This window comes from Dipteris shenzhenensis, chromosome 7 (genome assembly GCF_047967505.1).
Source record: "Dipteris shenzhenensis isolate YYH24624 ecotype China chromosome 7, Dip_SZ_1.0, whole genome shotgun sequence".
NCBI lineage: Eukaryota > Viridiplantae > Streptophyta > Polypodiopsida > Gleicheniales > Dipteridaceae > Dipteris > Dipteris shenzhenensis.
The window spans coordinates 27,450,132-27,515,399 of NC_141602.1; the positions used below are offsets into that span (position 1 = coordinate 27,450,132).

Below are 65,268 nucleotides of genomic sequence, written 5' to 3' on the forward strand. Positions count from 1 at the left end.
GGCCTAGAATACTTGCATTGGTATGTTATCTTGGGAAAGGAGGAGCGGCTTGAGAGGCCTCTCAAAAGGCATTTCTCAAGTGGTGGTTCTTCTTTTTCTCAACTCGACCTAGTCAGAGCCTGAAGTCCCTACTACAAAAAATGTGTTAGTTACTAATGGATATTTGGAACACTCACAATGTTGACTGTATTCATGGGACCATCTGCATAGCTTATTTTGAATTGCTAGACCAAATTCCTGGATCTTAGCCTACCAATTGTAATGCATCACCAAGCTGGAGGGTCAATCGATGGAACTTGGGAAAGACTTGCCTTTGAAAAGTTGCAACTAAGGTGATTTGCCACCATCTGGTTCATGTGTAGTTGCTAATCCTGGACCTCAATTGTATATAGGCCTTGATGGGAGGCCTAGCTTGGTGTAAAGAAAGGTTTTATGAGATTTGGAAAGGGTGTACTAATGGTAAGGTCAGCTTCCTTTCCAACCTATTGAAAAACACGATTACCTATAATACCATGTTGGAGATTATGACACCCTCAACCAACTATCCTCACCGTCAACACCCTCAACCACTATGAAACAAAATTGCATTATCACTTAAATGGATGAGATGAAAACATGGTCAAATAGGATATCATGTTGGAGATTATGGAACCCTTTGACTAGTTTCCCATGCAAAAGCCAACTCATTATCAGCTCAAAGGATGAGTAAGACGATGTAGGCCTCTTAATTTGTAGGCCTACATTGTGATCAATATTGAATACAACATAAGAACAAGGTAGCATTACATACAACATGAGAATAAGGCAATGCACATGAATTCACAAATGGAGATCACACCAAAATCATGTCTTAATTATGCATAGCTATGAAGGAGCTTCAATCCTTTTTACCACTATCAAAATGTTATAGTAGCACTTTGGTTGCAACAATGAAGAGATGGTGTAGCTCTTGCCTGCCTCAAAAGAGTCTTTAGTGGGACCCTTGTGACCCCCACTCCATGAGTACGCTTTGTTATGCATTGTGTGAGTGACTCACTGATTTCATTATATGATTTGAGTCCCAAATTAAGTTCTTCATTGCTTTATTGAGTGACTTCCTTCCTCAATAACCTAGAAGTAGTGCAGTGGTCATGTGAGACCTCACCAATGCTTGTTTATCTTCTAATTATTAGGGTGATTCACCCCCAATTACAACCAAAATAGACATCCTTGAATGTCTCCTAGCTCATTGCCATGAATGCCTACTATCATCTAACCAAATTTGGGACTCTAGCTTTCAAAATAGGTTCATGCTTGCTATTAATCCACTTGACCTATATTCAATGGAGGCTCAATGGATGGGCTATCTTCGAGCCCTATTCAAAAAGCATTGTAAATCAATGATTGGCAACATCATTGATCACACCCTATTCAATGGCATGGAAACTATAATCAAGCAAACTCTATTTAATGATGTGGCGGCTATCCCCAATCAAACCCTATTCAATGATGTGGCAACTATCATTGATCAAAATCTATTTGATGATGCAGTAGATTTTGGTAGGTAAGCATGAATTGAAGACTTGGTAATCATTGCTTGATAATTGAAGCTCCCATGTGGAGCGGTGATTTCTAATACCCCCTCTCACTAGGCCTATGTTGAAGTATCAAATGAGATGCTCCATTTATTCTTGAGATAGATCCTTGGTGAAAATATCTACAATATTTTCTTTCATCAAGCAGTAAATCAACCCGATTAGCCCAGGAAGTGGTAAAAAAACTTTATGCACTTTCTATGCATGGAACATCAAGTTCTTCATGATTGCTATGCAACTCTAGTTGTCTCAATATATTTCCATTGCTTCATCACTCAGGAAGAACTTCATGTCCTTTAGAATCCAATTGAGCCATAAAGGCTAGGACGATGCCATACATGCTGATTTCTATCCGCTTCTATTGAGATCTAAGCTTTTATGGGGTGCTTGTTGTCGAGTTAAGAGATATCCAAGGCTACTAGCACAGAGTGATATCCAAAAGTGGGTTGTCATGTGTCCACATATTTGGCCTTGTCTAAATCACAATACTCACGAAAGTTGATTCCACTCTAGTAGGTGAGTCCATACTTCATGGTACCCTTCAAGTATAGAAGCACATGAAGGAAGGCATTCCAATGTGCTTCCCTTGGTGCAAATGCAAATTGATAATGTAGTCCTATGGAGAACATGCTCATGGTGGGTATTGACAAGATATAGTAGAGTCCCAACCAATTGTCGATAATAATTTGAGACTATTGGTTAACATTTTTGCTACCCATGTTTGCCCCGACTTCCATTAGAGTATTGATGCCTAGCAATCCTCCCTTAAAATATCTTTAGGTAGTAGTTCTCCTATGAGATGGACATGTTGCTCTACACTTACCAAAACTTGATGCCAAGAAAGTAATGAAGAAGGTTGAGATTGGAGAACTAAAATACTTATCTTCAATAGATTCTTTATTACTTCAAGCATGATCATGTAATGTTTAGATCATCAAGACATAGAATCAAATTAATTCTATTGAAGTAATCATTGATCCATAGAATCCCTCATGTGAAAGTATCCCTTGGCAAGCAGCGTCAGAAAGTTGATACCATGACTGAGGGGCATGTTTTGTCCCACACAATGCCTTCCAAATTCTACACAGTTTGTCACCCTGGATCAAAAATTTGGGTAGATTCTCCACATGGACATCCTTTGGAAGATCCCCATATAAGAGTGGTGACTTAACATCCATTATAAAGAACAAATCTTGGTGCTATATTCTTTCAGCAAGCCCTATTACTTTAGGACTATTAATGAATTGTGAGAGCTCATCTGCCATTCACGTTTTTTGCCAAAAATGAGTATCCTACATGGTCAAATATATCATGCCATAGCTTTGAGGCATTCTTATCATCTAGAACTAGCATATCATGTATCCTATAGCCTTTCTCCTTAATAGCTCTAGCCATCATTGCTTATGTGTCTTTGGATCAAATCACAACATGATCTTGTCAAAGACCACATTCATCCCATTTCCACAAGATAGCTAATAGAAAGCGATTATTCCATAGTTCCAACACATGAAGTACCTCCCTAGGGCTTTCCACTCTCTAATAGTAGTGTTGAATGGCACAATTCCAACTCACTTGATGAGACAACATCAACTGTCACCCAAATTAACACCTTGATTTGGAACCCACTCTAGTGATGTTCTAATAGTAATTCTAGGTTTTCACCACTTCAAGTTATTGCAAGCACAAAACAACTTTCATCAACTAAACAATTTTATTGATGATGTTTGCTGACTTTGTCTTTGCTTTGGCCATCCCAACCTTTGCATTTGTTATCTCTACCTTTGTAGGATTTGATTTTGTCTCTTCTAGAGTCATTTGAGAACTTGAATCTACATTCTCCAACTTGGCAATCTCTAGAGTGTACCAATTTCCCATATTTTTACTTCCAATTATATTTGGCCTTTTTATCCCTCATCCATCTTGCTCTTGTCTAGTCTCCCTCTTCCATACCCTTTAGCCTAAAAGGACTTGTCTTTGAATCTGCAAAACTTCTTCTCTCAAGCCTCTTCCTATAGCAGCAAGGGAACTAGCTCTTTGAATGATATTGGCATTGACCATTGTCTTGAATGATATTGGCATTGACCATTGTCTTGAAGTCATGGTAACCACAAACCCTTTGTAGATTCAAGGAGGCTTTCCCAACATTGATTTGACAATTGGAGATACTTTTATTTTTTAACCACCTGTAGTGAGTTGATCTCTTTGGCCACTTTCACTTTCATCACGTAGTTCTACATTGAATCTCCCTTGTCCATCTTCATGTGATAAAAGGTTGATCTCAAGGTCAAGTCTTCAAGCTTCATTGTTCACCTTGAACATCTCCTTAAGCACCTTCCATGCCTCTACTAATGTTTAAACCAACTATATCTGTGGAAGGATAGTGTCTGTAGTAGTTCTAATGATCATACCCAAGCCTTTACATTCCACATTACCCAATCTTATATTGCAATAAGATGTACTATAATAGTCACTCCTTTCTTGATGTCCTTATTCTCAAACTATGTTCTAACAATAATGTGCCAAACTCCTCTAATAATAAGGTGACTCTAGACCTTCATCTTCCAATGTCAATAGTTAAAAATTGAGATCTTTGGTCTCTACAAAGTTGTGTATGAGCAGCCGGCTGGCCATCTTGAGGTAAAACTTTTGAGTCATAGAAGTTTGGTACTTAATGCTTTGTTTATCATCGGTATAGACTTCATAATCTTTTACCAACTAATCTTTGAGACAATGTTGCAACCTTGCTTTGATACCATGTCAAAATAAAAAATTAGCTCCGATACCATGTCAACGAAATTTAGCTAGCTTCCCTCACTTTTTTTCATTTTGAGGGATGATTCATAGCCCTACCTTGATCAGTACCACTTATAGCATAAGAGTGAATCAATGCACAAGAATGACAAATGGAGATCACACCAAAATTGCTATCCAAGAGGTTGTGTCCTTTCAACCACTATTGAATTAAGGAATTGGTGTGGATCCCATGTGCCTCAAAAGAGGACTTTGGGCTTGCTCAACTTAACTACTCCAACTCACCCTACAATTGTGAATTCTTAAACAATTTATGACTCCCTGAGTTCGCTACACTATGCACTATGTGAGTGAGCTCACTCTATATATGAGTCCCAGGCTAGCTTATCACTTCTTGACTAAGCAACTCACTTCACTAATACCCTATAAGTTGGGTCTCCATGGTGCCAATCCCTAACTAGTACTCCTTGAATGGTGCCTAGTTTCTTTTAACACTCAAGGTGAGTCATGTTGAAGAAATAGAGAGATAGAGATAGAGAGAGAGAGAGAGAGAGAGAGAGAGAAGGAGAGGGAGAGAGAGAGAGAGAGAGAGAGAGAGAGAGAGAGAGAGAGATGAGGTGAGCAGCAATAAGACACCATGAGTTAGCTATACAATGTTTATGCTATCATTCACAGTCCTCCACAACAAGCAAGTAGATAAGGGGATAAGGTTCCAAACATTCCATATGCACATGATTGATGCAATTTACATTCTAAACACCCCCCCTTAAATTGCAATTATAAAAATCTCATTCAAAGTAATGCAAAAAAGAAATCAGTTGAGGGAGTATAAATTCTATGAAGGAATTCTCGCAATACATGTGAAAAATAAGTCGTGATCTTGATCTTTCATGAAAAATGCTCTCTTGGCCGCCACTACATCATGTGAAAAGTCATGAATCCTACCCTATGTCACCATGGGAGTGAATAATATCATGTTAATTTATACAAAGTGAGTAAGAGAAAAACTTTTGATTCCAATCTATAGCCTTTATGTATTTATACAAAGTGAGTAAGATAAAAACGTTTGATTCCAATCTATAGCCTTTATGTATTTGGACCACCCCATCCAACCATCCCTAGCTAGAAGGAAATTTGTTCTCAACCATTTTATTTATCCGCCTTAATTTATTTAATCTCATGTCGGTATCCTTCTATGTTCAACACTTTTCTATGGGATGGAGGAAGATAGCCAAAGTCAAGTGGGAATTATGTACTTTATCAAAGAAAAAGGGAGGTTTGGGGATAGTGAATGTAGAGAGATCCTCTACTAGATTCATGGGTCAATGGTTACTTAGGCCTCTCATATGCAAACACTATAAGAAATTTCTATAACTTTCTAGAACTATCTGCCATTTATGGTACTAACCTTGTATTTCAAAAGGGTCGAGGCTTTGTAAAGCCTAGGAAACATTGACACCACATATTCTATGGAAGGGTTTCTCCCAAAAGACAGAAACTTTCACAAGCAAAGACTCAATCTAGTTCTCTTGGAGGGACTCACCTCTAAGGATGTCTCCCTAAAAGGGGTTGTTCATCTCAATAAGAAAGGGTAGAGGTGCTGGTAGGACTTATGGGATACGAAGGACTAGAGAGGGATTGATGACAAGGATTTGTAGATAATTTTTAAACTTAATTGTTTTGATCTAATGTTGCTACAAAAAAGGGGGGACATTTGGAACAAAGAAACTCTAGCATGGATGGGTGGCAGACAACAATCCTTCCTTAAGGAGTTTCGATGGACTGAGCAAAGGAGTCTATTTCTAGTCCCAGTATGTGAAGCCTACATGGAGGACATTTTTCAACACGTAAATAGAAAATTGGCACAGAAGAGATGCTCAAAAAGTGTGGAGGTCTAGATTTGATAGAGTTCAGACAAAAATAATTCCAAACACTTCAATCTTTTATGTCTTATCTTAGATAAAGGTCTATGGACATCAAGCAGAGCTTGGGTCATTAGGCAAGGGGATGGGAAATGCAAAAGATGTTTTAAAAAAGAGGAAGATATACCCCATTTATTCATGAATTGCATGCAATCATTGCAAGATTGGGAAGTAGTCAGGGTTGGGATTCTCTCTTTCCATGCAATTATGCCTACATACTTCTTGGAAATTTACCTAGAAGGATCAACGAATAGTGGACTATTCTCAAAAGTCATGTGTTATGGAATATTTTTCTATAGAGGAACTCTAAAATTTTAGAGGGGATTTTGTGTGTGAGGGAAACTCACTCTTACATGGTGGATGCATACAGGAAAGAAGTGACAATTTGGAATTATGTGACAAGTTGGTACACTAGGTGAACACGATTGTCTCAAGAAGGACATTGTGTTGGCAAAAAACATGTGGATGGCTAGAGATACCTGGAACCTACTGGCGGGTGTTTTGGAGATGCTACCTAAGAACTCTATTGCAGTAGTGACCCATGAAAGTGATGGACCTCAAACTAACACCCAACCAACTATCATCATATCTTCTCAAGAAGCCACACCTCAACCAATCGTTCCAAAGCTTGAAGAATGATTATCTCAATAGTTCTCTCTAAGACTTGAAAAGCCTCCATAAAGGCTTGAAAAGCCTTGTTGGAACAAGACAAATGCTAGAAAGACTCGAAGGAAAAGAAAGGCAATGCAAGCATGAAGCCTGTTGAAAAGACAGTTAGATGTGGTAGCTCCAAGTTAAGACTAGATTGTTTTTCCTTCCCATTAGAATCAACAAGGCAAATTGGGTAGTTGGCTAAATTGTTGGGCCTCATTAATAGTAGTCAAGGGTTTGAGTATTCAAATGGTACCCATGTATGATTTGTAAACTCGATATACATCAATAATCAAATCTATTTTCTTAACAAACTGGACTTGCAAGCTAAAAATCCATGTAAATCAATATCACTTAATAACTAACCCTTGGTTGCCTAAAATGTAGCATCGGGACAACAAGTGGTTTTAATAATCAAGAAATCCACATGATAACAAGCATGAACCCACAAAACAAGTGTTAACAAGTGTTAACCCTCAAAACAAAAAAGCACTTTTCAAATAGGAAAAAAATATTGACCTAGGTTATAAGGTGAATTCAAGCAATTTGGGCCCCTTAAAATTCATAGTACCTAAGTGAGTTTAATTTTCTAATTCTAAAAATTATGCATTTTAGATGCCCCAAGTTTTCACTTTCTTTTTTGCATTTTTTGCCATAATTTGCATGGCTCATGGCCCATTCAGGCATATAAAGCAAAAGGTGCCAAACTTAAAAAAGGAATAGAAAATTCCAATAAGGCATATAAAGTCTAACAAAGTGCTAGACTTTTAAAAAGGCATATATTATGTGGTTTTAGTAGTATTTGGATCCAGTCAGTTAGCCCACTTGGAAAAATCTCTAAAAATCTATAGGAAATGGAATTGAATATGACGAAGTAGCAATCAAGTTGATAGTATGTCAAAGCATGATGACATAATCCTATTGGGTCACAACAATAAGCTTGACGACTGTGATTTGGGTACATGGAAGTCCAATAATGAAAACTTTCTTGGAGTAAAGAAGATTTGGGGCATTGTGAATGGTACAATTGCATGCCCTACCATGATTGATGTGTCACCATCGATATGGATGAGAAGGTTGAATGGATGAGAAGAATGCCTTGTACATGATCAACGTCAATGCCAAATATAAAAATGAAAACATTCCTATTATAAGATAAGAAACGTCTAAGGGATGACTAGAGACCACCATAAATTTGATTTATTGCCGAAATAATATTACATGAGGACAAGCTCAATACTAGTAAAAGAGGGTTAGAATCTAGACGTCGTTATTTGCTTGGGTTGAAGGATGTTGTTGATTAGCTAGAAGCAATTGAGCATACGGTTGATAGTAATAAATAGGTGTAGAATGTGTTAAATGGTCTTTAAAAAGAATATGATCGATCTGTAATTGCCATAGTTACAAGGGAGAATACCCAAACATCTAAAATCATGGACCACAAGTTGATACAATAACATATGTGTTAAGGAGGATCTAGCAATAAAAAAGCTCATGACAAGCTTTTACAAAAAGAGACCATGGTTTCCAAAAAGGAAGAGACTAGTTCAGTGCCCAAAGAGGTGAGGTTACGCTAAAGGCTTCAATTAACCTTAAAACTCTAACAGAGGCTAGCAATAATTAAACAATAGGCAAAACTTCAATCAAAGGTCATTAGGCAACAAATTAGATAGAACACGCATAGAGGGACTTGGAATAACCAAGGCAGAGGAAATGGCACATGGTACGTTAGCGTAACAACAGTTTCAATAATATGAACATTAGTAAAAAGGCACAAAGAAGACCTAGCGCCTGTAACTATTATGGTATGCTTAGGCATTTGAACTCATAATGCCATAGGAAGTAAAGACAAAGGACTATCATTAGCTCATAGGCAACTTAATATATTTGACCATTACATGGCCACATTTGAGTCATGTAGTTGAGGTACTCATCCAATACATGTAGAAATCCAAGAGGGTTCATCTCTTGGGAGCATGAAGAGTGCTAAGATGCATCAAAGGAACCATTGACTAGGGATTGGCAATCAAATATGAGTTGAATCTATATGCCTTTATGCATGTAGATTGGGCTAGTAGCCTCACATATGTCTTTGCATTTTCTACTGGTTTCATTCTTTATCATGGGCAGAGTAAGAGTGCAAGCTATAGTGACATTGTCGTCTATTAAAGATTACTACTTTGCTACTTCCAATAAAACTTTTGAGGGTGGCTCTAGAGGCTCTTGTTGGGATTAGATTTGTATGCAAGTGATCCAACTCTCATATGTTTAGACAACATGAGCAACATAAAATTGGCTATAAATATTGGTTTTCGTGCTTACACCAAGGAAGTAGAGGTGCATCACCACTTTATCCAAAAAAAGGTACTCTTTGTTGAAGTTAATTAGACCTAATGACCCACACATGAGCAAGTGGCATACATTTTTACAAAGACATTAATCTTTGACAAGCTCTCACATATCAAAGATAGGCTTAAGTCTACCAAAATCTCTTGTAACTTAAGAGAGGGAGTTACAAGTAAGTTTTGTTGAGAGTAACAGGAAAGCTTTTTTCTGTAGTTGCTCAGACACTTTATTTGCTCCACTTTGCTCACAACAACATCATGTTCATCATGTTTTGTAGATCTTGCTCTCACAATAGTTTTTATTGTTGATCTCCGCGAAAGCGCAATTTAAGAGAGGGTGTTGAGAATGTGTAAATTACACTATCGTGCATGAGGGGAAATGTGTACACAGATCGTGCATAAATGGGCATGTCCCACATACTAAGAGTTAGTGTAAATATATATGGTTTCTAAGTGGGTCGTGTTTATAACCTTGGCTCACCTTTTTGGAATAGAGAAGTGCGCATATTGTATTGTATTCTAGGGACGGCCTTGTCTCCTCCATCCTCTGGTCTCCCACCTTCACCACTTTCCTCAAGAAAAAGCTCAAGAATATGGATTTATCCTGAAGAGACTTTGCACTAGTTGTAGAAAGACAAAATCTCATATTGACAAGAGCAACTTGGAATTTGCAAGCACAAACTACAACTTCTAAGGGCACAATGATGGTTGGATTGTGTCAGTTGTATATTTTTGTTGAGTAGTTAGAGCATTCTTGCATCTCTTTCACGTCTAACATTTATAGTTTTCATTTCTTTTTTGTTTTTAATTTTCTTATTTTACAAAATTGGAAGTTTTTGTAAAGCAACCTCTAGGGGGTGTTGGAACGCATGATGAAATGCACTATGAGAGTGCATATGTCCTAAGTGCAGTAAGTAGGTAAAGGACCTTAACCTAAGAATACATATATAAATATCAATTTCTTATCCTAATCTAATGTACGACGAGTTCATATGTGTTGTGCACTGGCCTCTCTCCCACTCTTGCTATACTTTCTCTACATTAGAAACACCTTTAAGTAAATGTTAGAAATCAATGTTCCACTGTCATGTAACTAAGCGGGTACCGATTAGCTTTATTAGCACTGCCTCCATTGAGGTAGTGCTATAGTAGAGGATTGAAACTCTTTTGTGAATTTCCACAAGTAATTAAAAAAATTTTCAATGTTTCAAATTTCCATTCATGGACAAATATGATCTTTTATTAGCCCAAAGCCCTTTAAAAATTCAATTGTCTGGTAATCCCACGCTTTAGTCCTGTCTACATTACCCACCTTTACTTCCTCGAAGAGTCTTTTCATCACTTCATCTCCCATCTTCCAAGTCAACCAGTCCACAACCTCATGAGTATTCTATAGCTTCACACCATTTGCATCCAATTGTTCGGTGGTTAATGCACGCTTTATCACTGCACCAACACCGTCATGTTCTCCCTTGCCACCCACTACCATTGGCCGGCTACCAGTTGGTATGGTGCTCCGTCTTTTAGAGAGCTATGTGAAGTAGCCACAAGGTTCTCACTCTTTTGCATTCAAATGCGCTTGCTTTACCACTATACTAGGTTTGCTTTATAGGAGGCAGTGCCCACGTGGAATTGTGTAGACTTGTTTTCTAAGCCCCCCTTTATGAGGAGAAAGAATTGAGTAGCACGGATGTCCGACAGTCCCAGTTTAGACACTAGATGGAGGTCGAGAGTGGTGTGATGAATGAAGGTAATGAGCATAAGCCAAGGTCTGGGGTAGGCCCCTGAATCTACTCTCAACCTAATGGTATAAGCTCCATTATAAGGGGAGTACTTACCGATTGAGCATCAACCAACCTCCTAGCAAGGCCTATATGATTGCGTGCATAACCCATCAGAATTCACTTTCTATCGTACTTGTATGTGCCCGACATGCAACCTACATCTTCTACTCTCTAGCATGCCATCGAGACTTCTTCGCCGAAGCACACAATTGGTTAGCGGTTGCCATGTATTGTATCAATTTATAGTAATATAGTTTTATTCTCTATATTGTCTCTCTCTATCACTCTTGTCTACAAAGACTTGTTGTTTGACCTCCCAGCAAGGCCTATGTAATCATCGCATAACTCATCATAATTCATGTTCTATTGCACTTGTATGCACCCACCATACAACCTCCGTCATTTATGATTTCTAGCATGCCAAAGAAGTACATGATTGGGAAGCGGTTGCCATCTATTGTATCGATCTTAATAACATAGTTTTATTCTCGATACCGTCTCTTTGTTGCTCTTGTCTTTGTCTGTGTTTCATGCAGACATTGTATCTTCTTATAGTAAATATATATCTACTTTAAATAGGACCCTCAACTTGTGGAATATTTGAATGTTTTTTTGCTCACCATTGTTAAGTGTATAAAATAATGGTGCACATATAACTTCAATTGAGATTTGTAGCACGAAGCTCGAGGGAGGATGAAGAACTAAAATCAAAGTTAGGCTTGAATTTGCAATCCAAAGGCCAGATTAAAGACCATAGAGGTTGCACATTAAGGGAGGTGACTTCTAGCCGAGTGATCATTTTTGGAATGGAGCACTTCAGTCGAGCTTTGATTTAGCATTTTTTACAAACTCTTCTCCTTGCACTCATTAGTTTTCACTCTCTCTTCTAGCTTTTGAAACCTATCTTTTAGCTCACTATTCTTCTTCTTGAGAAGGAGAACCTGTTGATGGAGGAGGAGGATGGATTTTTTTTGCCTAGTATTGGGCAGAGATAATGCTATTGTTGCAGCATAGGAAGGCTACTTTTCTGCTTTTTTGTCGCTCAACAAGCCAATCCCTAATGTAGTTTAAGATGAGGAGCTAGTCTCTACTCAGATGGAAGAGTTGCACAAGAAGCTTAAGGGAGGGATTCAAGAGAAGTTCAAAGGAGAGATAAAGAGCTCTGTAGGTACACAGGTTCAGAAGGAAGTAAAGGAGCAAGCTGAAAGGTAGCTCAACTCAAAGAAAATAAGGATTGGAGGACTACCAAACATCTGGAATGTAGCAGAAGATAGTGGGAGTAAGACCTTTGAAAAACTCAGCAAAGCTCTACCAGGAATTAAGTGGGGGGATGTAATGGGCTGTCTACCGAGATGGCAAGGCATTGATTAAAGACTTCAAATCAAAATCAATTGACCCTCAGTCTATAGCTGATGCATGATCTTCATTTGCTTCCCCTTTTTTTGTTTTGGTTTCTCATATAAACTGGTGAAACCAGTTGTAATTAGAACTTTATGTGATTATCTGTCTCTTGAGACAATATAAAAAAGTACTTTTTTGCCCCAAACTCTTCCCCTTGTTCCTTATTATTTCAGATATTGGAGCCTTTAAAGAGGCTCTTTTTACAACAACTCATATTTACCTCTTCATGTGAGAGAAGTAAGGCTATAGGCCAAAGCTCATGAGTGAAGGTCATTATGGAATAAGGCAACAAAAGAACCTCGGGAGGTCTTTTTTGGGTCCACAACTTCTCACTTTTCTTTCTTCCCATAATCAATGCCTAATCAATGGCAACATCTTTCTTTCCATAGTCAATGGATCAACCTCAGCTTCTCTTTTTGCTTGCTCCCTCATAGACAATTTCCGATCCCCTTCTCATCTCAAGCCTCGTATTCCTTCTTTGGGTACCTCTGCCACAATCTTCCCTTTGGAAATTTGTTGAAGCTCTCCCTCTTCATGTTTGTGGTTGTGTGAAAAGAGGGGCCTCGAGTGAGGGAACAAAAGCTTTTCTTGTTGCCCTAATGTTGTTGTCTTTGTGTTTTCAGTGCTCATGTTTGTTTGTGTGAGAGGTGAGGCTATTGGGGACCATCATCAACAGTGTTCGTAGAAAACCTACAAACTATATAATAATGGGCTTGCTAGATTTTCATTTTCACCTCTGAAGAATATTCTCTCACTTTTGTAAAAACCACAAAAATCTTAAGCAATGTAGTTACACTTTTGGCGAAAGCTCTGGAGAAAAACCTTCAAGAATGCGAAAAATCCCATTTGTTGATGAGAGGAGTGAGACCAAGTGTTGAGGAAAAGGTGTTATGAGAGTGAAGGTGATGGTGGTGGAATAGGGCAGAAGAGAGAATCTTGGGAGGTCATTTTTTTGAATTGGAGAGAAACCCAAGAGCCACAACAAAGGTCCTTCCTAGCATTCTTTCAATGGTGTTGTGATGTGTGGGAATTCTCATATGGGGCCACTGTGTATTACCTTTCCTTCCCAAAATCAATGGAAAGCATAGAAGCTTTCTTTCAACAGTCAATGGCATCAACCTCTTCTTCTTCTGCTTCTTCTTCTTCTTCTGCTTCTGTTTTCTCCCTCACCCATAGCTCCTTACCCCTTCCTTCCCATCTCAAAGCCTCGCATTCCTTCTCCATTTTCCTCTCCCTCATCCTTCCCTTCGAAATTTGCCTCTCGGATCTGTAGTTTTTTGGAAGAAACCATCTCATTACAGTCATGATCATCATCAACCCTCTCATCCTTCTCGACCACCCACAACCCGCCCATGGCACCTGACACAGTACGACTTTCACCCCAACGGTGCTCCGCTTGAGGAGGACCTCGTGCAACAGCTTTGCTGCCGGCAAGGCCTCCCTCAAGCTCCCCAGACAGAGAGAGAGATGGACGAAGACGATTTTGGAGACCTCTACGAGGACCCAATCCCTGCCGCCGTGACAATTCGAGCTGCTGGTTTGCCCAAAACTTTCCCAGGGTATGGCTTCTACGAGGAGGAGGAGGAGGAGGAGGAAGACGAGCAGCAGGAAGATTTGGGTTTTACCCCTGCTGCTTCTGCTCAGCCGGTATACACGTCCAAGTACCCCGAGACTCTATCGCTTGATCGGGCCCGCAATCAGGGTGAACAAGATTCAGACGATGACGAGGACGAGGACGACAGGCTACTGATGGGATATAGTTCTATGGGCGTAGAAAGCTTGTCACGAGAGCGAGGCCACCGAGTTGGGCATCACGAAACACGGGCGTCAGTAATTGACAATCTCGAGGAAGAATACCCAGAGCTAACAGAATCGGACAGGGTTGAGGGAGGCACTGAGAATGGAGTTGCTTCTCCCGTTGCAGGTGATGGAAAATTAGCAGAGTATGCACCTGTTAGGGTGTCAAAAGGAGATTTTCAGTCGGTAATGGATAATTCCTTGGACGATCCCGAAAGAAGTCCAGACATTGGTGATTTTACTAATCACACCGTTACCATTCCGGGGCTTTCTACCACGGCGACTGTCTCTGCTTTCGACATTGAAGAAAACGATGATGCTATTGAAGATGACTGGGAAGCAAGGGAGGCTGGCAAGGAGCTTTTGCTAGCAGATACAGATCCAACTGCAGAAGAAGCCGAAGATTGGGACAGTGACAGCGAAGACGACCTGCAAATTGTGCTCAACAATGACTACTCCATGTATGCAAGCGGCGAGAAAGCGAGAATAAGCAGGTTGGACGGAGATAGCGAGGACGAAGATGAAGAGGATCTGATAATTGTGGCTGGGGGTGAGCCTGGTATTGATCAACCATGGGGCGAAGAACAGCCATTGGTTGCAGAGGCTCAACCTGTTTCTGCTGATGGACCCATTCCTCTCGGAAGTGAGAAACAATTGGGGGCTGGAGATGAGAAAGGGCACCAGGAAAAGGCTGGGCCAGGTGTTGGTACAAGTCAGCCTCTTTCTCGGGGTGGCTATGGTTATCACAATTATAATTCTCCATTCAAGGTTCGTACTCATTTCTCAGAAGTCTAGCCTCTTTTTTCACTGTCTCGAAACTAAAATTCATGCACCGAATCTTGCTGTTTCCATAGTTTGCACAGGTAGACAGTATGGTGTTCATCATGTCCTGTAACACAACTAGGTTTGTTATTTTCTCACCAGCTTTGCAATTCGATGTTAACAGATTAGCTTTCTTTGGCAAATTTTATGTTCCTCGAATAGATAGAATTGGGCTCTCAACACCACATTGCCACTTTCCAAGGGGGCATTCATATCCTCACGTCAACGTTTTGAGCTATAATTCCACGGGGTTCACATCACTTACCTCACCTCTAGCCTACGTTCATCAGTTGGACTGTCAGTAGATGGATGTATGAAGCCGATTATGCTGCATTCCCTCAAAGCTGAGCTTTTGTATTCTGATTGCAATTCTTATGTCATTCCAATAGGTTATTGTTTGGAAAGAATACAAACCTGAGCTTTTGTATTTTAATTGGAATTCTCATTCCAATAGAGATTTGTGTGGAAAAAAGATATTTGCTAGAGTTCTGACATATATAAGAAGCTCAATAATGATGGATTCAAGCAAGCAAATCAAATGAACAAATTGAAGTTGGTAGAATGATAATGCCGTCTTTTAAACTCACAGCGAGGAGCCACAGTTGAAGTACATGTGTAAAGGGGTGTGTGAAAAGAGTTCACTCCCGCAGGCAGTTATATCCAATCATGAAGGACACATCTACTCTTTATAAACCGATACAATTGGTAATGCCATAAACAATTGAACAGAAGTCACCATCGGAGAGAACATAACTTTTTTGGCACGTGTCATTACCATTCACTGGTGTCTGTTTAAATAGGAACATCTATTCTTCATGTCCCTGCTTTAATTTCCATGCTTTTTATATTAAAGGGAGTGAAGGGTTTTTAAAGTAGTAACGGGTGCTTTTAAAGGATCAACCCATAAGAGCAGTAGAACAACACACGGTATTGCTATTTAGATTTTAACTTTCATTTTCTTAAAATTTTAAGCTCGTGGATGACAGGTAGGGCAGTTTGGAAGGGTTTATTCTTAAGATGCAGACTATACAAGCAGATAGGTAGCACGCCCACACTTGACAAGATGTGTAAAATGAATGATGATTGTCTGCTTTCATGAAAAAGAATGATGATTGCCTGCCACATGTCATCTATGCAGGCCATGGCATAATTGCTGCGCATGGCTTTCTGTTATTTTATAAGTCTAGATCTTGTAAAATGAATGATGATTGTCTGCTTTCATGAAAAAGAATGATGATTGCCTGCCACATGTCATCTATGCAGGCCATGGCATTATTGCTGCCCATGGCTTTCTGTTATTTTATAAGTCTAAGCTCCATCCCGCCTTGCATGTGCGCACGTGCTTTCGCAGTTTGCTCTATCTTGAGTCCTGTTTTGAATGAAATCTCTTGTGTATGGTTTTCGTCTAAACGGTGAGAGATAGAATTAACCTACTTATTTCACTTTGTGGCTGGAAATTGTATCCCCTATTGAACATTCAAGCTGATACATCATTTAATTTGTGGCTGAGAGCTCATATAAATAGGTTATCAGACAAAAGTTGTGATAAATGGTCAATGTTATGCTTTTATGTTGTCACTTGAATGTGTATCATGGAGTTTGCTTGTCTTATTTAAGCCTTGTTTGATTGAATCCTTGGGATGTGTGCAGTATGTAAGGCCTGGTGCAGCTCCCCTTTATACCGGTGGAGGTGCCCCTGCTGGACAACCTCCAGTCAATAGAATTGGTCTATCAAAAGGTGTTAGTGGAAGGGGTGATTGGCGGGGAACTGGCAGGGGATCGTATGGCTCACAAACTACACCACAGTTGGCCTCTTGGCAGTTTGGTTATGAATTTAATCTTCCACCATCAATGTGAGTGCAATCTCTCTAGATTTATAGCTATGTAGTCTTGAATATCCAGCTTTGCAGACCATTGTTTTTTTAGCATTATGTATGCTCAATCCCACTTGACTGAATGTAATACAGACAATGAAACATGCTTCATCTGCTCTATCTTCCTGTCATCAAACATATACTTATGTGTTATGGAGTTATTCTGTGCAGGACAGTGTTTGATATTGATCTGGACTCTTTTGAGGAAAAACCCTGGAAGCATCCTGCTGTTGACGCTACAGATTTTTTCAATTTTGGTTTTAATGAAGATACCTGGAAGGATTATTGTAAACAACTGGTACTCGTTGTTTCTGTCCGATTTATCTTTTCTCATCTCAACGTTTTTCCATCTAATGGTTATTGTTTGAAGGTTCATTTAAGCTGAAAAGAAGCCATCCATTTCACATTCTTATGCTGGGACTGCTTTTGACAGGCACAGCTACGACTTGAGTCAACCATGCAGAGTAAGATTCGAGTGTACGAAAGTGGCCGTTCAGAACAGGTTAAGAAGGCCTTGAAAGAATGGAATTTCTGACATGTCACCCTTTGTTTAGCTGCTGTCTGTGGGATTTCTTCTAGTGTCACCTGTTGATTTTTTGATCTATTCATTGTGGTTCAGGAGTATGATCCAGACCTACCTCCAGAGTTAGTCGCTGCTGCTGGTTTGCATGAAACAAGTGAGCGTAGCCAGCATCGTCAGATTGAATCTCAAGCCACAGCTGCAGCCATGGGACGTGGCCGAGGTCCCACTCAAATAATCGTAAGTGGTTTTTAGGGCAAGTAACCTTGTAAACAGAAAACACTTTTGTCTTCATTTTCATCAGTTTAAGAAACCAAATGAGCTAAGTAGATTTTGACCCATCATCTCTGAAAGAGATACTTTCCAAGACTCATGTTAATAGTTGTGAAGGTTGTCATAATAAAACGCTGTTTAAGGACAGTTTCAATGTCAGTGGGTTTGGTGGGATGTATGACTCTGATGAAGGTTTCTGCACACACCATATTTCAAAATTCGTTTTGAACTGCTGAAATGATGCCATGCATATGGTTTTCAGCATGCTCTCTTTTCATGTGATTGTTGTTCAGAAGTTATTGAGATGGTGGCAGACAACTGGCAGTGATAGTAGATAGTTTGACATGCATGATGGAGTTAATGGTTTTCAACCTTGTGAGTGACTATCATGAGATTGAAACTGCACTATGTTGTGTTTTTAGAGGATGAGATTTGGAATGTTCCTGGATTCATCTAGGTATATGCTTCTGCCGTATTAGCGGACATGCAAATTTCACCTTGTGAAGTTTTCGTCCAAGTTGCGGCCTGCTGGTATTGTGATAATTCTTTCCATCTTAAATGGTGCGTTGCCCTATCAGCTAGATTTAGATTTAGATGCTCGTTGGGGAGAGACTAAAATGAAAATGTTTAGACTTCACAAGCAGTTGTAGTTAGAATGAAGAGATTTTGGACTACCTTTTGATTAGCCTTCTCCTTTAGTGCTAGCCTTCATCATGGCTGAGTCTGCCCTTCACCTTCGGAGTGCCGACAGAAACTCAGTACGAAGACTTTGTATAAATGGATGCTCAAGTATGTGTGGGTGTGTGGATTTGTAGTGTGAGAGCATATTTTTATACTATGGTCTACACCCACTGTTGGGCGCTGATGATGTCAGTGGGGATGTCATAGTAGCTAGTCCCTGCTATGCATGATGGAGTTAATGGTTTTCAACCTTGCGAGTGACTATCATGAGATTGAACCTGCACTATGTTGTGTTTTTAGAGGATGAGTTTGGGAATGTTCCTGGATTCATCTAGGTATATGCTTGACTGCAGCTCTACGCTGAATTAATCAATTTTTACTGTGCAGCCAACAGGGCGGCCTATACAGGTTGAGGGTGGACTTGGAGATCGACGACCATCTGCAGATTTAAGGCGGCAACGTGCACGTGATTCTGATACTGTACTATCCGTTACCTGCACTCCTGATAGAGCGTCGATCTCTTCTTAGTGTGTGCATGCTTGTCAGTTACTTCATTGTCTTATGGTCTGTGTGCATAACCTAACTGTATTGGTGTGAGCAGATAACTCTTGTTGATGCAATTGATGAGGAATCAGAAACAGAAATGTACAGACTACGCGAAGAAAAGCCAGGGAGAAGGAATGAGAATGCGGATGACAAGCAGGGACAAGAGGATGAAGAAGATGAGGAGGAAGTTGACGAGGATGAGGTGGAGGAGGATGAGGACGACGATGAGGAGGAGGTCAGGACCATTTTCAAACCAAGGCCACAACAACATACATGGCAGCATGAAGGGCGGGTGCTGATTGGAAGAGAGAACAGAGAGACCTCTCAGAAAGGAAGTGAAAGAAAAATAAGATCTGGGTTCAATTCGGGTGACGTCACAAGCTTTTCGGCTGACCATGTGATGCCAGCGGTGGCCAAGTCCACTGGTTTGCTTTCTGGGGAAGTTGTCAGTCCTGTTAATAGGTATGCAATCTAAGGAGCGTACTAGTGTTGACAGCAATTTTAATTTCTTTCCCAGGTTATCAAAATATTTTATTGTTCCAAATATAGATATTTTTGGAGATATACTGGTGAGGTTGCCTTATTTTTGAGATATACTGGTGAGGTTGCCTTATTTATGACTTATCATCCACTTTGACAGTCCACTCCGTTGAATCAAAACATTTCTTGTGATACGATAACCCTTATACACGGAAGGCTGTCATTACAACCTATGTATTGAAACCTTTGGATGCCACACATGCAGTAAGAAGTTCTCTCCAAGTTGCTCGGCTTGTTCTTTAGATCTCATGAAATTTTTGTCTCAACTACTTTTTATTCTTCATGTGATAGAGCTGCCTTTAGAGAAACAAGACACTAGAATTGTTTATTTAGATTGCAATCTTAAACCACCTTGGCTAATATGGCACTCTATTCTGTGTGCACTAAGATAGCTCTTTCTGAAAGAGCAAATTTGCCTTGACATGGCATATCTATCCTTGGTTCTCCATTTTTCTACGTGGCTTTTTTTTCCTTGCCTCAAATGACTCACCATTTTTTGGCAACAAACATATCGTTGAATTTGGATCTCTGTGGTTGTGCACTGTAATGTTTATAATGACCTTTCAGGATGTGGCATTACTTTGGAATGTAACATGCGTTCCCTACAGGTGGGAGGGTAGGCAAACAGTTTAGAAAGATGTATTTTGACCTGCCATGTATTGGTGTTGCTTACAAGGCTCTCCACACGCTTAGGACCTCTAACAAACTCCCCTAATCCCTTTTTCCTACAGTTGTACAGCAGGCCATTGCCTTGCTATCTTCCCCTCTCATCTAGTACAACCTCCCTTGCCATCTCCAAGAAACTTCCCTCACTCCTTTATCCTATAGTCGTATGGCAGCCTATTACCTTACCCATTTTATCCTCTTTACTTCATGCAACCTGTTCTACCTAGAGACACTGCGTCTAAAATGATGTGTTTCTCATAGTGTTAGTTTGCTGTTCTGCCACACCATGTGAGCACTAGATGATAGGATTTTGTTAGACCATTAGGGGTGTAGTAGGCACTTCGAGTTTCCTATAGAGGGGTGGGTGATCTCATGATGTGCTTTTGTTTCGTCTCAAAGCTCATTTTTGGCCTCTTGCAGATGTTAACACCTCTCTCTCTCTCTCGTTTCGTCTCATAGGTCATTTTCACCCTGCTGGATACAAAGATCACAGAGATCACACACCCTGCCACAGTGAGAGCCTCCTCGACAGATGTAGATACGAGGCATTTTCACATCCCATAGGAGAGCCACCATGGCCTCCGATATGTATTCGGAGCACTAGCTTTGCATGTCTGAGTTTTGAGATTATTAGCTTAGCTCAGCACTCAGCGAGGGCCTTAGCGAGCCTTTTGCTTCAACCCACAATGGCTTGTATGAGTTACCTTCTTGATTGTACTTTGTCTCATAGGCCTGCGAGGCTTCCAAAGACATTAATACAACTTTCTTTCTCTCTCTGTGTCAATCTCTTTGTCTCTCTCCACTTGAAGGATTTGTAAATTGTGCCTTAAAATAACTGGTATATTGCAGTGGTTAGACAACTCTGGTACACTGAGGCCAAACAAAGGCAGCTCAAGAAGGAGCAAAGCGTGAGATTACTGATGCTTAGAACGGCAACAAGAATTCGTAAGCATACTTCATAGCAATAACTCTTGAGGAGTTTTGGATGAAAATCCAAGAAAAAAGATTCAATTCCTTCATTCAAGACCTTGCCATTGGGAAATCTTACTTAGAAATCGTGTATGATGTACTTAAGCAACCCACACCTGATCTCACTGACATACTTTTTACCACATCATGTCTCAAAGGTGCAATCCCAAAGGAACAAAATGGCAAAGTCAAGAATCATGAGTTCTTCTAGTAAAATTCGTAACTGATGATTGAGAAATAGTTGCTCCAATCCTTGCTAGGCTTTGGTGGAGGCTTTTCCATTCTAGAATATCAGTAACATTGTCCCAATGTATAAAACACGAGACCCCATAGTTGCATGCTATTATCATGGGCTATGTATCAATAGCAGAAATGCGCATCAATGAGTTTAATGAGTGAGAGGGTATGCGAGTGATAGGTGAGGCATGTTTGGGATGAGTCACTCTACCTTGGACGATATCTTCGCAGTACGGGCTATCATAGAGGAGGCCAAGCATTGGTACTAGAGATGTATTGCTGCTTCGTAGGCTTTTAAAGGACCTTTGGTTCATACATGAGCTTGACTCATTTCACGAATTTTGAGACTTTGGTATGGAAAGCATGGTCATATGGCCCGTCATTTCCTTATATGGTCCACAAGGCACAATGCATGTTTGAGGACGTCGTTTGCACCATCGTTGCTGCATACTCTTCTATGCTGTTTGGCATGACATTGATGAGCTGGCATTCTTTTTTTACATTCTGGGTGCAGAAGGGTCTTTGCTTGCTACATTTATGTGACTCAGCCACAATGGAGGGCATCCTCTAGTGTCAGGCTGTATACCCGCTTGTCTTGCTCCTCCAAGTATCGTTCCTTGAAGATGTGGCACAAAATCCCCACGTGCTCCAATCGATGATTGAATTCCACATATGGAATAGGATACCAACCAACTGAGCTGGTTTAGGAATGGCTAAGTTTTCCTAGAAAGGAGGATCGACTTGCCTAACAAAACTATTGATTTCATAACTAGATAGCACACTAGAGGGTGGTCTATGGTGTAATTGGATGCCATAGATATTATTTAGTTGGAGTATCAGAATTCCATATATGGAATCCCGAGTATACGAGGATACCAACCAACTGAGCTGGTTTATGAATGGTTAAGTTTTCCTGGAAAGGATGATCAACTTGCCCAACGAGCTACCTTGAATCTCATATATTCAGACGTGGCAAATGCTTAATGAGCAAAGCTGGTCACTTTACTTAAATTCAATTGTGTAGGCATGAAGCTAACCCACATATTTTGGGAGCTTGATATGAATTTATATAATTTAATTGTCCATTATACAATGTATTTATGCAACTAGGAGTAAATCTGTCCCTCACTTTGAACGGATTGAAGCAATCCGCATATTAGAAGTTGAGGAAAAAAAGACATGCATACTTTGGAACTTGTTTTGGAATTTAGTCTTCCGCTTGGAGAGGAGATGATGAAGTTGTAGAGGCACTTGAATGTGGCCTCTTACACGAACTTCTTGGTTTGTGACATTCATGTGTAGCGGTTGAGTATTTCTACGTCTCGTGGAGATTACAACTAGTAACCAAGATTGTTAGACACTTACAACAATGAGATGATGAAAATTTCTTGGCTTTTTGCAAATTCAGCTGGTCTTGCTGAATAACCAATGTCCTAGATCGAACATGGTATATTTTGTATTTATGATGGACACCGACCGATATTATGGCCACGTGTCGAGGTCCTAGGGGTAATAGGAAAGGGAAGGGTGCAAGTGCATTGAATGGTAGTGCATGGGTCGTAGGCTAAGGATGGGTCTAAATGGGAAGATGAACCTTGAGTGATTTCAAGGGACATTAATGAAAGGGTATCCCCTTCATTGTGATCTCAACCAGCATTCTTTCTACCACCTTGCATGCATCCGCAATTTTTCTCTCCCACCTTCTGTGACCTTGCATATAGGTCGAATGGAAACAAGTACCCTCATGAGGGCGCTCTTCCCCCATTGGAGGGCCCCAATCAGCGTTGGAGTCTTGCATGCATTGCACCCATTTGCATTCTTGTAAGTATGGTTGTTCACATCGACTAGATGTAATGAGTATCTGTATTGATCTAGGGATACAAGTGTAGTCTAATGGGGTTGGGAACGACCTTGAGCTAGGATTGGATAAGGTCTAGTTTCTTTAGGGATGGCTTTTTCTATGAAAGTGAGGGTACTAGGGTACTTTAGGCAAAGCGTCTCTCTTTTGGGAATAGGGGTCTATTTAAAGCATAACCCTTGTATTTAGGGCTGCATGCTAAATATAGCATAGACAGGCTTATAAATAAGCCAAGGGTTCTAGTGATCCTCACAAGTGTAGGCTTGATGGGCCTTGGAGTAGTTGGGGTTTGGCAATGGGCTCATGTGGTATGAGACGTAAGTAGCTCATCGAAAGGGGAACTGTCTCTTGCAGTGGACTGGACCTCAGGCTGGGGTGGTTTTCATGTTTAGAATCTATGGCTGGGTGGTGAGCAGCTGGCTTCTGTCCTTATAGCAGAGCATATCCTTTATTGGTGGTTACCCTGCGTTTGGGGTTTCTAGTTGTGCTTGTCATGCAGTCAGGTGGTTGGATTCTTACTCAGGTGGCTATCCAAAGTATGGGATGTTATCATCGCTCTAGACCTGCCCCTTCCCAATATATAAGCTTCAGTGAGCATTGTACTGCTTCCAAAGAATTTAGGCAGGGAGACTATTATGCTATAGGATACGAGTCCCATCAGTTTGAAATGCACGTCACTTTGGTCCATGTGCATTATACTCTGGTATGGGCTTCACCATTGGTTAGATGGGTGGCTGTAGACACAGGAGTAGGGAGGCTTCTCTCAGCAAAGATCTCTGGCCTAGTCTTTCAGTAGGTGGTCTCAGAAGGAGAGAATGTCTCTGCAGACATGTCCCTTTCCCAGAGGACCACCTTCAGTGAACATTAGACAGCATTTTAGGTGGTAAGACCATCACGCTCGAGGATCTCAGTCTACCTCCAGCATCACGTTGCCATTGATACCTCTTTTGTTCGTTTGTACAGAGGACCACCCTCAGTGAACATTAGACAGCATTTTAGGTGGGAAGACCATCACACTCGAAGATCTCAGTCTACCTCCAGCATCACGCTGCCATGGTTGCCACTTTTGTTCGTTTGTACTCTACTTAATATGGACACGGTTTTAAGACTTCTTTGTAACAGAAGGGAGAAGCACGTAGCTCTACTTCTGTTCTGACTACACATATATTCTTCTTGTCTCACAGACCATGCTTCTCCCCTCCCAAAGGTGCACGGATTTGAGTTGGCATATTTTTAAAACTTTTGTTCAGCTACTTCAGTAAGGGTTGGATCTTTCCAAGTGGTTCAAAGTGACTGGAGACTTGTATACACAGACTAAATCATCTTGTTTTTGGTAGCCCATATTCACTTCTCTCGTAATTTTGTTGAGTCTCCTTTTATTTCATAGCTTGATAGTATGTGAATCCAGGCCATCAGAGTACCTTCAAATTCAGCTTTATAGAATGTGCTTCTAGGCACTCAAATACGTTCAGGTTTAAAAGGGGTATGTGTCTTTTCATGAGTGTCTCAAGTACATGATAATGTATGAGGCTGTTTCAGCTACCTTACCAAAGCTCAACTCTATCGGTATTGAAGTATTCTATCCTGACAAACATGTTATGTGGGGAATGATGGAGGCTTGGTTTTGTACTGTCACCTTGATTGTTGGTATGCATCATTTTATGAGAATGGAGATAAAACCTATAGAATAAGGTGTTGTGGTTCATGAGCACAGCTGCAAAAGGTGGTGGTGACAATTTATCTAATGTGCATACATGCCGTAAGATTAAGAAGGGATTGTGGGGTTTCCATCAGTGACGCTAAACAATTACGAAGTTAAAGGGGGTGTTTCAGACTTTCTGTATGCCTTACAAATGTCAACTTTGTAGTGTATTGTGATTATTGGGTCGGTTGCTTCTTTGATGAATATAAGTGTAACACCAGCAGATTTCTGGATGTAGTGATCATGGCTGAAAGACATGGTGGTGATAATCCACTTGTTTAGATAGTTCTTTCTTAGAAACCTGTTTGAGCTTGACATCGATAGCATCAGATGTATTCTGTTTCAGAACTTTCACGATCTTTTTCTTTGGGGGGGTTGGTTTGCTTACCAAATAGAAAGTGATTACAGCCTCTGGTATATCGCGTCTCTTTTTATGGTTGTAATTTGGTTATGAGACATATGCTTATGCTGACGTTCTCTTTGTTCTTTTTTCTTTTTTTGGGAAATTGTTTCAGAGACACTTCTTCACGGCTGCAAACTCCCTCTAGAATGGTAATGGAAGAGAGCACAGACTTCGAGTTGCGTCCCAGTCATAGTGGCAGGCAATGCCAGGATACTCAAATCAAACCAAAGAGCCTCAATCATGATGATGATTCTCATTTGAAAAGGCACATTGGTAGGGCAGAGAAGATACAAAGCCAAGAGGGTAGTCTTGCTGGGGATTTTGTTAGCCCTGACAAGTGTCAGAATGAGGAAGCTCAATCTCCGAACCAAGGATTCAATGATTTTAAACAATCTACTGCAAGGGAAGTTCTCGTCGAGGACACTGTTTCTGAGGAGTTGCAGCCTAGCAGTCCTGGATGCTCACTAAAGAGGCAAAGGCTGGTCTCTCCAAAGGGGTCTCAGACAGCTTCAAGAGACGATTTTGACATCGAAAAATCATCAAATCGCATTGTGTTAAAGGAGTCTCGGGACAGTGGGGAATCCATACGAGATGTGCGGGAAGATGATATTGAAGCTTCACCATCTAGAAAGCACAAGAGGTATTCTGACATGGACAAGGTGCATCAATACAAGGGTTTTAGGGAGGGGTCTCAGTCTGAAAACCAACACAAGGATTTCAGAGAGGGTTCCCAATTACATCATAAGAAACAACATTTTATACATAGTAGGCATGACCTTGACAGTGAAACTAATTCTCATGTTGATAAAGTACATGAGCCCAGGAAGAGATCGAGGCAGGGAAGCGCAGAAAAGGCTACAGTAAAAGAGCCATCAAAGCATTGGGAAGGCAGAGAAGAAGATGCTTATGTTCGGGAAAAAAAGAGACAAGAGGATGCACGGAGACGGGTTTATTCAGGCAAAGATGGAACACATTACAAGGAACGAGTAGGAAACAGATCAGACTCAAGGAAGCGGGAGGAGGAAGACAGGAGGGAAAGGCAAGATCCTAGCAAAAGGGATAAAGATAGAAGATACGGGCTTGATAGTGCAATTCATCATAGAGAAAGAGAAGCCGAGTCTTCAAGTTGGCGTAATGCAGAGAATATCAGGAAAAGAAGAGAGGAAGAGTACAGGAGAAAGGATCGATCTGAAAAAGAGGAAGGAAATCGTGATCAGAAGGCAAAAGAGAAGCATGGCTCAGAGAAGCATGACCATGATGTGGACCTGCGTTCTCGAAGGAAAGAGGAGGAATCTTGGAAGAGGGACAGACTTGAAGACCACCACCGAGTGAAAGCAAGGGATGGTTCTTGGAAAGAAAGGGAGGAGAAACAGCGCCGGAATGGAGAGTATCAAGATATGCATGGAAGGACACACAAGGATGAGGAAAGAGTTGTGCAGATAGGAAGGAGCAGGCGGCATGATGAAGATAGATCTTGGCATGGTAGGAATGAAAATCGCCCAACCGAAAGCACAAGGCCGGCAGAACATAGAGAGTATTCAAGAGAGAAGCGGAAACATACAGAAGACTTGGGCAAGGATAAGGGTCGGTCACATGAAGACAGGGCCAGACTAGTTTCTGATCGAGAACGTTTGCATGTATCTGAGAACTTCAGAACAGATGATGATAAAGCATCACGTGATAGAGGTGTGGGAAAGCATGGTAAGCCTTTTGATGAGCAGAGGACACAAGCACGGAGGTTGCACTCAGAGAAACTGAAGTCTGACGCAAAAAAAAAAAAAGAATCTGACAAAGAGACAAATGATTCAGCTTCTGGTTTGGGTGAATTTTCAGATTCTAGCAGAAGGAAAATTGCAAACACAAAGAATGAGACGGTGAGGCTTTACTTTTAAAAGTTACGATACTTTTATGAGTCTTGAAGTACCTTTTTTAACCTATGCTCTATTTTTTCAAGGGGCAGAGACAGATGCTTTGGTTAAACAAGAAAGTACTACAAAATTCAGTGGCTGGGGTTATTTATGACACAGCCATCACTAAAAAGCCTCATGTCAAATTGAGCAAAACAAAGTTTGGAAAAGCCAAATAGAAATAGCTCCATTGAGATGGTCTCTGGTCACATAAAATCCTGCTGGCACTCTTGGTTGTATCAGACACAATTTGGCATAACCTTTCCCATACTCCTTGGAGGCCTACCTGTATTGCTGCCAAGGAGACTATGGTGGAGCATCATAGGCTCTCCATCGCTTGAAACATCTGGTTTTTTAGATATGCCAGATCGAGAGGATTTGAGCTTGCCTACAAAAAAATATGTGGGGGGCAAAATCCAAACATTTGCAAACGTTTGCTCCAAACATGTTTTTTGCATGCGTTTCATGAGCCATGCCCTAAAGGCTAACCTGTTTGGCAGCCACATGTATGGATCAATCATCATTGATGTGTAATAGAGGGTTTATAATACAGTTTTAAGTTTCAAGCTAGGAAGAAACGTTGTTAAACTCCAGACTTCCATTGGGGTGCATATTTTAGATGTTGCCGATTGCACATCTAGAGGTTTTAAAATGGTTGAAAATAACAGTGTGGTTGCCATTACGGATCTGCGTCCTATGTGATGGTTACTCGTTCCTCACAAACTTGGGTGGTAACACCCATATCTAGGATCTAGGCCTTGTGATCTGGTTGAGATTCAAAGGCAAGAACGCCTTGACAAGTCAACAAAGCAGCCATTTCTCATGTTAAATAGTAAACCTACCACATGAAGTGCTGGAGGGTTTCAAGAGTAGAGGTAGTGGCGAATAAATTATATGACTTGTATAAAAAATGAGGGGACAACAAGAGGTGATGCACCAAATAGTAGCAAGGAGACTGTACCATCACATCTATTTGATCTCTTCACAAGCTATTTGGTCTAGTTAATACTAGATGGGTAGAGCTTCAATAAATATTCCAGGCACAAGAGTACTGCCACTATTGCAGATGTCCATTCAAATAGGACAACCTAGATCTTGGGCTTCTGTAGGGGAAAGGTTGAGCTAGACGAGGGAAGAGAGAGAGAGAGAGAGAGAGAGAGAGAGAGAGAGAGAGAGAGAGATTAGCATCTTCTAAAGGTCCCACAGGCCTCTGAGACAGCTACACTTAGCACTAAAAAACAGTACCTCATACAAGCCACCATGGAAGGGCACACTAGTGCCCTTGCTGAGTGCTGTACTGAAAGCCCAAAATACACAACTCAAAATCCTGAGAGAAAAAAAGTGTAGTCAACTTCCATCCTGGTGCTTCGACAGTTCTCTAATTGGATATAAGGATATGCCTCTGTGGGGTTGTCTCTCACTGTGGTGGGGATGCATGGCCTCTGTGATCGTTGTGTGCAGTGGGCCATATCAAGAGTAATACCTTGCCTTTGATGGTCCCCTTTGAGTAAAGTGGGGATAGACTAGACCTCTATCTATTAGAGGTCAACATCTCCTGATGTCACGTAGAGAGAGGGTCTTGTATATGGGTATGCCCGCCCAGTGAGTGAGGCTAGGGTAGATGAGTGAGGGCTAGTGTTGTGGGTGCGCCCGCCCCTCTTGTGAGGCTTAGGTAGAGTAGGGTTGGCTGGATACCCAGTGCTGGAGTGGTTGCTGCCCATGTGTGGGGCTGTTCAGGGCCTTCTTGAGGCCTGCTGTGCTGCTGCATGGCAGCCCCTTTTGAGGCGCCTAGGGAGTCGGCTCCCTGATGAGCAGGTCGGCGGGAGGGAGAGGGCACAGCCCCTCATATAGGCTGGTGCAGCTCCCTATGGAGGGCTAGGGGCAGACGGCCCTGGGGCCCTGCTTGTCAGCTGGCAGGCCCATGCATTAGGGCCTTGTGCAGCCCTATATAGGAGGCTGTAGGGTCAGCCCATGTAGGCAGCTGGTCGGCCCAGCCCCTTGCTGACTGACTAGGAGGCTGGGGGCTATTTATAGGCCCCCCCCACTTGAGCATTTATCACTTCAGTCCGGTGTCTGGCGGAGGAGCAGAGCCAGCCCAGTCTAGCATCTGAGGAGCAGGGTAGTGGAGCAGTTCATCCACTCCCTTGTGCTCCCGTTCTCTTGGTTGTTGAGCTGTTTGTCTGAGCTCTCGAGCAGCCCGTGGGTTCCGAGGTTTCCCCCCAGTTGTAGCAAGGTTTTCTCCAAAGACCACTTGCAGTTCTCCTGTGCCTTTCTCTCCTTTCTCTTCTTCTCAGTTTGGTGTGTGTGTGTGTGGTGTGCTCTCTCTCTCTCTCTCTCTCTCTCTCTCTCTCTCTCTCTCGTTTATTTCCGCTGCACATCTCGCACTATCGTCTGTGCTTTGGTCTTTGTACTGTGCGTTCTCTCTGTGGATGTGGCTCCACTTCTTCTCATCTAGCTCCTCCTCTCCACTATGACCTGATGCTGACCCGAATGTATAGGAGTCTGTGACATGCAACTGCGTTCGGTCTAGCTCTGTCCCCTGTGTCACCGTCACCTCCTACTGTCTAATTTGTCTCAAAAGAGTCTCTCTATGTCATTGCATCTCAATCAAGTAAAGGCCAATGTAGGCCTGATCATGAAAATAAATCAGCTGAGAAAGTGTTCTGAATCTGTGCTCTTCCTGGGAAAGGTGGTGATATCGTCCAAGAATCTCATAGTAAATTGGGCATGTACAGAGAAAGTGCTCCTCCATCTCCCCCTCCTCTAGTGTGCATAGCTTGTAGATCCACTGCTCTCTAGGTGTGCCTCATCCCTCCCTGTCTCAATTCTCAATGGTGGGACAAGACCTGCAACTATTCAATGGCAATCCTCGTGCATGTGAGACTCGTCTGTCCTCCAGAGATGGGTCTGATAATCACTCCGTTATTGGATACTCTTAGGAAGTGCTTGTGATAAAACTGGAGCTTGGTGAGGAACTCCCACCTCTCCCCCCCCCCTCTTCCTGATTTCATCCTGTGGAAATCGTGAAGGCAAACCGTATTGAAAAGGCGGGAGTTGATCCATTTGAATGCTGCGACTGGCAAACCATCTAGATATACGTGCTAACCCCTGTGTCCGCTAGTGGGTTGGATGACTCCAGTGCCACCCTCAATAGTCTTCAACTGGGCAAAGACCAAATCCAATGAAGATATGTCAATGTCTGAAAAAAGGCATCAATTTGGAGTGGCATCATGGCAACCTCTACTTGTACTATCGAGTGAGGGAGTGAGGGCTTGCTCCGAATCATCTGGAGCCCTGTAGCTTCTCAAATCTCCTCCACTCGAGAGATCACTCCTCCAAAAGGGTCCTACATATGTGGCACGTTGGCTGCACTAGGGTCAAACAACCATCCCTCTGCCGAAGGAACTTGGAAGCGTGCCTGAAAGCACTATCGCTCTAGTGGAGTAAGAGCTCCCCAACTTCGTAATGCATGCCCTGGCTGCATGAATCATTGTGGACACCGGTCTTGTGAAACCCCCTAGATAAGTTGAGGTCTACACAATCTCCATCGGCTACCCCCTGTTGGAGGTCAGCATCTCCTAATGTCACTGTAGAGACAGAGGGCCTTTGCTTGTGGGTGTGCCTGCCTCTTTAGAGGTTAGGGTAGACCGAGTGAGGGCCTTTGCTTGTGCCCACCCCGTGGGGGTAGTCCAGAGTAGGGCTCAGGGTCTCACCAGTGGATTGCATGACCATCCGGGACCCTTGCAGGTCTATATGCTGGCTGTTTGAGGGGCCTGTGTGCCCACCCTTGTGTGCTGCAGCCCCACCTGCATGGCCCTTTTATGGGCAGAGGTGGAGCAGGTTGGCCACCTAGGCCTGTTTGGTCGGGTGCATGAGCAGGGGGAGCGACTGTTTTATGGCTGGGTGCATCCCCTTGGTAGGGCATGAGGCAGTCAGCCCTAGAGCCCTTGTAGTCAGGCTGGAGGGCAGGGGATCAGCCCCTTGTAGGGCTGCCTAGCAGCCCCTTATGTAGAGGAGGGGTCGGCTCACATACAGGCTGGTTGGCTCCCTTGTATGCTGACCGACTAGGGGGGCGGGGGCTACATATAGCCCCCTCCTCATTTGTCCCCCCTCATTTGTGCTTTGCATCTCAGTTGTGGAGCAGTTCAGCCTTCTATAGTAGAGGTTTTCCCCACTGGACGGGGTTTTTTCCTTAGATCACTTGCAGTTTCTCTTTTGTCTCTCTCTCCCCTTTCTTGTTTGGTGTGTGTGAGGTTCTCTCTCTCTCTCTCTCTCTCTCTCTCTCTCTCTCTCCCCTTCCGTTCAGTTCTGCTACACTTCACATGGTATCAGAGCCACGGTTGGCTAGAGACCCGAGGTGTGGAGGGAGTGTTGAGCCAGCACATCGAGAGGTTTAGGGATTTTGTTCAGAGGTGCTCATGAGGAGGATTGTGTGAGGTGTGGACTGCTTGCGAGTCAAGTAAGGTACGCAGACTTTGAAGGGTGTTTTCAGATTCGAAGGGAGGTTTTCTGAAGGGCGGGACAGCGAGGTGTGAAGTTCTAGTAGGATCATAGCTCTTCATCACCATATCCATCCCTCTTCTCCCCTTCTTTCCGTCCATCCCCTTCTCTTCTTCTATCCCATCCACCCTCTCTTCTCAGTATCATTCCCTCTTCACTCCGACCTGTTAACCTTGTTCGAGATTGCAGAGAGCAAGGCAAAAATTCCAGTTTTGCCCACCTTCTCGATCAACCATTAATTGGATGGCCTCAATTCCGGTGTTTGGTGGGTCATGATGGAGTCTGTGCTACAGTCGTATGATCTGGCGGATTGTGGGAGTTGACATGCGTGATCCCCTCGCGGTCCATCAAGGGATTTTGTAGTAGAAGGAGTATGAGTCCTTGGCTCAGCTTTGGGACCGTGTCAATGCAAGGGTAAGGTCGTTTATATTTCTTAACTGTACTCCTCAGGTGATTAATCACATGAAGCATATGACGGTGGCGAAGAGTATCTGTGTGCACATGGCGTCCCTGTATAATCGAACCTCTCCCATGAAGAATGTTTCCCTAGAAGTGCAGATGAGATTGTTGGATCCCAAGAAGTCTTCATCGATGCGGGAGCACATCATCAAGTTACAAGAACTTCAGTAGGAGATCCTCCAGGCAGGGAACCAGATATCTTCCGAGGACATAGCCATAACTCTACTATCTCAGCTATCCTCTCAGTGTGGTGCCTTCTATTCATCCTTGATAACCAAAGGAAGGATGAATGCATTAACCTGGGAGGAATTGGTCCTGATGGTGCTTGATCAGGAGGAGAGATTTGTAAATCGTACCTATGAGAGTCAGCCTGAGGCTTTGAGAGCTGAGTAGAAAGGACAGAAGTAGTTGATAGCTAAGGAACGAGAAGCATTCAAGGCGTGGCGTACATGTAACGGATGTGGCCAGAAAGGTCTCTATTGGCCTGGAGTGTCCTCAAAGGAACAGTGCAGGGATTAGTGACCAGTAGGACAGTGTTACCGCCGCTACGACGTATACTCTAGTCTTCTAGTAGCACGCAGCAAGATGTGCTACAAGCAGGCTTTCTGGATCCAGGAGGATTGCTTGCTTGTTTGTGGCAACGGTGCCTGTTAGTCAGGTGCAATGGCGGTGGAGTCTCTGATCGAGGCAAGCCTTTAGGCAGGACCTTGAGCCACGAGGAGTTGTTCCCACTGACTTAGGTGGTAGTATGTTACTAGTATGTATTTTGTTTGGACGTTATGACCTGGCACATCCAGAGGGGGTCTCCTAGTGTTCAAGCTGCAGCTATTGATTGATGAGGTGCTGGAGATCCGGATGGGTCAACAAATTGCCAATGTGGGAATCAATCTTATGAGTGACTATCGTGAGATTGAAACTGCACTATGTTGTGCTTTTAGAGGATGAGTTTGGGAACGTTCCTGGATTCATCTAGGTATATGATTCTGCCGTATTAGCGGACATGCAAATTTCACCTTGTAAAGTTTTCGTCCAAGCTGCGGCCTGTTGGTTTTGTGATAATTCTTTCTATCTTAAATGGTGCGTTGCCCTATCAACTAGATTTAGATGCTCGTTTGGGAGAGACTAAAATGAAATTGTTTCGACTTCACAAGCAATTGTAGCTTGAATGAAGAGAGTTGGACTACTTTTTGATTAGCCTTCTCCTTTAGTGCTAGCCTTGGTCATGGCTGAGTTTGCCCTCACTTCCGGAGTGCCGACAGAAACTCAATACAAAGACTTTGTATAAATGGATGCTCAAGTATGTGTGGGTGTGCGGATTTGTATGTGTGAGAGCATATTTTTATACTATGGTCTACACCCACTGTTGTGCGCTGATGACGTCAGTGGGGATGTCATAGTAGCTAGTCCCTGTTATGCGTGATGGAGTTTATGGTTTTCAATCTTATAAGTGACTATCGTGAGATTGAAACTGCACTATGTTGTGTTTTTAGAGGATGAGTTTGGGAACGTTCCTGGATTCATCTAGGTATAAGCCGTGGCTCCATAGGAGTTGAAATGGGCTTGCAATTCTCAAATCTGAACCGTTCCAATAGCTTCCCAAAATATTTGGACTGCAATAAACCAATGGCTTTGTCATCTTGCACAGCTAATAATGAAATTAGGCATTTCAAATATCTGCTTTAGTTCAGCCTTATAATCTGCAATTTTTGCGGAATTTGTACCAGTGAGTAGCATGTCGTCGTCATACATGACAATAACGAGCAAATCCACCCTTCTTTCTTGACATAGAGGGTGCTCTGATGCAGACTATTCTGCATTCCCTGGCTGGTCAAAAAGGCATCAATTTTGGCATACCAAGCTCTAAGAGCTTGTGCTACTGCATGCTCGATCTCTTGCTGAGTGATCGGACCAGCCATAGGCTGAACTGACGCATCAACCACTGAAGGACTGTGCTGCAAATTCTGATTTTCCATAGGCATTTTGCAGCATCAAATGAAATAGGCAGCAGCCCGTCAAAGGCATCAAATGAACTCTGCTTTCTGTCAAAAACAGCAAGGGGCCTTCTCGGTCACGGGATTATAAGCCTGTAAGCCCTTGCTTTTACTGCTGTTGCCCACAAACATGCACTTTTCTTCCTTTTCATCAAGCTTCTCTCTCTCTTCCTTTTCATCAAGCTTCTCTCTCAAATCTGGAGGTACATAATACATATGCTTAGGCTGCACAAGCGAAGGTACAGAAATGACCCACATCGGTTTTGTGTCATACCAAGCCTGATAAGATGTCACCACCTTAAGCGCTTTGGTGATTTGATCACATGACTGCTTCCATACAGAACTTATGTGGCAGCCCTTTTGCCTTAAGCATACATCTCCCCTATTTTTTAGTTCAGCCACTCCATTATGCTCAGGATTGTATCGTATTGGACATTGATCTGAACCGAGAGTGTGCATTGTGCATTCAGATTCATTCTCTATCAAGGCAATAAAGTGCTTGAACACAGTGAATACTTAAGATTTTTGCTTAAGAGGAAAAACCCAAGAAAATCTCGTGAAGTCATTGATGAAAGTAAGAAAATAAAGATAACCCCCAAGAGATTTTGTTTGTGTCAGACCACAAACATCACTATGTACAAGCTGCAGTTTTGTCATAGCCCGTGCTGCACCATCCCGTGGAAAAGAGAATCTATGCATTTTGCCCAAAATACAAACCTCACATATATGCTCGAGGGGCCTATATATGAGGTAAGGCACCAACCAATAAAATTTTTTGCAATAACAAGAAGTTGCCAAAATTACATGCCCAAACCAGGCATGCCATAACTTTGCATTCTACATGGTAGAGCTAGATGGAGAAGCAGCATAAGCTATAAATGCTCGTTTCTCATAGGCATCAATCTAAAACAAACCGTGGAAAAACGTGCTTGTCAACAACAATGCATAATCTCACTCTCTCTCACGGATCCTCATCTTCAAAGATGACTTGAAAGCGTATTCTAGTGAAAGAGGAAATGAAAATCACATTCTTTTTAATCTCAGGGACAAACAAAGCATCTTGGATGCGGAGATCGGAGTCATCCATTTGCAATAGGACTAGCTCTAACTTTGACTAAATACCACTAACTTAGCCCAGCTAGACAGCCCTAGAATGGATAGGATCAATATGCACTTGCCTAGGCTAGGTTTATCCATTTGAAATAGGAAATGTGATTGCTGAAATATATAGAAGATACAATGCAGAGAGTAATAGGACAATATCTCTTAAGAGAGGGAAAGAAAGAAAGAAAGAAAGAAAGAAAGAAACTGATACAATGAGCCGAGGGTGGAGTCACTACAAAAGGAAACCCAAAGTCCCAAATCATAACAAACATTAGTACATAGTGAGAGGTTTGGGGGCTCTCAAAGTGGGAACAAGCAGAAGCATCAACTCTTGGAGGGGGCGTCGATGTTTGAGGCTGTTGTGGTGGCATATAGCTTGTGATAGGTCGTTGGCGACTATCAATACATGTGGCCGGTTGTGATCTCTTGGCCATAGCCCTGTGACGAACGAGTGATACCATCACTCCTGTGGGTTGGTCCCCTTGTTTGGTGAACATGGAAGGGAAGTCCCCTAGTGCGATATGCCCCTCTATGTGCCTGCGGGTATGGCATGTCTCAAGCTGTGGCTTGAGTCCTTGAGGTAGCCGTCTCCATGGGTCGTGTTGGTCGGGGTTGTCTTGTTGGAAGAACTCAATGATTGTACTCTGAGTGGGGTCTGGCTATGTGTCATGGTCCCCTCTATGTGCTCTGAGCTTTTGCTCCCTGTGAGAAACGAACAAGCAATGGAAGCAAGAGCAAGCAGAAGCAAAACATAGTGTGCAATAGATAAGATAAGGAAATACAAGAGTGGAGGTGGTTTTGTCTAAGTGACAAAACCACACTAACCCACTTATTATGATTAGGGGGAAAATCCTCTAAAGAGGGAAACGTGTCCCTAACTCACTTATGGATTACATTGGTCACTGCCTAGAGTTATGGCAATAATTCTAACATCCCCTTGCAGTGCCAATGTGATGATGTACAAGGTAGTGATCAATCACCAAAAGGAGATAAGTTTGGGGCACTATGGCCGGTTGTGATCTCTTGGCCATAGCCCTTTGACGAACGAGTGATACCATCACTCCTGTGGGTTGGTCCCCTTGTTTGGTGAACATGGAAGGGAAGTCCCCTAGTGCGATATGCCCCTCTATGTGCCTGCGGGTATGGCATGTCTTAAGCTGTGGCTTGAGTCCTTGAGGTAGCCGTCTCCATGGGTCGTGTTGGTCGGGGTTGTCTTGTTGGAAGAACTCAATGATTGTACTCTGAGTGGGGTCTGGCTATGTGTCATGGTCCCCTCTATGTGCTCTGAGCTTTTGCTCCCTGTGAGAAACGAACAAGCAATGGAAGCAGGAGCAAGCAGAAGCAAAACATAGTGTGCAATAGATAAGATAAGGAAATACAAGAGTGGAGGTGGTTTTGTCCAAGTGACAAAACCACACTAACCCACTTATTATGGTTAGGGGGAAAATCCTCTAAAGAGGGAAAAGTGTCCCTAACTGACTTATGGATTACATTGGTCACTGCCTAGAGTCATGGCAATAATTCTAACACCCCCCTGCAGTGCCAATGTGATGATGTACAAGGTAGTGATCAATCACCAAAAGGAGATAAGTTTAGGGCACTGCGAAATGCCTCAAACTTCTCACGTGTAAGTGCTTTGGTGAAGATGTCTGCAACATTGTCATGTGTTGACACATAGATCATACTGATCTCCCCTGCATGCAACTTCTCTATGACATAATGATAACGAACCTCAATGTGCTTCGTGCGAGCATGAAACACAAGATTCTTTGCCACTGCTATGGCACTCTGACTATCAGTGAGAATCGGAGAAGGACCTAACAATGAGAGATGAAGATCAGCAAACAAACGACGCAGCCAAACACATTTAACTGTCGCTGTGAAAGCTGCCCTGTACTCAGCTTCACATGAGGAAGTAGCCATAGTACATTGTTTCTGGCTCAGCCAAGAAATGCAAGCTTTGCCCAAAAAGAAACAATCACCACTTGTGGACTGCCTAGTGTCATATTCTCCAGCCCAATCTGAGTCACTGTAAGCATGTATCAAGCCACAAGACTTTGTGCCTTGCGTTTTACAGTCTGCCAATGTGTTGTCTTTGGGCTGTGCATATATCTGCTCACTTGAGATACTACATACTGAATATGGGGTCATGTATTGCACAAATAAATGAGGCATCAAACAGCTTGGTTGTAAAGTGTGGTATCCACTGATTCACTTGCATCATACATAGTAAGCTTCAGCCTTGGTTCCATGGGAGTGGCTATAGGCTTACAATCTTGCATGTTGAATCTATCCAAGAGCATTTGCACATACTTGGATTATACAATGCCACGCTTGTCTTGTATGAACTAGATCCCCAAATAGAAATTTAACATGCGCAAATCTGTCATGTCAAATTCAGCTTTCAATTTAGCCTTGAAATCTGTAACTATTTCCTCATTTGACCCTGTGAGCAGCATGTCATCTACATAAAGAATGATGACTAAAATATCCCCCCCATCCTTCTTGATGTAGAGGGTGCTTTCAGTGGGACTGTTGTTACTTGCCAGGAAGGCATCAATCTTGGCATACCATGCACGTGGGGCTTGTTTCAGTCCATATAAAGCTTTATTCAGCTTGCAAACTTGAAGCGCATTGCTCGAAAGTTCAAAGCCAGGAGGTTGTTTGACATAAACCTCTTCTTGCAAGTCCCCATTAAGGAAAGCTGTTTTTATGTCCAACTGATGAACATTCCAAACAAAATTTGCAGCCATTGCAATAACTGATTTGATAGTTGTCATCCGGGATGTAGGAGCAAAAGTCTCCTCATAATCTATGCCCTTTTTCTGAGCATATCCTTTGGCAACCAGCCGTGCCTTGTATCAATCAATGGACCCATTTGGCTTCCTTTTCACTTTGAAAACCCATTTGGTACCAATGGCATGTTTTCCTGGTGGTAAATCCACAACATCCCAAGTCTGATTTTTCTCAATGGACTGCAATTCATTGTGCATGGCATTCATCCAGTGCACATTATCCTTGGCTTCTTTGAAAGTATCAGGTAGAAGAGTACTTGCATAAGCTGATTCAACAGAAAGACCCCCCCCTGTGTGCCTTGCTGCACTACGAGTCCTACCAAGCAAAGGTGCCTCAAGTCTACTCTCCCTGAGAGTCTGTAGCAACCGGTTCGGAATTGTTTTTGCTGCATGTTGATTCAACAGAAAGACCCCCCCCTGTGTGCCTTGCTGCACTACGAGTCTTGCCAAGCAAAGGTGCCTCAAGTCTACTCTCCCTGAGAGTTTGTAGCAACCGGTTCGGAACTGTTTTTGCTGCATGTATCTCTTGAATCTCTTGCCTGACAACATCATCCATTGCTTGTGGAGGAACAAAATCAGCAGATGGCTGAATCTGGGCATGTGGAGCAAGAGGAGGCTGCTGTAAATGCTGAATTTCAGCATGAGCATTAGCTGGGGAACCAAGGAAGGAATCCCTCAAAAACATCATCTGAAGAAGCTGGAATAGTGAATTCAGCATGCGTATGAGCTGAATTCTTTGAAAATATTACATCTCTACTCACAAAAATCTTGCGTGTGGCAGGATTGTAGAGACGACAGCCTTTGCTTTCTGCACTATACCCAACAAAGATACACTTTAGTACTTTATCTGACAACTTATGCCGAAACTCCACAGGTACGTGGTCATATGCAACACATCCAAAGACACGAAAATGATTCACTGAAGGCTGTCTCCCCTGCCAAGTCTTGTAGGGAGGGATTGTCAAAGCCTTAGTGGGAGCTCAATTCAAAACATAATTGGCACATATGAGCCCTTCGAGTTAGAATTTGTGAGGCATCTTCTTGCTAGTGAGCATGCATCTATCCATCTCCATGAGAGTTCTACTTTGCTGAGGAGTAAGCCTCACTGTAAGCTGATGTGTGATGCCTTTCTCCTTCAAAAATGCCTCAAATTCATGAGACATATACTCGCCTCCTCTGTCAGTGCGAAGTATCTGCACCTTGAGTCTTGTCTCATTTTCAACCTTGGCCACAAAGTGTTTGAAATGCATAAACACATCTTCAAGCCATAGACCCAAGTGTAATTTTTGTAGTCATCTGTAAATGTGACATAATACAGATAACCACCCAAAGCAGGTGTCCTCATGGGACAACATACACTATGTATGGGCTGTAATTTCCGGACAGCTCGTACTGCACCATCCTTTTAAAAGGGAAATCTATGCATCTTACCAAGGATGCACCCTTCACATGCATGAGGAGGAGGTGACTCCAAAGGAGGCAATGCATCAACCATAGCATGCTTCTAAAGTGTCATCAAGCTGCCATAGCTCATGTGTCCATATCTGGCATGCCATAACTTTGCATTCTGCATGGCAACAGTGGGAGTGTTTACTGCAAGTGCAAGATCGGATCGTTTCTCATAAACATCAAGCTGAAAAAGACCATGATACAAAGGGCCAGACAACATCAAAGGCATAATCATTTTCTTTGTCTTGGACTGCACACTTGGCATCTTTAAAGATGACTTGAAACCCTCCTCGATTGAGTGAGGACACTGAAAGTTAATTCTTCTTGATACCAGGCACATAAAGAACATCAGGAAATTTGAAATCTGTGCCATTCGTGGAGGTAAGTATAATGTCACCCACTCCACACACTGAATAAGAAGAATTGTTTGCACAAGTCACTCTCTTTCCAGTGGGTGGTGCATGCAGAGATGCAAAAAGACTCTTCCTGGAAGTGATGTGCTTGGGTGCACCACTACCAAAATACCATGTGTTCAATGTCTCATTGACACTGAAAGTGCATGCATCTTTCGAAGGGTCATAGCTGCAAGTTAGGAAAGCATAAGAATCATCCTCAAGAGTGGCTGTAGAATCTGAACCAGCCACTTGAAAATCTGAAATGCAAGATAAAAAGGCATAATCTTCTCCCACAAAGTTGGCTGTAGCATCTGCTCCTTCTGAAGCATCTGAGACATCCATACCCGAATCTTTTTTCTTTTCCTTTGCTATTCTCTTCTTGCATTCACCAATATAGTGACCCGGCTTCTTGCAGTAGTGACAAATACCCTTCCTCTTTGGCTTCTCTGCATCACTTTTAGCCTTGTGAGAGGGCTGTCGGGAATCAGCTTTATGCTGATGTGTAGGCTGATAGCATGTTGCTTCTACTGCCCTTTCCCTTTAGGCTTGAATTTTGAAAGCATAGCATGCTCGCCAGCCCGTGTGGCCATGTTCTTCCTGGTTTGCTCCTCCTGCAACAAGAGTCCTATCAACTCGTGAAAAGAGAGAGGATTGGCACCCCTCCTCAATGACAAATTCAGCGAGGTATGAAAACCAAGATACGACTTAGAAAGAGAATTCAGAGTGGTGGTAATCATCTCTGAATCAGGAATGATCTTATCTATATTCAGCAATTGTTCCCTCAAATCCTGAAGCTTGGTGAGGTGAGTATTCATGGAATCACCCTCATCCATATGTGTGTGAGATAGCTCTCTCTTGAGGAAAGAGAAGAGACTCGGGCATCATTTCTGGCTGCAAAGATGCTCTCCATAATATCCCAAGCTGCCTTTGAGGTCTTGCATGACCAAATGTGTGGAATGATAAACCTTTTGGCAGAAAGGGAAATAACTGAAAGAGCTTGTGCATCACGTGAATCCTACCTTTTTTGTTCCTGTGTGGGAGGCACCAAAGCAGCAGCTGCTGCACCTAACACTTGTCCTTCACCTTGTGCTTGACCTCTACCCCTTTCTCCACCTTGTTGAGGAGGAGTGACAAGTGCAACCACAGTCTCGGGCCGTGTCTCATCTCCGTTTACATAATCCAATAGGTGTTTGCCAACAGATATTGCGAATCATAAAACTCCATAAGGAGTAGTTGGTGCCATCCAACTTATCCTCCTGTGTGAGGACACCAAAAACCTCATTGGGGTTGTTGCTCTGAGCCATATTTGCCACAGAAAACAAAAAATGCAGCAAATCTGACAAGTGAAATCCCTTCCTGGGATCAAAGATGCACAACCAAAGTCTGTAAGAAGTTTGCCCAAAATGACAGCTTGCTGTCACAGCCTACCAAAGGCTTAAAATGCACCAGAATGCTGCAAATGCCCAAAAATTGCCCAAATAACACTGCAAAAATTGCTAGTGTTTGCAATGTCACTCAAAATGAGTTCAAAACTGCCTGCAACAGTCCCAAACTGCTAGTACAGTGCCAAATTGCATGCGAATGCTAAAAGCCCCAATTTCTTCAGGGAAATTGCATCCAAAAGAGAGCAAAGTATATGAAAGCCCTAATTATGCAAGAAATTGCAGTGTAAAACCAAAAGCCCCAAATTTTGGGGAGAAATTGAGCTGAAATTGGGAAAAATTCACAAGAAGCCCCAAATTTTTGCTTGCTTGTCCTGCAAAGAAAATATCTGCCCCAAAATTGCTTGATTCCTTAGCTGAAAACCCGAATGTGCTTGCAAAAGCTTTGCCACACGAAAATGCACGGGATGCAATGCAACTATATGGACAAGGGAAGTACTGGCGTAAGTACAGTTTGAGCTATACGGAATGTACGATGCAGGTATACGGAGAATGTACGGTGTGCAACAGACTTGTTGTACGGACAATGTACGGCAAAGTGCCGTCAAATGATCGGCACTGTACGGACAGCTCTGATTGATCTACACGAACATCGTACAATGTACGGCGCAGCTTGGAATGACGAGTGTACGGACAAAGTGCGGCACCTGCAGATATGTACGGCGGCACTGAGCGTACGTTGTACGGACGCTTGCTGTACGGACAGGTAGAGCTTGCTATGCAGACGAAGTGTGGCACCTGCTGTACGGACGGGTAGCGCCTGCTATACGAACGAAATGTGGTGCTCACTGTACGGACAAAGTGTGGTGCTCACTGTACGGATTGGTATCGCAAGACCTGTACGTAATGTATGGCGACGAACACGACTGCCCGTACTGTTGTACGGATGAGCATGTCAAGCCTATGTACGGATTCCCGTGTGGAGCAGTGGATGAACAGAAATATGGGAGCAGAGGCATGAGCTTGACGATGGGCTCAAGGTCTGAAAACGAAGGCAGGCTCTGATACCAAATGTGAGAAACAAACAAGCAATGGAAGCAGGAGCAAGCAAAAGCAAAACGTAGTGTGCAATAGATAAGATAATGAAATACAGGAGTGGAGGTGGTTTTGTCTAAGTGACAAAACCACACTAACCCACTAACTGTGGTTAGGGGGAAAAACCTCTAAAGAGGGAAAAGTGCTCCTAACTCACTTATGGATTACATTGGTCACTGCCTAGAGTTATGGCAATAATTCTAACACTCCCTATGTTGGACAGCCTCATGGATGAAGGCCGCCAGGCATCTCTGGTCGAACCAAGACCATCTCTGAAAAGGCAGTAGTAGCGACCTCTAATCTCGCAATACACTGAATGCAAAATGCTCCTCTGACTCTATCTCCTCGGAATCACATAAGGTGCAGATGCAGCCCCTATAGGTATCCCCTCTGCGTGACCACTCTCAATATGGAGGCGATGTTACGAAACTCGAAATTGTCCTATAGACATCCTTAAGGCATGAGAAAGGTGGATATGTGTATACCTTGGTGGATCGACGAAATCCTCAGCGGAGATTCGTAGGCAATGGTTCTTGTAAAAGTTGTCCTTCTCTGATCTTATTATCCTCCTTTGATCACCTTCTGCTGTCAATGCCATGGAAGAGGATAGGGCCAACCAAGGAAGCTTGCATCATCCTGTGGTGTGGGATCCATACTATCTAATGCGGTAAAGATATGTGATCACTTGAAAGGCCGCATCAAGCTGTAGTGGGGATACCTCGAACTCAGCCAGAACTATCTGATGTGGGACTGAAGGCTCAATGCGAATCATTTGTGAAAGCAATAAGGACCTCAAGCCTCTCAATATGGGCCCAATCTGTATCTGATAGGTCTGGTCCCAACGCTGGCTCCTGTACATACCTGCTGGTCGGACCAAAGAGTCAAAGAGAAGAGTCTTGGTCCAAGATCTTGAAAATGAGCGTAAAAGCACTGTCGCTCGAGTCTGGCTAGCACTGCGTACCCCTTGCTCAATCGAGCCTGTACTATTGGTCGCATCGTGAAGATCAGGCTGGAGAACGAGACCCCTAGGTACGTGTAGGATGCAACCACCTCCATTGGCAGCCAAGCCAATCCATTGTGAAGTGTTCTCTGTGCATGGCTGCCCGGGACGTGTTGAAGATCATGACCTTGGTTTTACCAAGATTGACCTTGAAGTCATGTGTCTCACAAAGGTGTTGAGTGCATCCAGGTGCTGCTAGAGGCCCTCAGATGAGGAGGATAATAAGATCACATCATCGGCATAAAGGAGAATCTGGAGTAGAGATCTAGCTAGAGAGCAACCAGCCCCTCCGAGGGTCCTAATAAAAGTCTCAAGCTCATCAATGTGTAGACCAAACGAGGTTGGTGATTGTGGACAACCTTGTTTGACCGCAATGGTGCTCATGATCTCCTCTGTCCTTCTTGTACCTGTTCGAACCCTACCCGATACTCTCTCATAAAGTGCCATAACTACCCACGTGATCTCTTGATCATACCCCATCCGGTAAGCGTGTGATAGGTTGGGCTCTTGGCACTGTGTCAAAAGCCTTGCCGAAATCCACAAAGCAACAATAAACCGTTTGTCTCCACCCCTTGGCCTCCTTAATGCCCTGAGTGTAAGTATATGGTCCATAGTCCCGTGATCTACTTGGAATCCTGCCTGTCCGACTGCTTTGAGGTCTCGAAGCTCTGTGCTTATGCTAACCTCTATATTAAGTACCGATGTATAGATCTTGGACATGACATATCCAATCATAATAGTCTTGTAGTTTTCTGGGCTCATGGGATCTCCTGCCTTGTGAATGGGAGTGATAGTGTTGAGGGTCTAGGTGTGTGGAAAGTTGTGCAAACCACTTCATTGAAGAGCTTCGCTAAGATTGGGGCTAGGGGAGTTATCTCGTAGACAATGAATTTGGTGCGTAGCCCCTCGTGATCTTTAGCCGGCCGTTATGAAGCTTCAGGGTTGCTTGCTTGACACCACAGGCTGTGAATAGTGTGCAAGAGGTGGGTGGTGGTTTGTGCAAGAGATCAGGTGCAGGCTGATTGGGGACATCATATAGTGTACGTGCATAGGAGTGCCATATTTGGTATTCGTGAGGGGGGATGGGGCTCGTCGTTCCAAGAAACCTCTGCCAGAAGTCTTTAGAGTTGGTATTAAACAAAATGTTCAATCACTCCTCGTTCCGGCAAATGAAGGCCTACTTCTTCTGGTGAACCAAGTGGCGATACTCACATACCGTCTCTGCCTCACACGGTACATGGTGCTTGGTTTCGAGTCGGAGTTGTTGGTGTAAAGCCTTACATTCATTGTCGTACCAGCTATTGCAGGGAACTGAGCCAAGAGGTAGAGGGCGTGTGGTATATGGAAAAGTGTGTAAGGCAGCCTCAAGAAGAGAACATGTGATTAGGGCGGCCCGGTTCTCTAGTAGCGGCAAGCGGTCAATGTCTCTAAGCATGTCTGAGAGGCGTGCGGAGTAGGTGGGCTTTAGCTTATGATCGAAGTGTATATCATGGTGATTGGTGTATGTGGGTGGCGACGAAGTATGTGAGCTGGGTAGAGGTGTGCATATACTAAAGAGCAGATAAGTGTGGTCTGCTCCTGGTGGTGGTGGTGAGACGGAAGAGTCAGTGATATGTGAAACAAAGGCAAGAGATCCCATGAGATAGTCAACTACGCTGGACCCCCCCTTGCTTCAAGTCCCATGAGATAGTCAACTATGGGAGTGATAGTGTTGAGGGTACAGTGTGTGGAAAGATTGTGGAAGCTGCTTCATTGAAGAGCTTCGCTAAAACCGAGGCTAGGGCCGTTACCCCGTAGGCAATGAATTCAGTGCGTAGCCCCTCCTGATCTTTAGTCGGCCGTTATGAAGCTTCAGGGTAGCTTCAGGCCCCAGGGTTGCTTGCTTGACACCACTGGCTGTGAATAGTGTGCAAGAGGTGGGGCGTGGTCTATGCGAGAGATCTGGTGTAGGCTGATTGGGGACATCATATAATGTACATGCATAGGAGTGCCATATTTTGGTGTCCATGAGGGGGGATGGGGCTCGTCGTTCTAGGAACCTCTGCCAGAAGTCTTTAGAGTTGTTATTAAACAAAATGTTCAATCACTCCTCCTTGTTCCGGCGACTGAAGGCCTGCTTCTTCCGACGAACCAGACGGTGATACTCGTGTACCGTCTCCGCCTCACCCGGTAGATGGTGCTTGGTTTCGAGTCAGAGTTGTTGGTGTAAAGCCTTACACTCGTTGTCGTACCAGCTATTGCAGGGAACTGAGCCAAGAGGTGGAGGGCGTGTGGATTGGGTGGTATATGGGAAAGTGTGTAAGGCAGCCTCATGAAGAGAACGTGTGATCAGGGTGGTCCGATCCTCTAGCAGCTGCAGGCAGTCAATGTCTCTAAGCATGTCTGAGAGGCGTGCGGAGTAGGTGGGCTTTAGCTTATGATCGAAGGTAAGTGGTGTATGTGGGTGGCGACAAAGTGTGTGAGCTGAGTAGAGGTGTGGATATACTAAAGAGTAGATAAGTGTGGTCTGCTCCTGGTGGTGGTGGTGAGAGGGAAAGTCAGCGATATGTGAAACAAAGGCATGAGATAGTCAACTACGCTTGACAACCCCCCCCCCCCCCCCCTCCAAACAAAAAAAAAAGAGAGAGTGGAAAACAGGTTAATCCGCTTGAGGAGGCCAGCAATACAGGTGATTATATATGATACGATCATGTATCCTGCCCATAGAAGGTGAGAGGTGCCAGTCTGTCTGCAGAAACTCGAGACATTCTGGTCTCATCGACATCAACATCTGGTAGCAAGATAGAATTGTCATGAAAGTCATGGGCTGTTACAATAGGACTTGTGAGGGGCTGCACAAGGACAAGAAACTATTAATTCCTTATTGAATTCAGCATGGAGCTGTGAGAACCCAAATTTGGCATAGTAACAGTGTATTCATCATTAGCTAAGTACAAATGGGGGGGACCATGCCTCTTATAGAAACTAGGGCAGGCTGATTTACAACTTTAGTTATGGGATTTGTACCCCAATCGGCCACGTGGCATCAGTTTAAAAGCCTCTAGTATAAAGTACAAAGTACAAAGCTAATTAAAAGGCTTTAGAAACCGAGTATAGCTGCTTATGCTTGGGCACTGATGACGACATAAGTGTTGCTTTGCTTGCTAAGTATGTGTTACTTTTGTTTTTCAAAAAGTTTTTGTTACCTCTTTTTTTCTCTCTTTCGTTTTCTCTTTTATTTTCTGTGTAGATTTTTGGACTTTAGAACAACAAAAAATCTGAATTTGTATGATTGGATGTATTCTAGCCTGCTGCCTTACAAAGGTATATAATTAAAAGGCTACCAAAGTACCACTTTTGTCCCCACCCAAGAAACAAAATTGTCCTCAAATTCTGAAGAGTCACTGTAACAGGAAAAGAAAATAGTGAAAAGAGTAATATTGCTGCTCAAAGGCTCCCCAAATCTTGCGTCAACTGAGTAGATATGGATACTGCTCCACTATAGATGAGGCTGCCAGGAGGATTCATCATCCGGAAGGCGCTTCCACTTGATGTAGTATTCCAGATATGATTTGTTCCTGAGTACATGGTTCCTGAAAGCAATGATTCTCTCTGGAATGTACTGAATCTGTCCCTCCTCATCCATAGGAGGTAACTCCTCAAGTGCTTGTCTAGATGGACCCAAGTACCTCTTCAGGAGAGAGACATGGAATACATAATGAATCCTGGAAGATGAAGGGCAGTTCCAGTTGGTAAGCCACTTCACTAACCCTCCTTAGCACTTTGTGTAGGCCATAATATATATGTGCAAGCTTAGTATTAGTGTTTCCCTTAAGCATATCTGGTATTGTGGGGCCTGAGAAACACATAATCCCCCTCCTCAAAGCAGAGTTCTCCTCTATGCTGATCTGCAGCATTTCCTGGTCATAAATGTGGTAGGTCAGCTCTTTGTCGTCCCACGGATTTGCTTGAGCACTGCCACTAGCATCAGCTTCAATGGTGAATGGTTGAGAGAAATCTGGATCATAAGGATGGGAGTTAAGGTCAAAGCATCCTCCAGTTCCTGGAAACTTTTCTTTGCAGTAGCAGTTCAGAAAAAGGCCTCCTTCTTGAGCTGGTCAGTAAGGGGTGCTGCTATTTTTGAAGTGTTTAATGAATCATCTATAGAAGGAGGCTAATCCAAGAAATCCCCTTAATTGAGTGGTGTTCTAAGGACGTGGCCATTCTCTCACACACTTGACCTCATTGGGTTCCATTCTTATGCCCTTGCTGTTGACTGTATGAACAAGTTCCTCCACCTCATTGGCCATGTCTCAAGACTTCAAGGACGTGCTTTACATGCATTAGAATTTAGGTGCTCCTCTTTAGATTTGTTGTAGATGAGTACATCATCAAAAAATATGACAGATCTATAGAGATAGGGCTGTAAGATCTTGTTCATGAGTGCTTGGAAAGTTGTTGGAGCATTAATGAGGTCAAATGCCATCACTTTGAACTGATATAAACCACGTTCAGTTCTGAAGACAGTTTTCTGCTCATCCTCCTCCTCCATCCTTATTTGGTGGTAGTGTGACCTTAGATCAATGTTTGTTAAGTACTTGCTTCAATTTCTAGAACAAATCACCTGGAGCCGGAACATCTTCGTCACCTGGAACTCTTGCCTTTTACCACGAAATGTGAAATGTAGGGTGAATTTATGTTGCATGAATTAAGCACTCTTCTTGCGAGGGATGACACGTTTCTTTTAGACACCTGATCAACGATTACCATATTTTGTGTGCCACCTTTAGAGGAATGATGTAAGATTGTAATGAAATCCATGGAGATCCTTTCCCATCGTTCAGTTGGAATAGGAATCGGTTGTACAAGTTTTGGTGGTAGTTGTCTGGACTCTGCTTGGTTTCATTTTTTGGCAAGACAAGCAAGACGTTACCATCTTAATGGCATCACTTTTCATCTAAGGCTAGTAATAAGTTGTGTTGAGTAACTGATCAAAAACAGGCTGGGAGCTTAGGTTCTTCTCAGCAAAAGTAACCGCCTACCTTCTTTGCATCGGGGCAGCTCCTGGAGCTACTGTAGAGGTTTGTGTAGGTATTTGAAGCAGTCTGTACAGTTGCACTGTCAGGTTCAGCCTCTAGAAGCATTTTCAGCAGACTTTCTACGCTTCTCGAGAGCTGTTCTGCATTTTGGATCTGTACAGCTCAACTGTGACCTGTTGCAGGCTCATTTTGGAACAAGTAGCGCTCTTGTTGAGGCCTTGATAGCTGTGGAACAGCTGCTATAGTCTGCTGCAGATTTCAGATTCCTTCGAGCTGTTTTTGTTCAAGGAACACTCTGCAAACAGTGCATTTTTTGGGGCAGATTTGATTCTGCTTTTGTACTGCGCAAGCATTCCACTTTTTCAGTTCAACCTGATATATTTAGGCTGCATTTGCCTAGCCAAGTATTGGCTTGTGGAACAATGTTCTTTTATTGGTGCAGTATAATTCAAAGCACGTTAATGTTTGGGACTGTTTGTGTATTCATCTTTGAAGGTGGCTCAGAATCAGAATCAAAATTCGGGGATATGTTTTTAGAGTTTTAGCCTAGGAGGATAAATTTGATTGCACCAATTATTCCCTGTGGATCTTTATGATAAAGAATCTGCTAGTTGCAAAGAGTGTATGGGGTTTTGTTTTTTAATTGTCCACGACTGCTCCTAGTACACCTCATGAAGGAGGTAATCCCTGTGAATCCCTGTGATAGACAACAAGCTCAAATTAGGCCAGCTGGACTATTTGCACTAGCTGCCTCTACTCAGGATCAGTGCTAGACATAACTAGGCTTTGTCACTCGTTGCCTTAGAGAGAAAGTACATTTGTGCAATAGATTGCAAAAGACTGCAAGTGGTAGAAATTGCACCCTGGAAGACTCCAAACATAGGCTGAAGTTTAAAATACAAGGATATAGTGATCTATTTACAGGAGCAGGGGATAGCCTGCAGACTTGCTGACCTAACTTGATGGGGTTTGGGTCGGCGAATCTGCTAACCTGACCTGGTCAGATTGGCTGACCCGATCCTGGCCAGTTAGCTGACCTGACCCTTGGGTTGGGTGGTTGGCTGGCTTGACTGGTCTCATCCAGATGCTGTTCTTAGACAAATTGTGGCCCTTAGCAAGCTCCTAACTAGGCCCTAACCAAGCCTTCTTTCCAGCCCTTAACCATGCCTACATACCTTGGCTAAATGCCCTGGCACAGCTCCTGACTAATTCCGTATTTTACAAGAAGAATCTGCCCACTATCCTTGGGTGGGCACACCCACAAAGAAGCCCTCAGTCCCTATAGTACATATAAGAGATGCCCAAGACTCTTAACAAATAAGCCTCATTTTGGTGGCTCTCAGTCTAGGATTAATTTAGCCGAGTCATCAAAGAAAAGTTCAGAAAATACAAATTAGCCCAAAAAGAAGGGTAAATGCCATTATTGTAAGAAGCTTGGACACCGCATCAATGAATGCAAGAAGATGTTGGAGAGAGGAAAATAAGGAAGCTGGAATGACTGTTTTAGATTCCAATGCATCAGATGCAAGCAAGGGTAGTACTTGAACAAACCTTGTTTTGGTTTGCAGTTACAATGCCAGGTGTGAAGACAACCATGGGGTTGCCTCACTTTGGAGTGATGTCTTAGATGCAGTTTGGTACTTCCAACAAGAATTTAATTGTAGATTTGCTGCCTGCCCTCATTGGCAACAGAGTGTCTTGTGCCAACCATTCTTCATATTTTGTAAAAGAAGTTTGGGAGGTTTTTGCTGCTCTTAGTTGATGGAACATATTTATGCCTCTATGGGCCACGGATTAAAAAGAATTTGCTATCTGTGTCCTCTTTTAGGAAAAGAGGCTATGCTGTCATTTTTGAAGATGATAAGTGCATTGTCATGGTGAAGAACACTTTGTAATATTTGGATTGAACCTAAGACTTGCATCTTCTCTATAGTATGAATTGTTTTTAGCTTTTATCGAATGACATTGACGTCTTGCAACTATGATTACTTTATATGTGGGCATTAAGTTTCTACTTTGTAGGCTTTTTTTGAGCATACTACATGGATAATGAATGAAATCCAATTTTAAGCTTTTCGGTTTTAAGCTAGGTCACTAATCCCTTAATGATGAGAAAGGGTGCACATTATTTTTGGGCATTTTCTACTTCTAGAATGGGCACATTCCTATGCTTTTAGTTCTTGAAGTCAAACGTAAGTCTAATATTGTATTTTCTCTCTCTATTTTCCAAAATTTCTTTTGGTCTATGTGTAAGTGATTGTCATGAGATATGAAACTGCACTATGTGTTGTGCTTCAAGAGGATGAGTTTGGGCATGTTCTTGGATTCATCTAAATACACGTTGATTGTGAGTGAGGTCTTTTGAGTGGTTCTCTAACCATATAAGGCTTTTCTTTGAGCCTATGGATGTGATTTGGCGTTGAAAGCTAGTTGAAGTTTTTGAATGATAACTGTTGTAGGGATAAGGAAGGTTTACAATATTGTGGGAGTACTTTGAAGTACTTAGAGTTCTAGAGATATAGTGTGCTTGAATACACTCACATACAAATCCCAAAATTGTTTGATAGTGTCTAATGCATTCTTATATATTCTAGTTAAATGTGTTCTTGAGCAGTACTATCCCCCCTTATTTATTAATTGATCTTGTATTGAAAGTAGTTTCCAACTACTCGTTATGTAATTTAATTCTCTCTCTCTCTCTCTCTCTCTCTCTCTCTCTCTCTCTCTCCCCGCATTTCTTCTTCTATTTTTTTCTTGTTTCTTCCTTTTTGCTTTCCTTTTTTGTTGTTGTTTGGTTGCTATTTCAATGCTTAGTAAGCACTGGGTTTACCGAAGAGATTCCGGAATCTTTTGAAATCCAGATGGCAGCTTATGCTTGGGCACTGATGAGAACATAAGCATAGATTTGCTTACTAAGTTCTTTTTCTTCTTTTTGTTTTTTCTCGTTTACTAATTTTTTTATTTTCCCTTTGTTCTTTTGCTTGTTCTATAAAAAAATTCAATTTGTAAGATTGGATATATTCTAGTCTATGAACGTATACATACTTGATATCTATTAATTACACACAAGAAATGCTCAATGAAATTTGAGTTGCTTTCACAAATTTGTCCCTTAGTAGAACATGAAGATTGAAGAAGTTTTTGGTTTACTACAATGTTCATTGTAGAGTTTTTATATTTGATCCAGTAAAAATCAAACTTGCTAATTTAGTTTTTTATGCTACTTTCCCCAAACAACGTTATGCTCACTATCATATGGGCAGTCCAACAACAAAGTCCATTGAGTATGGTAGCGGCCCTAAAGTGTTGTGCTTATTTTCTTCTACATTTTTAATCATGACACAAAATCTCACACATAAGCTTTCATTTTTTGGTCAATCAAGATTTCGGGGAATTAGGTAGTAAACTCTTTGGCAACTTATACTAGAGCTATCTCAACATTCATTTAGGGTTTGTCTCATTTGTCATACATTCTATTCTTTCTTTATTTAAAGAAGACTTTTTTTCTATTTTTATGCAAGTTGTAGTGCTAGTGTCTCTCCCTTTGGAGTTTTCTGTTCATACTTATTGTAAATTGACTGGAGGAAAACATTTTGGGCCCTTTGAAGACAACAAGTCAAATCTATTTATGCTTCACTGAATTTTACTCTTTCACTTGTTTGGTTTTGGTGTGTCTACGTGAGCTAGTCTATTTCAACTCCCTCTCTAGTACTATGTTACAAATTGAAGGAACCTCTTAATTGTTTGATCTTCAAGAATGACCTCAAAGCATGACTTAATGGCTAAAAGTTTTCTTTGGATTTTCATGTGTGATACGTTTGGTTGAGGTGAGTTTTAGAGATGTAGGCTTCCCACATGAAGATTTTACTTTGATACACCCCAAGTGGTGCTTGGCCTTCCAAATCTGTGTCTTGTGCTCAGAAAACATATGGAAATGCAGCATTGTTTTGTGAATGAGAAGATACTGCACAACAGATTTCTAGGCGGCTTACGTTTTGCAAAAGAAGTAAGGAAAGAAAGTTTGAGAGATACTTGCAATGACACGGAGTGATGGAGAGCAATCTAAGTGGTACGTGAGAGCTGAGAATTTATACCTATGCTCTTTGTTTTAAATCATGACCAAGATAGTGAAGTATAAGGGTTCGTTGGGCACATGTCATAGTAACACGTGTTATCCGATTGCATAACCATCTTATTTTGGATTGTGAACAGCATTGCAAGAAATGTTTTTAATATATTAAAACCACAATTCATTTGTGCAATATGGCGTTTGAAATTTGCATCTCTTTCATTTTCTTGATGTTTTCCTATTTCTAACACAGCACACGCTCTTACTTCTACAGCAAATTTTGTTACGAGAGACCAAATTTTGAAATGAAAGCTTGGTCTATTTGGAGGATACATACTCTTTCATATATTCCTTTTAGTATGTCAATGTTATCACAATAGAAGAAGGAAATGTAGGGTGAATTTACTGCAACCTTGGTAAGTTTCTTATGGAGGCTTGCTCCTATACGAGTTGATAGAATTCTGTTGTAGATGTTATGATTTACAATTAATGTCTTTCAATAGGTTGCAAGATGAGGAAGATGCCAAAGAAATGGAAAAGACTCTTTGCAGATGGGGAAGATGCCAAAGAAATGGAAAAGACTCTTTGCAGATGGGGAGGCTGCAATAGGTAAACATAGAGAGCTTTGCTTGGAGTGTGTGGGAGGACGGTTTTGTTATAGCCGATTGAATCTGAGTGGGGTGGGACAGGACAGCACACGTACCCTATGAACAATGGTCACATCTCTCTCCCCAGCTATGGATAGATGTGCCAAAGAAATGGAATAGAAGAGATTCTCTTCAGATGGGGAGGCTGCAATAGATACGCACAGTAGAGCTTTGCTTGTAATATTGGACTATTTTGTTTTGTGTGAGTGGAATGGGACAGGATAGCACACATATCATGTAAATACTGCTCACAGTGTTGTGGGCTACCTGCCGATCTCTGACTTTGGCTGAGAAATTTTACATAGGCAGACCAGCTATCCGGATGAACATTTGCAAGTATTGCATGGGGGAGCCAGATCTAGAGTGATGCTATATCTTCTGAAGGAGATGGGATGAGTCTCCTGAAAGGCTGCTCCTCAGCGTCAAATGGTGGACAAGATTTATTGAGCATGACAGAAACTTCCCTATCCACAAGGAGAGGCCTTTTTATCACATGAATCTTGAGGGGCTGCCAAACAATGGTTTTCCTTCAAGTTGAGTAAGAAGCCAAGTGGAGGCAGATTTCCGCTGCAACATATGGGCTGGTGGGTAATGTAAAGAAGTGACACAAAAGGTGAAAGATGCCATTAGCTTGGGTGAACTTGAGTTGTCATGGGCATCCTCAGCCCATGGCATGCTGGACTGCCATGTGCGCTGCCCAGTCAGCATGCAGCAGCCACGTGGAATGCCATGCAGGCAGCCACGCAAGCAACAGCCAGATCAGCCCTTCCATACAGTGTCAGCTCAGCAGTCCATACAGCGCAGGCACCATGTCAGCAGGGTGCCACGTCAGCAATGACGTCATTAAGTGCCACATGGCAGTGTCGGGTGCCACATGAGCAGGTCGGCCATCCAGCAGCAGGTCGGTGAACAGGAAGCAGCCTGGTCTGTGGCAGGAAGCTGCTGGTCGGTCAGTTTTAGGCCCAAGGGTGGCCTATAAAAGGAAGCCCCCTTGGCCTTCATTCTCCATCCCACACTTGGGCATCACAGCCTCAGTTCAGCAGCAGGCCTCCCGGCAGCAGATCAGCAGGGTGCCTCAGCCTTTCCAAGGATCTAGTGAGGATTCACCTCCTCTAGTTAGCTTAGTCTTTTTCCAGTTTTGCAGTTGAGGGTTTCAGCCCTTCCATACTATTGTATTCAGCCCTTTGGGCATTCATAACTTTCAGTAGTTATATATTCCTCTTCGGAGGGCCACTACATTTCTCTCCCTCTGATTCTCTCACTCACATCCATAGCATCACCTTGTGTATTGAGTGCATCATCTCGCAGTTTGCAGTTAGTGAGCACGAGAGAGATTGAGGATAGTCTATCTCCTGCTAGATTAGTATCAGAGCGTCAGATTCTTTCCTGAGACAGAGGGGTTTCTAGGGGTGTCTAGTTTTATATTTTGTCCTACCCGGACTAGTGGTAGTACTATACTCCATTAGCCGCTCCCTCCCTTACTCCATTGCGCATCGGGCCAGCTCCCGTCTTCACCTGTAGGTCTTTACACCTTGCGGTGTGTAGTCAAGGAGTCAAGAGGTTCAGGTCAGTCAGGGATAGCTCCCATTGTTTATGGTCCAGACAAGATCCAATAAGGACACCATGAGCATGAGTGAGCCTCAACCAACACCGCCACCCCCGCCACAGAATCCTGCTGACACTTCCATGTGTGCCATGACAGCCATGTTGCAGGCTATGATGCAGTTGCAGCAACAACAGTCAGAGGCTATCTTCACTTGCATGACCCGACTTCAGGAGATGTGGGACGATCGTGAGCAGGTCGCCAGATAGCGCGGAAGAATCGCTCGGGAGGCAAAAGAAGAACGTGATCGGGAGGCTTGGGAAGCAAAAGAAGAACACGATCGGGAAGCTCGAAAAGCCGAAAGGGCAACTTGGGAAGCAAAAGACCAACGCGATAGAGATGCTTGGGAAGCCAAAGAGCTTCGAGAATGTACTGCTCGAGAAGAGAAGGAAGAACGGGACTGGCAACTTCTCATTTCTCTACTCCGACCAGCGGGGGAAGAAATGGAGACTTCCACCTCCGGACAAAACCTCCTTCGCGGGGAAGCTCAACTTCACACGGTACGATGGTAAGCATGAACCCTTCGTGTTGACTTTGTGGCTCAATCAGTTCAAAAGCTATTCGTGATGCCTACGAAGGACAACAAACGGTGCATCCTAGCTTCCATGCACCTTACAGGCGAGGTAGTCAGCTGGTGGCTCAAGTGGCAGAAAGGACACTATGATGCAAACGAGGAGACACCTCTTTACAGTTGGACGGAATTCATGAAAGGTCTTCGATTAGGGTTCCTTCCACCGCCGCGATACCTGGACAGGCTCTAGAGTCAGTTCTAAGAGGTACGCCAGGGAGACACCTAAATGGTGAATCATTGCACCAATAAATTCATTCAAGTGTTTATGCAATTGCAGCTGGAGGACAGTTAGAAGCTGAGCAAATTTCTCCATGGGCTGCTACAAATATCCAGTGGTATATCAGAAGTTTCAGGCCACAGGATTATGAGTGTGCATACGAGCTTGCTTAGAATTTTGAGCTCATGCACAAGGGTCAAGGATCCAAGTAGGTCAACAGTAAGAAGTCCCAGGATCCCACTCCAGGTGATCATGAGAATGGGCAACAGAAGAAGAGATGTATGGCGAAGGACAGCAACGGCTATGGCGGGTACTTGGATAAAGCGACACGAGCACTCTATGCCAAAGAGAACCAATACTTGTATTGTCATGGGCTGGGCCATATTAAGGAAGATTGCCCACATTACTAGAAGCTTCTAACCGCAGGAGCTGCGTCAAGTGGTTTAGCAATAGTTTCAAAAACCTCTGTCGTCATTGAGGAGCTTGATGAACAGCAGACTACAAGGACAACCTTAGAAGTCATATAGGAGCTTGAAGCTCTGTAGAAGGGGGAGCCTCGTCAGTTTCCCAAGATTTTTCAGTTTTATTGATAGGTTGGTGGTCACAAGGTCCTAATCCTGGCAGATTCAGGCAGTTCCAAGGACATCATCTCCACCAAAGCAGCTTAGAAGGCTCAGTTGCCTTTTACACCAACGGAATCAATGACCTTGAGTGGTGCATTTCTAGGGCAGCAAATATAGAGCAACATGCAGGTAGCTTCAGCCACTCTGAAGATCTCAGGGTAGGTACACAGTCGACCACTGAGGGTCGTACCTACTTAGGTAGTGGACGTTATCTTGGGAGCACGGATGGTGGCACTAGCTCGAAGTTTGACCAGAATATCAACACAAGGCTCGGATGTCAAAATCATAGGTCATGGGTCCAAGTTCATCTACTGGATTAAGGGTGTTCCGCCTCGACCTTTGATATCAGTGATTCAAGGGGCTCGAGACCGGCGCTAGCAAGACACAGTATTACAGGAGGATACAATCTTACAGCAGGCAACATGGTTACAAGCAAACCAGGATGCCTCTCTCAAACCAGTCTTCCTCCGTCCCTATCATCCTGAAGTATTAACTCACAGCACATATCCTTAACAGAAGTTAGCACCAGATCCAGGAATTCAATACCTGCAGATCAGGATTCATGAGCTTAGCAACCATTTCAGGATTCATGAACCAGGCATCCAGATCAGGATTTACAAGCCAGGTATACCACAGCCAGTCACCTCCATCAGCACGACGGGAGGCTACTTTCATACCCTAGTACGAGTTTCAGCAGAAGGGGATGTCACGGGCATCCTCAGCTCGTGGTATGCTGGACTGCCACGTGGGCTGCCCAATCAGCACGCAACAGCCACGTGGACTGTCACGCAAGCAATAGCCTGCCTTTTTGTATAACGCCAGCTCAGCAGTCCATCCAGCGCAGGTGCCACATCACCGATGATGTCAGCAAGTGCCACGTGGCAGTGTCGGGTGCCATGTCAGCAGGTCGACCATCCAACAGCAGGTCTGTGAACAGGAAGCAGCCTGGTCGGTGGCAGGAAGCTGTGGTCAGTCAGTTTTAGGCCCAAGGGGGGCCTTTAAAAGGCAGCCCCCTTGGGCTTCATTCTCCATTCCACAGTTGGCCTTACCTTTCTTTTGGATAGAGGTAGTCTCTCTTAACTGAAGCATTGTCTTCTTATCAATTACCCAATGAGACAATGGGAGTTGAAGGTTTGCAAGGTCACCTCCAGTATTAAAAGCTAGAACTTCCATGTCTCTATGTTGAGATATGGAACTTGCATCTTATTCGTAGTAGGGTTAATTTGTGGCTCTTGAAATTTGTTCTTAAGACTCAATAAGACCCTAAATCTCGTATAAAAATAATTTAACTCAATTTTTGCACTGTCCCCCCATTGTGCAGCCTCAAGAAGACAACAAACCTCCCCCTTATGCGGCATGGCTTGTAACTGTAAGTTTTGGTATTATTGTATTTGCCAAATTGAGCAATTTGGAACCTATTATGTTTCTCCTGAGAGTATTGTGGCCTGGCTGAACTGTCTTTCTCTTACTTGAGTGTTCATTAGACTATATGCAAGCATTCATAGGTTTGGAACTTATTATGTTTCTCCTGAGAGTATTGTGGCCTGGTTGAACTGTCTTTCTCTTACTTGAGTGTTCATTAGACGCTATATATATATATATAGAGAGAGAGAGAGAGAGAGAGAGAGAGAGAGAGAGAGAGAGAGAGAGAGAGGAAGGGGGGGGGGAGGATGCATGTGAAGGTGGACCACTTTTTATACTAGCATAGTACTGTAATAGCTCTTAAAAGATGACCACGATATTGACCTTGAATTTTCAATTTTGCAGAAAAAAAAAAGCATGTTGGATTAATTGGGTATCATATTCCTAGAAATCACAATCATTTACTGTCAATTGATGTTGTAGCTACCCTGAATCTCTACAATAGTATTCCTAAATATTGCTCACCACCATTTGCACCACTTGATCGTGCACCCACCCAATGTGTGTGTGTGTGTGTGTGTGTGGGTTCAGATATTCAGTACTCGTATTTCTATTTGTATTTGTCTTGGGTGCAAATGCCCGCTTAGTGCCTCCACCGATGCAGCTCATTGTAACTGGGTTTTTCAGTCTCATAGACGCTTTGGTCTTTCGAAGACATTTAATAGACTCTCTCTCTCTCTCTCTCTACACACACACACACACACACACACACACACACGCACGCACGCACGCATGCTCAGCCTTCACAGTGCACTTTTCAGCAAATAGGCAGGGTGACTAGAACCTGCAAATAGACAAGACGAGCTCTCTCACAATTTAGTTTGCTGTGGTTGCAGCCCAGATTTGCAAGCAAGGCTGTGAGCTAAAGGTCTTTCACAAGGAGCTATATATATATAAATATATATATAGAGAGAGAGAGAGGGGGGGGGGGGGTACTGAGTGCTGTTTTCTTGTTAATATGGTAACGTGATAATGCTTTCTGATAAAGGGTATGTGCTGGTGCAGGTCTATAGAAAATCGTCTGAGGATCCAGTGCCAATGGTTATTGACGTGGGTGGTGAAGCTGGTGTTAAGGGGGTCCAACCTGATGAGGATCGCTTGGATAAGCCTCTCAAGGCAGAGCGCCATACTCCACCTGTTGAAAGAGTTCCTACCGATAAATTGAGCACGCTTCCTGCAGAGAAGGGGTCATCTGAAGATGAAGAACACAAGTCCAAAGGCCGATCAAAGCTTGAGCGCTGGATGAGCCACAAGGATTTGCAATTTGAAGCCTCTCAAAGGCTTTTATCCCAGGACAAGGCGAGGAAAACTGGCCAGCATCAAGGTTATCTCTTGAGAGAAAAGCATCGACATGAACGTCATGATTTTTTTTCAGCTAGAAAGAAGAACGGGTCAGATCATGAAGGCCAACAAATGGGTCAAATAGATAGGAGGCCGGGAAAGCTGTCTGTTGTTGCACAACAAGAAGAAGAGAGAGTGATTGAACCAGATGCAAAATGGGAATCTGCAGGGCAAACTGACAGGGCAGTCATCAATGTAGAAGACAAGGGATCAATAGAGCATTGTGAACATCAGCAATATCCTACAGTGATACGAATGGATATGGCTGCAAAGCTGGAAAAGCGCAAAGAGCGTTTTAAGATTTCAATGGATGAAAGAGATTTGGGAAGAAAGTATGATAGTGAAGACTATCAGCAAAATGAGAGGGATGAAGCCAAGCATGAAAGACCAGCTCGCAAGCGAAGGTGGACCAGTGGCTGATTGAACTTCGTGGAGTCTGATGTGCTGAGAAAGATTTTTAAACCTTCAATTCTAAACATCGATGCATATCCCACATTGCTAGAATGGGTCAAATACAAGACTTGGCAAGTTGTGTGTATGATGCTAAGTTTGGGGATAGAGCAATCCTTTGACAGCCCTTGTTTTTTAACTTGTCCCAATCATGGTGAAAGTCTTGGGTTCAAACATCAGGTGGTGTGAGCTCGGTGGACATCCACAACTCAGTGTGGAGAGTACTCTCAACGACACCCTTTGTAGCACAGCTCTCTACGTGTTGTACGGATGTGAATGGCACCCTTCATTAGGGTGGAATCTGACATGATGTGCTGGATGAAAGATCTAGCATCTCTCTGTAATCTATGATTTATGAGATACATCTTATGTGCTGGTTCTGCTTGCAAACAGTTAATATTGGTGGCTTGGGAAGCCTTTTATGGCTGGGTGTAAAACACACTTTTTAAGCTGCAGCACAAAAGTGCCATTGCAGGGAACTGTGTATTCTTGCATTTTGTAGAGGACTGGGGACTCTGTTGCCAATGGATATCATAAATGGCAGACCTGTATTTTTTACTTGAGCATTTGTGAGCAAACTACATTGCTGACATACCCCAAAAGAGGACTGAAGTTCGGCTTTGTGATTTTCCTGTCCCTTAACAGATTCTCCCTACATTCTCTGTAAAAGAGATTCTCCCTACTGGTAAGCTCAACAGACTTACTGAGGGTGCAGGCATTACATGTACTAGATACCCTTGTTTTTTAGAAGGGGCCCTGAATAGGTAAAAAAATCTTAGGAGGATCAATTTGCAGTTAGCAAACAGATACTTGAGGTTTTCTTGGAGAGCTCCATCTATGCTCGTTTTATCCTCCAACTATATTTTTCCACACTCATTTTTTCACCACAGTGCAACCAAATAAACAGAATTTGGGAAATTCATGAGGGGACAATCTACGAATAATTGAGCAATTGTAAGAGATTTAAAAATTATGAATGCGATTTATAGATTGTGGATAGACCATAGACATGCCCTGTTTGCTACGCGAAGTATTGGGTTCGTGAGCTGTGGGTTGTAATTAGATGCATTCTCTCTCTCTCTCTCTCTCTCACACACACACACACACACTTTTTTTTTTTTTTTGTGAGAAGAAATCTTTATTTCTATAGAATAATTACATTCATAGCTGCTTCAAAAGCGAAGTAGCTACTACTCAAGAAAAGATCTCAGTATAGGCTGTATACACATCCTGATCAATCAAACGAGTCTGAAAACAATCGTAGAATGATTGTTGCAGAGATCGTTTGAAAAAAAGGAAGGATGAAAAGAGTGGATCACCAAAGACTCTATGATTTCTATCCATCCATAAAGTCCATAGGGTCCAATATCGCACCCATACGAAAAATAAATCAAAACCCTGTCTCTGGGGATGAAATCCAAACAACCAGAAAAATCTGCCAAAAGTAACAGTAGGAAATCGCTGTCGAAGCCTCTGTCTGATGAGAGCAATGAGATCAGAAGTATTTGGACAGGACCAAAAGATGTGGATCACTGATTCAGTAGAGTGCGAGCATCTGTGACAAACTGCTGAAGCAATATGTCTGTGTGCGAGTAACTGTCCAGATGGAAAAATGCCAAGGAGAACTCGCCATAGGAAAAGCTGTTGTCGAAGAGGGACTTTGTAATGCCAAAGGAGACGCAGCCTTTTTCTCCACCACTTCATTGGACGATCCATATGCCAAACAGTATTTGCTCTGTTGGAAATCCAAGGTGGAGGTAATAACACTCTATACAATGATGACACTGTGATATGTGAAAGCTTCAAAGGACGGACATATGAGGAAGGAGAGCGTAAAATCCAATCCTCAAGCCGATGCTGAATTTCTAAATGAGGTACCGGCAAGTACGGTTGGAGCATTGCTGAAATTTTATGCCATAAAGGACGATAATGAGCTCCCAAGCCATATTTGCGAGCAGCCAAAGAAAAGGATAGAATTGTGCCATCATCTTGAAGTACATTTGCCACAGATGAAATGCCTTTGAAGGAGAGAAAATATGAACGTCGGGGTTCTTGGATGGCCAAAGGTGGATGGAATACCTTAGACCAAAAGAGATTCTCTTCCCTCAAAGAGTTGCCCGAGAGAGAGTCCCTGCCTTTCCATTCCAAGTGGGAAAGAATGTGTTTCCAATCAAGAAGCAGAGAAGAGACAAAAGGGCATCCTCTGATCTTGCCTTGGATAGAGCCAAATAAAAATTCCCACTGAGTAGGCTGCCAATTCCCAAAAGCAGATGTATGAAGATGTAATAAGAGAGAGCGAATCATAAAAGCCCAAGGCTGATCTCCTTGTAGAAACTGCATCATCATTTTCCCCCTATGAGCAAGTAAATGCATTTGAATATTTAGAATGTTCAGACCCCCGTGCATCTTTGGAGAACAGAGACGATGCATGGAGAGTAATCTGAGACTTTTCTTGCCATGTTTTGAACGCCAGAAAATTTCCATGATAGCTGACATAAATGAAACCAAATCTGCCTTAGTGAACATAGTAAGAGGCAGATAAAATTGTATGTATGCTATCAAAATGGATTGTGTAATTCGCAAACGAACATGTAATGGCCAAGTTGCAAGCTTCCAATATTCAAGTTTTGCCCTCAACTTTACTAGCACCCAATCAGTTTGTTGTGAACGGGTGAGTCCCCAGCCTAAAGGATAACCAAGATGTCGAATGAATTGAGAAGCAGGGACAATTTCCCCAGGCCACAAAAGGTTGTGCCAGTCCTGTGCATGTAAAGGCAACAATTTTGATTTTTGAAAATTTACCCGAAGGCCAGCAGCCAAACCATATGTAGAAAGAGCATGCATGATCATGGACAGATCAGCCCGATTATTTTTTGGAGTAAAGAATGAATCATCAGCATATGCTTGAGCAATCATGCTGCGACTGCCAAGGATCTCCAAACCGTGCAGCTGGTCAGTGTCCAAGAGGTGATCCAGATATTGAAGCAGTGGATGAGTGGCTATGGCAAAAAGTAAAGCACTCAATGGACATCCTTGTCTGACAGAGCAAGCAAGAGTCCATGATGGAGAAATATCGCCTGAAAGTATGCAGGCAGCTTCACTATCTTGATATAGCCAATTAATGAGTTGCTGCATTTTTGTGCCAAAACCCAAAGCCTGCATAGTCGATGAAATAAAATCCCACTGGACTGTATCAAAAGCTTTGGCAATATCAACTTGCAATAACAAAACATCCTGCTGTGTGTATTTGGCATATTCAATTCCAATGTAGGCATTAGCAATGTTATCGGTGATATGCCTACGCGGGACAAAGCCATATTGCGCAGGATGCAACCCATCATGTAAAAAGCCCTTTAGCCGAGCAACAATCATTTTGGTAGTGACTTTGTAAATTACGGGCATAAGAGTGATAGGTCTCCAGTCTGCCAAAGACTCACAAATTTGTTTTTTAGGAAGGAGTTTAACAAGACCTCTCTTCCATGTGTCTGGCATTTTCTGATGTTGCCATGCAGCATTCACCATAGATAGTAATGGATGCTTCAAAATAGGCCAGTTAGCTAGAAAAAACTCGACTGTCAAGCCATCCCATCCAGGGGATTTCCATCTGCCGCATGATTTGATGGCATCTGACAGTTCCCTCTCAGTAAAAGGTTCCTCCAATTCCAAAGCTTGAGTAGGGGAAATGATTGGAGAAACATTTTGCAACAGTAAATTTCGTGCAAGCAAAACCTGTTGCGAGGGAGGAGCTACAGAGCCAAATTGCTGAGAGAAGTGATGCACACAAACAGAGGCAAGCTGTGACCGTGAAGTAGTCCATGATCCATCAGGCATTAGCACTCTGCAAATTTCTGTTTGGATTCTCCTCTGATGCAAACTCTTGAAAAATCCTTTGGAAGAGCAACCTTTATCTGTGAAGGCTCTTTGTCTTGCTCTAGTCTCCCATTTTGCCAGTTTCCTGTGATCATTTAGTTTAAGACAATGTCTGGCCTGACATAATGTGGTTTGCTCATGCATGGACAACGAACGATGATGACTGAGTTCAGTGAGGTCTTGACAAGTAGACTTGGCCTGAGCAATGGTTTTCCTCAGAGTCTTCATGTAAGACTTGCCATAAGCTCTAATCACCATTTGCATTTTAGAAATAAAAGAAGCCCAGGCATCATCAACATGAAGATGGTTGTTAGATGAAAGACAATGAGCTGCTTCAGTAACCATTGCCTTGAATTCAGCATGTTGCAAATAACTGTTGTTGATGATTAGATGTCGCCTTTGTGGCAATCTATCATCTGGCATCTTATGAAAAGATAACCGCAGCCATAGTGGTGCATGGTCTGAATGCACAAAGGCATAGTCAATCCACATTTTGCATGCGAAATCCCCATTTTGTTGTGGAGCAACACTATACCAACAATCCAGTCGTGCCTTATAAGCGGAAAGAGCATTATGTTGAAAAGTGTAGCCCGGTGACAGAGGCTGCAATTCCTTCCAGAGGTCAACTAGATCCAAATGCAAAAGTAGTTGAGACCAGGCATGCCTTTCAGGAGATAACATATGATCGTGGCTGGAAGTGTTGTCTCCCTGTTGTGGAGCATTATTGAAATCCCCACATATGTAGGCATGAGATCTCCACGGGTATTGTTGCATAGCATCCCAAATTACAGTTCTGTCTCGAGATGACTGAGGTGCATAAACTGAAGCAAATTCAAACACCTCTCCTCTTATAATGCATTGGAGAACAAGCCATCTGCCTTTGTTGTCATTTAATGCAATGACTGGTTGAAGCTCATGTTTGATCAGAAGGACAACCCCTGAGAAAGAGTGCTCCCCAGCATAGAAAATGTCATACCCACAGTAGTGTCCTGTCTTGCCTGCATAAATATGCTGGTTGTGCTCTTGTAATGCCACTATGTCAGGCTGAAATCTGTTGATGTACAGCCACACAGATTTCCATTTCCTACTGTCACATATGCTCTGGACATTAAGTGTAAAAGAGGTGATGTGAGCAGTCATATATACAGATATTTATAGTAATGTAACAACTATGTACAGCAGCAAAATGTATGAGGTCAGCCTTGCATTTCTATCTCAAGGTCGAGGCCTCGCCCCTGAGAAGTAGTCGCCTCAGAAGTGGACAGCAAAGCAGCAACCTCTTCTTCAGGGAAGAGTGTTCTGCTGGCTGTTACTGCAGCCCATGTAATTCCAATTCCTGTGTTGATCTCTGGGGTGTTTTCGCTAGAAGAGGCACCATTCCAAGTGCGGGGGGGTGGAATTCTTCGAGCAGAAATAACCTTTCTTGGGCTCTGCCAGCCATCAGTTGAAGGTTGCTTTCCTTTGGGCAAGGATTGAGTAGCAGGAGATGAGTGTGAAGTAAAATTCGCATTGGTAGCTACTGAATCTTTGCCTGTATCCTGACTCCCAGAATGCTGTTTACTGCTTTTATTTTTGTTGGCAACTGGAGTAGGAGCATCTTTAATGGGCATGTGGACTGGCAATGTGACAGGATGCATTTTATGTTGGTTCAGTGGACACTGTGAAGCCATGTGTCCAAACTTTTTGCATTCAAAACAGGCCCCTGCAAATAAACCCCATTTGAGTTTATAAAATGCACTCCCCATGTTCACATTATTCACCGTGACTGAGTAAGAGTCCGGTGTGGGATTATCAGTATCCCAGAGAATGCAAAATCTGTTTGAATTACCATTTGGCCGTGGTGGGCAGACCACTTTACCTAAAGAGGCTGCAATTTTAGGCAAAAGTGAGGCCATGCATTGGGGAAAATCAACAACTTCAACCCAGACTGGGCATCTGTGTCGGATTAAAGCCTGAAAGTCCCTTGTGGGAGACCACGGCAAGACATGCACCATTTGCTGCCCAAAAAAGAGAGGTGAATGTTCCAAAAGCATTTGTCTGTGGA

At 42.9% G+C, this 65,268-nt stretch overlaps 1 protein-coding gene across 1 annotated transcript; it reads left to right on the forward strand.

Moving 5' to 3' along the window:
* Positions 1 to 13,413: 13,413 nt before the first annotated feature.
* Positions 13,414 to 60,193, forward strand: LOC147900178 (uncharacterized). Its single transcript, XM_087376760.1, has 9 exons — positions 13,414 to 14,993; positions 16,698 to 16,900; positions 17,093 to 17,219; positions 17,355 to 17,423; positions 17,541 to 17,681; positions 18,783 to 18,875; positions 18,997 to 19,403; positions 25,429 to 27,190; positions 58,569 to 60,193. The coding sequence occupies exons 1-9, from the start codon at positions 13,896 to 13,898 to the stop codon at positions 59,322 to 59,324; spliced, it is 4,656 nt and encodes a 1,551-aa protein (XP_087232886.1). The 5' UTR covers positions 13,414 to 13,895; the 3' UTR covers positions 59,325 to 60,193.
* The last annotated feature ends 5,075 nt before the right edge of the window (positions 60,194 to 65,268 follow it).

Bases quoted from the DNA above. Each gene is read 5' to 3' on its own strand.
- LOC147900178 (XM_087376760.1), top strand. From the start codon at position 13,896: ATGGACGAAGACGATTTTGGAGACCTCTACGAGGACCCAATCCCTGCC. The intron at 17,424-17,540 runs GTTAAGAAGGCC...ATTGTGGTTCAG, and splicing joins AAAGTGGCCGTTCAGAACAG to GAGTATGATCCAGACCTACC. The intron at 18,876-18,996 runs GTACTATCCGTT...TGGTGTGAGCAG, and splicing joins GTGCACGTGATTCTGATACT to ATAACTCTTGTTGATGCAAT.